General features: G+C 42.5%; 7 protein-coding genes across 7 annotated transcripts; all 7 read left to right on the plus strand.

Moving 5' to 3' along the window:
• Positions 1-11,627: 11,627 nt before the first annotated feature.
• On the plus strand, positions 11,628-14,652 carry LOC117738986 (4-galactosyl-N-acetylglucosaminide 3-alpha-L-fucosyltransferase 9-like). Its single transcript, XM_034545202.1, has 3 exons — positions 11,628-11,797; positions 13,108-13,335; positions 13,439-14,652. Exons 2-3 carry the CDS (start codon positions 13,115-13,117, stop codon positions 14,193-14,195), a joined length of 978 nt encoding a protein of 325 aa, XP_034401093.1. The 5' UTR covers positions 11,628-11,797; positions 13,108-13,114; the 3' UTR covers positions 14,196-14,652.
• A 6,598-nt stretch (positions 14,653-21,250) lies between these two features.
• On the plus strand, positions 21,251-25,006 carry LOC117739013 (4-galactosyl-N-acetylglucosaminide 3-alpha-L-fucosyltransferase 9-like). The gene is made up of 2 exons (XM_034545255.1): positions 21,251-21,285; positions 23,626-25,006. The coding sequence occupies exon 2, from the start codon at positions 23,626-23,628 to the stop codon at positions 24,718-24,720; it is 1,095 nt and encodes a 364-aa protein (XP_034401146.1). The 5' UTR covers positions 21,251-21,285; the 3' UTR covers positions 24,721-25,006.
• Positions 25,007-26,346: 1,340 nt separating this feature from the next.
• LOC117739046 (4-galactosyl-N-acetylglucosaminide 3-alpha-L-fucosyltransferase 9-like) lies at positions 26,347-27,786 on the plus strand. The gene is given in 4 exon segments (XM_034545307.1): positions 26,347-26,466; positions 26,572-27,133; positions 27,135-27,260; positions 27,262-27,786. Coding segments are annotated over 4 exon segments (789 nt in total). The 5' UTR covers positions 26,347-26,434; the 3' UTR covers positions 27,331-27,786.
• A 1,619-nt stretch (positions 27,787-29,405) lies between these two features.
• Positions 29,406-38,592, plus strand: LOC117739564 (transmembrane protein 196). The gene is made up of 5 exons (XM_034546048.1): positions 29,406-29,570; positions 31,341-31,397; positions 33,816-33,951; positions 38,241-38,359; positions 38,521-38,592. Exons 1-5 carry the CDS (start codon positions 29,406-29,408, stop codon positions 38,590-38,592), a joined length of 549 nt encoding a protein of 182 aa, XP_034401939.1.
• A 3,122-nt stretch (positions 38,593-41,714) lies between these two features.
• Positions 41,715-45,303, plus strand: polr1f (RNA polymerase I subunit F). The gene is made up of 4 exons (XM_034546047.1): positions 41,715-41,983; positions 42,736-42,877; positions 43,839-44,047; positions 44,265-45,303. Exons 1-4 carry the CDS (start codon positions 41,727-41,729, stop codon positions 44,737-44,739), a joined length of 1,083 nt encoding a protein of 360 aa, XP_034401938.1. The 5' UTR covers positions 41,715-41,726; the 3' UTR covers positions 44,740-45,303.
• Positions 45,304-55,043: 9,740 nt separating this feature from the next.
• On the plus strand, positions 55,044-55,496 carry LOC117739170 (fer3-like protein). The gene has a single exon (XM_034545466.1). It carries the CDS (start codon positions 55,044-55,046, stop codon positions 55,494-55,496), a length of 453 nt encoding a protein of 150 aa, XP_034401357.1.
• Positions 55,497-57,516: 2,020 nt separating this feature from the next.
• Positions 57,517-59,059, plus strand: twist1a (twist family bHLH transcription factor 1a). Its single transcript, XM_034545374.1, has 2 exons — positions 57,517-58,212; positions 58,643-59,059. Exon 1 carries the CDS (start codon positions 57,634-57,636, stop codon positions 58,183-58,185), a length of 552 nt encoding a protein of 183 aa, XP_034401265.1. The 5' UTR covers positions 57,517-57,633; the 3' UTR covers positions 58,186-58,212; positions 58,643-59,059.
• The last annotated feature ends 11,758 nt before the right edge of the window (positions 59,060-70,817 follow it).

A 70,817-nucleotide genomic window follows, 5' to 3' on the forward strand; every position in this document is an offset into this window, starting at 1 on the left:
AACTACATCTCCCAGCCTGCCTCACCGCTCACCCAGCTGCAGCTGCTTAAGGCACCTGATTGAGGCAGGGCTGGGAGACTTAAGGGAGAGCACCTGGGAAGGAGAAGGGAGAGCGGAAGGTGAACCCACGAGCACCTGGAAGAGGACAACAAGGGAGAGGACCTCGTAGCCTGGATTCACCAGGATTGAGTTTTTGTTTGGTTAATTAACCACTTTCTCCTCCGGGATGTTTTGCGTTATCTAACTGGACCTTTTTTTTGATACTTTGTTGTTTTTGAATGTTACCTTGCTGGTGGGATGGGAAATAAACCTGGACTTTTGTTAAATACCCTCGGACGTGCCTGTGTTCATCTCTCTCTTGGCACCGCCCCAGGCTAGCCTGTCCTAGCGACAGCCCGTGACACTACAGGTGGTGGAGAACGCGGGCACTGGGGCCAAAGTGCGGATGATTGAGAGAGGAGATATTGACGACTTGTCCCAACTTTTTTCAGAACTTCAAACCCCAGGCCACCAATCCAAAATGGAGCCACTGATGCAGATGCTGTTGGAGAGCCAGAGGGCGCAGCAGGAAATCAGCGGTGCCCTGTTGGCACAGCAAATCAGGGCTAATGAACTGAAGGAGCAGGAGCTCGGGCAGAGGCCAGAGTCGAAGCCCAGGGCTGCTGATTACATCCCTAAACTTGGCGTGACCGACGATGTGGAAGCTTACCTTCATGCCTTTGAAGCTACGGCGACTCGAGAAGGGTGGCCAAAGAGACAGTGGGTTGGACTTCTGGCGCCTTTTCTATCCGGTGAGGCCCTTAAAGCCTTTCGAGATGTAGAGGCTGATATTGCCCACGACTACGACCAGTTAAAGGGTGAGATTTTGAGTCGCCAGGGGCTCACCAAATTTAGCATGGCCCAACGGTTTCATAACTGGACTTTCCTAAGCGGAGAGACGCCCCGGTCCCAAATGCACGAGTTGATACGAGTGGCGAAAAGGTGGTTGGAACCGGACAAACACAGCCCGGCAGACATGATAGAAACCCTGGTTATGGACAAGTATCTACGGGGTCTACCGTACGAGGCAAAAAAAATAATTGGCCACCAAAAGTTAACAACGGCCACAGGGTTGGTAGAAGCCGTAGAACAGTTCCAGGCAGCCTCGGACATGCTCCAATCACCCTGTGAAGCGCCGGTGGCTTCTGTCCCGGCCCGGCCAAGTGTGCGTCGCCAAAGAGGTCCGGCCCTGGCCAACCCTCACTCGGACCCACCCAGCAGAGGCGGTAGTTCACCTGGACAGCCACGAGCGTTCCGGAACCCAGAGCCCCGCCAGTGCTATCGCTGTGGCAAATTCGGCCACATCTCCTGGCAGTGTGAAAGGCTAGACGAGCCCATGCCCACAGCGGAATCCGCCAGCGGCCCCCATGTCCACTTTGCTGCCCTCCTGGGCGAAAGTAGGGACCGGCGACCAACGTGCCCCGTAAAGGTGAATCGACGGGACCTAGAAGCCTTGCTCGATTCAGGAAGTGCTCGGACCCTAGTCCAGGAGGCAGTTTTGGAGGCAACGTCCCCGGCTCAAGGCGATCCCGTCCCGGTGGTTTGTGTCCACGGAGATACCCGAGAGTATCCAACCACCGTAGTGAAACTGACCACAGCTAAGGGCACGTTTAATGTCGAGGTGGGAGTAATCCGGGACCTCCCGGTCCCAGTCCTGATCGGGCGTGACTTCCCAGCTTTCCGGATGCTGTGGAGGGAAGCCCTAAAGAAGCTTAGTCGGGAGCCCCGCAAACGTAAGTCGAACCATCCACAATTGAGTAAAACCTGGGTTAACGTTGCCAAACCATGCTTGTCCCCTCTAGTGTCAGTCCAAGCCTTGGCAGAAGCTTCTAGTGGAGCTGAGTCTGATGACGCTGAGCCCCAACCTGGGCCAAGTGAGGAGGACACTGATGGCCCTCGAGAAACACTGCCCCTTAAAGGTCAGTATGGAACCGCACAGTTGCAGGACCTGACTCTGGGTAATGCCTTAAGAAACGTCCAGGTCCTAGAGGGAACATTGGTGGGAACCAGGTTGACCCCTTCCTACCCTCATTTTTCAGTGAAAAATGGCCTCTTGTATCAGGTAACAAGAAGTAAGGACCAAATCGTTGAGCAACTACTTGTGCCCCGGCCTCACCGCTCCACAGTTCTGCAGTTGGCCCACACTCACTTGCTGGGAGCGCACTTGGGCGTAGAGAAGACTAAAGAGAGGGTGTTACAGAGGTTTTTTTGGCCCGGAGTCCACAAGGAGATAGAGAACTACTGCCGCAGCTGCCCAGATTGTCAGGTCACCGCTCCGAAACCGACGTACCGGAACCCCCTTATCCCTTTGCCTATTATAGAAACCCCCTTTGAACGAGTAGGCATGGATATTGTGGGTCCCCTGCCCAAAAGTGTCCGGGGGCACCAGTACATCTTGGTCATAGTGGACTACGCCACCCGTTATCCGGAAGCCGTCCCTTTAAGAAAGGCCAATGCTAAACAAATAGCAAAAGAACTGTTCCTCTTCAGCAGCCGCGTGGGGATTCCAAAGGAGATTCTTACCGACCAGGGGACCCCCTTTATGTCGAGGGTCACCAAGGAGTTGTGTGCGCTGTTACACGTGAAACAGGTGAGAACCTCGGTCTACCACCCCCAGACAGATGGGCTAGTGGAGAGGTTCAACAAGACCCTCAAAGCCATGCTGAGGAAGGCCATTGACAAAGACGGAAGAAACTGGGACCAGCTGTTACCCTACCTTCTGTTTGCGGTAAGAGAGGTGCCTCAGGCTTCCACTGGCTTCTCACCCTTTGACCTGTTGTATTCTCACAAACCCAGGGGCCTTCTGGACATCGCCAAGGAGACGTGGGAGGAGCAACCCTGTCCCCATCGTACCATGATTGAACATGTGGGGGCGATGCGGGACCGGATGGCAGCTGTGTTCCCCATTGTGAAGGAACACATGGAGAAGGCCCAGAGGGATCAAAGGGCCGCCTATAACCGAGCAGCACAACCCAGGGAATTCAACCCTGGAGACAGAGTCCTAGTTCTTGTCCCCACTGTGGAATGTAAGTTCTTGGCTACTTGGCAGGGGCCCTTTGAAGTAATTGAAAAGGTTGGGGAAGTCAATTACAAAGTACGACAAACAGGGAAGAGGAAAGGTGAGCAAATCTACCATATTAACCTCCTAAAGAAATGGCATGAGCGAGAGGTGTTGTTCAATGGCCTTCCCCCCAGAGAGTCGAGAGAACCCGCCCGGGACGAGGTGCAGTTAGGCCCGGACCTCTCTCCGCACCAGCGGCAGCAGGCAAAGGAGCTGGTAGAAGGGAATCAGGAAGTATTTTCATCCCTCCCAGGCTACACCCACCTGGTGGAACATGAAGTACGCACCCAGCCGGGAAAAACGGTGAACCAAAAGCCATATCGGGTGCCGGAGGCCCGCAAGAAGCTGATTAACGAGGAGGTAAGGAAGATGCTGGCGTTGAACGTGATTGAGGAATCCAAGAGTGCCTGGTCAAGCCCCATCGTCCTGGCTGACAAACCGGACGGAACAGCCCGGTTCTGTAATGATTTCAGAAAAGTAAATGACATTTCTGAATTTGATGCATATCCCATGCCTCGTGTCGATGAGCTAATTGAAAGCCTGGGCCAGGCACGTTTCCTAACCACCCTGGATTTTACCAAAGGTTATTGGCAGGTTCCATTGTCTCCAGGGTCGAAGGAGAAGACAGCCTTTGCCACCCCGGGAGGCCTCTGGCAGTACTGGATGATGCCTTTTGGCCTGTTTGGAGCCCCCGCCACCTTCCAGCGCCTGATGGACCAAGTACTGAAACCCCATCGAGAATATGCAGCGGCCTATCTGGATGATGTGGTAATTCAGAGCCCAGACTGGGAGAGCCACCTACCACGGGTTCAGAAGGTCCTCGACTCCCTTCGACAGGCAGGCTTGACCGCCAACCCCAAAAAGTGTAGGCTGGCGTTTGGGGAGACCAACTACTTGGGGTACACCATCGGGCGGGGCCTTGTGAAACCCCAGGATGCAAAACTCGCTGCCATCCAAGACTGGCCAAAGCCGTTGACCAAAAAACAGGTGAGATCCTTCTTGGGCCTGGCCAATTATTACAGACGTTTTATCCCGGATTTCTCTGTGATAGCGGCCCCTCTCACCGAACTGACGACCAAGAAACATTCCCGTATGGTGACATGGTGCCCGGCGGCAGAAGAGGCCTTTAACGACCTGAAGAGGGCCTTGTGTTCGAAACCAGTCCTGATGGCCCCCGACTTTAGCAAGGAGTTCGTGGTCCAGGCAGATGCTTCTGAGATGGGCCTGGGTGCGGTCTTAGCCCAGATGAAGGAAGGTGAGGAACACCCCGTTCTGTATTTGAGCCGGAAGTTGCTGCCAAGGGAGAAAAACTATGCCACAGTGGAGAAAGAGTGCCTAGCGTTGAAATGGGCCCTGGAAACCCTCAAATATTACCTGCTTGGAAGGAGGTTCACTCTGGTAACAGATCATTCACCTTTGCAATGGATGGCAAAAAATAAGGAAACAAACAGCAGAGTAACTAGGTGGTTTTTAAGCCTCCAGCCGTTTAACTTTTCTGTCATTCACAGGCCAGGGCGACGCCAGGGCGACGCCAGGGCGACGCCATGGCAACGCAGATGCCCTGTCCCGCCACGATGCCTTCTGGTGCTCATTCACCCTGTCGAGGACGTCAGGCCCGGGGAGAGGGATATGTGGCATCACAAGGGGACAGGTAGTGGATGGGCGCTACAGAGTGGCCACCAGTGCAAAAACTACATCTCCCAGCCTGCCTCACCGCTCACCCAGCTGCAGCTGCTTAAGGCACCTGATTGAGGCAGGGCTGGGAGACTTAAGGGAGAGCACCTGGGAAGGAGAAGGGAGAGCGGAAGGTGAACCCACGAGCACCTGGAAGAGGACAACAAGGGAGAGGACCTCGTAGCCTGGATTCACCAGGATTGAGTTTTTGTTTGGTTAATTAACCACTTTCTCCTCCGGGATGTTTTGCGTTATCTAACTGGACCTTTTTTTTGATACTTTGTTGTTTTTGAATGTTACCTTGCTGGTGGGATGGGAAATAAACCTGGACTTTTGTTAAATACCCTCGGACGTGCCTGTGTTCATCTCTCTCTTGGCACCGCCCCAGGCTAGCCTGTCCTAGCGACAGCCCGTGACACTACAATACTTATACTACTGTTTTGATTTTACGCTGTTTGTTTTGTTGTGTTTATGTATTTAAATGTCAAGGATTGCTCTGTTTTGTTGAAAATGCAAAATAAAAATAAAAAATGTAACCTGTTAATCCATTTTTATTAACCGTTTGTTTAGGCTAGGGTAGTGAGTGATTTGATGCACTAGAAGTTTAAGATTAGTTCTCTCCTGCTGTTCTCTTCATTTGGGGAAGTAGACCTAGGATTTGTTTGGGGTAATATGGGTTTTGGGGTAATATGGGTTTGGCCTACAATTTACATTGTAATGCAAACAAACTAATTAATGCAGTCACAAGGACATAACTAAAGGGCAGAACCAGATATGCTTTTCTTTCTAATTTTTCCAACCATTATCTTCATCTAACCACAGTCTAAGTCTCTAACTCTCATCTTGGTGTCCCTCTACTCTAAACCACAAACTGAGCAAAAAAGCCGAACAACTACTGTTGTCATATGAGTATGGGGACAAGAACAGTCAACTGCTGGCTCATCAGCTCAAACGGGAAGCAGCCTCACGGCTGATCCTTGAAATTAAAGATAGTCATGGAAACTTGAAAACAAGCTCAAAATAAATTAACAACGTTTTTGAGGCATATTACACTAAATTGTATACCTCTGAATCCACCTCTACTAAAGGACCAATGACAACCTTTTTAGACGGCCTCGACTTCCCATGCCTTGAATCACATAAAATCGCAGAGCTAGATAGGACAATAGAACTGGAAGAAGTCCAAGCAGCAATTACAACTATGCAGAGTGGCAAGACTCTGGGGCCCGATGGCTTTACGGCAGAGTTTTACAAAAAATGTAATGAGAAGCTTTCTCCAATTCTTCTTGGAATGTATCAGGAGTTGCTGATTAAGGGTACTGTAAGAGCCATTTTGTTTGCTTGTGTTTTGTTGGACCTCCCACCAAACAAATAAATAACATTTCAAACTAAAAACTGGACATAGCATCAACTTATTGCACACGTCAAAACTAAACCTGAAGCAACCATAGTGATCACTTGTTGACAGGCAACGGGGTCACTACAGGTACTCTTCCACCTAATCTCTCACAAGCAACCATCACACTTTTACTAAAAAAGGACAAGGACCCGTCTGATTGTGGATCCTACTGGCCGATCCCACTTCTTAATGTAGACGCAAAAATCGTTGCAAAGGTACTGTCTCGCCGACTTGAAAATATTACCCCTTTAATTATTTCTGAAGACCAGACTGGTTTCATAAAAGATTGTCATTCATTTTCCAACATCCGCAGGTTGCTTAACACAATTCACACTTCCCACTCCGTACTGGTCCCGGAAGCAGTTATCTCATTAGACACTGAAAAGGCTTTTGACCGGATTGAGTGGGAGTATTTATTCACGGTCCTACAGAAATTCAGGTTTGGTGATGTTTTCACCTCCTGTATTAAATCTTTATTTTCATCTCCGCAAGCATGTGTCAGCATAAACTCACTACGTTCCCCATATTTCTCTCTAACGAGAGGCACACGCCAAGGATGCCCACTGTCCCCCTTGCTTTTTGCAATTGCAATAGAACCACTCTCCATCGCAGATGACCTTTTGTTGTATGTAAATCCAGTCCATACAAATGTATGTATCCCCCAAAGTTCTATACTTGTTTAGATGCTTACCAATATCCTTGCCAAAATCTTTTTTCCAATCTATTATTAAGAATATTCTAAACTTAATCTGGGCAGGTAAGTCGCCACGAGTGAGCAAGGTCTTTCTCCAAGGCCCAAGGGACATAGGTAAATTCATTTTTATTAATGGGCAATTTACGTTAAAAAAATATTGTTTTGGATTAATGCCCCTGAGACTGATTGGTGCCTCTTGGAGGCTCAATCATGCCATTCTTCCTCTCTTCCTGCATTAGTATACTCATCTTTTCCGATAAAACTGTCCAGCCACTCTTCTAACCCGGTTGTCCTCGCTACACTTAGAATTTGAATTCAATTTCGGCGTCACTTTAAATTTCAAGCTGCTTCTTCTCTTTGTCCGATTAGTAATAATCATCTATTCCCACCGTCTGTATTGGACAACACCTTCTCACAGTGGAAAAAAAGAGGACTGAAGTGTTTCAGAGATCTTTATGACGATGGCCAGTTCTCTAGCTTCGACTCTCTTTGTAAGAGATGTGACATGGACCGTTCAAATCTCTTCAGATACTTTCAAGTCCGCCACTTTGTAATGAAACTCTTCCCGTCATATCCTGACCTCCCATGCAAAACACTTTGGGAAAGCCTACTGGACATGCAACCAACTCAGAAGGGTGGATCTCTAAAAGTTTACAACCAGATCATAACTACAACGGATACCTTTTACAATCAAAACCAAATGAGAAAGTGAGTTGAATATGAACCTGACAGAGAATCGGTGGGTGGGTCCACTGAAGAGGGTGAACACATCTACGTCTTGTGCCAGACTTGGTCTTATTCAGTTCAAAGTGGTCCATAGGATGCACTTTAGTAACTAAAATATTCCCAGGCCATGACGCAGGATGTAACCGTTGTGATTATTCTCAAGCAGATTTATTACACATGTTTTGGGTGTGTCCTAAACTTGAACATTTCTGGTGCTATGTTTTTAATATTTGAACTATAGTTTTAGGGATCGAGGTACAACTGTACCTCCTTCTGGCAATCTTTGGAATCCCAGCAAAACACATCCTGTATATATTATTGCCTTTACCACTCTTTTGGCACTCGTAGAATACTTCTTGCTTGGAAGTCTCCAAGTTCACCATCTCAGTCTCCTTAAGTATGTGATGTTTTTCTAGAAAATTAAATATGCACTTAGAGGCTGTAATGTCAACTTTACTAAGAAATGGCAACCTTTCATTTCATATTTTCAAAATCTGTCAGTGTTGCCTACTGAATGAGACACGTCTGGTAATTTGTATGTACGTATCTGGTCCTCTGTCATTATCTGTCTTACTAACTGTAACTGAACCTAATTACTTAACTTTAGTTGTACAATATTGTACTACACAAACTATGTCTGTGGGTGGGTGTTTTATTATTCATTATTATAACTTACTTCGTCAGTCGCTCGGACCCTATTGAGTTTTTTAGGGTTGTCAGGCTTGGTGAAAATAGACGTGTGATCAAGGATTTTTAGTTGCTCTCTAGCGCACCCTCACATTTTGACCGGCAACCCCCCTCACCCAGAATCGCAGATTGACTTGAAATTTTTTACACATGTTCACTTACACCTGCTCTACAAAAAAGCCTCTCAGACCTCTAAGGTCCGCCTACTTAGATTTTCCGCCATTTTGAATTTTGTGAATAACACATAATTGACTTTCTTAACTACATGCTTGGTCCAAATTAACAAAACCTGATATCAATCAAATCATTGAAGCCAGATGACCTAGAATGTGTTAACCGTTTATTTATATCTCATTGTGGTAAGGATCTATGGCCCAATAAACATCTTAGGCGCGTGTCTTGTTTTTCAATGCTCATAGTGTCAACACTATTGGGACTAATCACTTTGAAACATTTTTCCTAAGTGCGCATGGCATGCCTTAACACTAGGGCGCTACAATAATTCGCCGAAGTTGGCCGTTTTTCACTCTTTTTTGGCACTTTTCGCCGTTATACATTTAACATTATCGCCCACAAAAATGATCCGATCGACTTCAATCTTCTTTCCAGGATGATCAGAAGGCCATGACAATGAACACATTATTCTTTCACCCACTCTCACTTGTCGTTAAAAATATTCCAATAAAATCCCACTTTCTGTACTTTGTTATGCTACAGACTGTTGCTTTAACTAAACTAATCTTTCCAAAGATAATCATGCATGATGCCAGTCAAGCCCTGAACACATTTCAAAGAAGAAACATTCAAAATTGTCATTAGAACACACTAATACACTAATATTTTCTAGCTATACGAGTTCCGATCATATTATTACAGCAAAATGGTGGTGCAGTGGGAAAAACACCTGTCTTGAGTCTGGGAGTTATGTAATCAAATCCAGGCCATGGCAACTTATTTCATCACTATTTTTTTTTACCTTTAATTTACATGACGTGGTCTAAACTTCACGTAGAGACACGTGATGCATGTATCTGTTCACATTCTCAAAGTGCCTCTACTGGCCAAAACAAATGAGCCTAAAATGCATCAGATTCACATGTAATTTACAAGTCACGGCCTGAGGATATCGACAAGCTTAATTTCACTCATATTTGAAGCGCCACCTACTGGCTCAACTGGACTTGCTCTAATCTGCCCCAAACTTGTCATGCTTGTTACAAGTCAAGGCCTGAGGGTATCGACAAGCTTATTTTCAGTCATAGTCAAAGCGCCACCCACTGGCTCAACTGGACTTGCTCGAATCTGCCCCAAACTTGTCATGCTTGTTACGTGTCACGGCCTGAGGATATCGACAAGCTTATTTTCACTCGCAGTCGACGTGCCGCCTACTGACGAAACAATATCGGGGTTACGCGACAAATGGTAAAACGGAACGACGGGCGGCCCCGCGTTCTCGGCTGAGCGGGTCGGCGTCCCACCGGCGCCCCCGACCGGCACGGGTGAGCGAGGACCCGTTCATTGCTGCTTGCAGCTTTAATTTATTTTTGTTTTGCCTTTGTTATTATTTTTCTTTCTTTCTTTACTTTTGTTTTTTCTGTTTACTTTCCTGTTAAAAATACTTGTTCTTTGATCCCTGTATGTCATATTGTGCATTATCATCAATAAAGTATATTAAAAAAATATAAAATGAAAATAAAAATTTGAGGTAAATAGGCTGGCACAAATTAAAAGGATAGGAGGCAACAAGGTGGTGGTATGTGGGGATTTTAATTCACATAGCACATTATGGGGTAAGAGGCACTCCAGGGGGTACGTGAGATTTAAAAAATATATATATTTAAAATGAGCATCCATTTAAAAAATACTATATATGAAATATTCAATAAAATATATGTGTAATTTCATAAACTGAATTGTATATATTCTATATTAAATCAGACACTGATGATACAGCGCTGAGTATTACATCTTTTTTTTAAACTAAAAATGCTTTGCACTGTTCAGGGGATACTTTGCTGAAAAAAATCTTTCATGGGGAAAAAAGGTTGACAACCACTGTGCCACATTGTCTCATCATATGCTTAGCAAGTTTGACAAGCTGTCAAGAGCTGACAGAGGGAGTGCTAGCTACAGCTTTGAGTCAGAAGGTAAAAGTAGAGATAAGTGGAGTGTGTGCTACTGTATGAAGTTTAAAGAAGAAGATATTGAAAAGGAAGGAAGAGCAATGTAGAGAGAGATAGTAAGTGAGAGAGAGGCCTGGAGAAAGAAGTTCCTCTTTGCTGTGAGCCCCAAACAGTGAATTGATTTTAGAATTGGTGGTCTTTTTCAGAAATGTGTAGTTAAATTTGTCAGAGTAAAGAGAGCACTATCAAATGTGTTTAATGTGGTGTTCGGTCGTTATATTTATATATATTTTGTTATCAATAAATATATATATATATATATATATATATATATATATTTATATATTGTACATATCCACTGTATACTATATCTGCATTGCACTTTTTTTGTGTATACTGCTCTCTTCGCACTGCTGGTCAGATGGTAACCGACATTTCGTTGCCTCAGTACCTGTACTCTGCAATGACAATAAAGTTGAATCTGAATCAAATGTGTTTAACCCTTGTGTGGTGTTCGGTCGGGTCTATGGAATTTTTTTGCAAAAGAAAAACATCAGGCTTAATTATTTTTTTAAACTCAAGACTCATTCGACGTGGCTCATTTTCTGTGAAGAACATATATCGAACACATTTTCAATGACCACACACTGTACACCACCCCTACACATGTATATTACATACAGGATGTTTGGGTCCACTGGACCGAGTTTAGAAATTGTAGGTCCTGTGTACCTTTACTCTGTCCTCCTGTCTGGGCCTACTTATATAGAAAGTGTGCGTGTGTGCGTGCTCATGTGTCTGCATGTGCGTGTTTTGCAGTCCCTGCTGTGAAGTGTAGGTCCTGTGTACCTGTACTCTATAAAATTGTTTAACTCACAAAAGCTGGGACAGGAGCTCCTAAAGAGGAAGCTGATCATGGTAGGAACAATACAGAAAAAACAGTCTGAGGTCCCTCCCCAACTGCTGACTACACAGAACAGGTCGGTCAACTCTTCACAGCTTTTATTGACGTGCCAAAGATATGAACACAACACAAGGGTTAACAAAGGCATGTTAGCTACCAGAAAGGCAGTAAAACTCACCCAACTTGTTTTTTTTTTTATTTGGAATATTTGAGAAGTAGTAGGTGGAACCACAAGTAATGCCAAATGTATATCCACCCTAAAAGGAGGAGTCTTAAAAGAGGACTAGCTTTGCCCTCGGAAGGAAAAACTACATAAGACAGTGTATTTGCTCAAACAAGAAACATTATTGTATTGAACTTGTATTGAGTACATTTTTTTAACATCTTTGAGACAACAATATCTGTTAGCATAGACACAGTGTTGGAGCAGGAGTTGAGACTTTATCAACTGGCCCAGCCTGAGCTTCTTTTTGTCCAACAAGCACACACGGTAAGAATCTATGGATTGTTTGCATAATCTCTCTTCATCCCCTCCTCCTCCTCCTCCTCTTTCATCCTTTGCTCTTCTCTCCTTTATTCCTCTTTATATTTGTACTGTTCAACATAGTTGGTGTCAAATAAAGACTAAATATAAAATTATATGAATATGAATTTTGAATGTTTCAACATTTATTTTTCAAAAATGCATTGCAAAGAAATACTCAACTATAATGAAAATATATTGTTTAAAAGATGTTTTAATGCGGGACTTATGGCTCTGAAATCCAACCCAGTATGTGTTATTGCTAAAGAGTAGGTGGAGCATCGGTCAAATGTCACATCTGAAGAGATAACAAAAGGGCCACAACATTTACATATGTGTTTTTACTTGTCAGACAAGTCATATCCTATCCTATTTTGGGTCCTGCAGAGTATTTACACACTCACCAGCTGCTCTGAAGGGACATGCAATTATTTTGACAAAATGTTCCTCCTGCTCTACATTTTTTTATAGGGGTGGGGGGACAGTTTGCAGTGCAATTATGCTCATTTGCAGCCAAACAAACTTGGAAATTGTATAATGTAATGGTAATTGTATACTCTTAGTTGTATTTTATATTCTTATCTAAGTGAACTGGTATACAAACTATTATTGTGCCTACCATCACTGCCTGCATTGGTTGGGGTTAAGCAGCAGCTGTCTAAGTAGCATGCACATCCTCTTACCTGCTGTTAAGTAATACAGTTCTACCTGTTGTTAAGTACTATAGTATACGTGGAACATACGGGCAGGATGTATATATCAGTATGTCTTTTAACTAATGTTCCAATCCAGTCTCCATCCTGGTCACTCCCCATATAACTCCTACATGTGACTTCTTCTCTTGAGTACTCACTTCTATGGACTCTTTGAGACTCTATAACTTTGCCTCTTCTTGCAAGAATACATGATTAATAGACAAGTTCTGTTTTACAAATTCATCATTTCAGCTTAAAAAGACTCAACAGCGAGTAATATACATTTTCCACCACAATAACGACCCAATTGTCTTTACAAGCTACATGTGGTTATCAGCTGTAGTAACAGCTTACATTTACTCCGTTTAACAGGCTACTCTAGTAACAGTTTTGAGTAAATTGAACTTGTCAGAGTAGTTTTAATGACACCTAATGTTTTACTTTTATTCAATTAGATTTTGAGAAAAATCATTACGTTTGCTCCGTTCCATTTGTTTACATTCATCGCATTACATTTTTTTTTAAAGTATTTACTTAATATTTAATATTTCCCTGATTTTTACAAGTCCTCTCTCTTTGCAGGTTTAATATGGCCTCTGTTTTATATGTTTTACGAGCCATCCTGACGGCGATTCTCCTGCTGGCTGGAATCGTAGTGCTGGTTTTACAGTATCTCCAGTCATCTCCAGCTCCAACATGTCATCTTCCCCCGGCTCATTCAGGACAGCTGAAGCAGGCGAACAGCTCTGGAGTGGAACAACAGACATACAAGCCTATAATGCTGCTGTGGTTTTGGCCTGAAAACAAAAGGTTTGATCTTCACGACTGTAAGACGCTTTTCAACATTGACAACTCACCTCACAGATGATAGATCGTTCTACTCCAGAGCTCATAACATATTGGTGTTTCACAGAGCTATTCAGGATGACCTCTCCAACCTCCCCACCTCACCTAGAGCCAGATTTCAGAGGTGGATCTGGTTCAACACAGACTCACCAAACAACACGCGCAGGATAGAAGGCATAAAAAGCCTTTTTAACTTAACCTTGAGCTACAGGAAGGATGCGGATATTCAAGTTCGCAGGCTACTTACTTTCAAGAATTCAGATGAAGAGTTCGTACTTCCCAAGAAGGAACGTTTGCTTTGTTGGTTTGTGGATAGCGACAACCTCACCACAGAATCAGGGGAGAGATACAGCTACTACAGAGAGCTTATAAACCACATGAAGGTGGATGTTTTTCACAGCTCTACCAAAGGGGAGAACTATTTCCTGACCATTAGCAGCTGCAAATTCTACCTTTCCTTTGAGGATTCAATTCACAGAGATTACATTACAGAAACGTTCAATGGACCTCTGTCAGTTGGCACTGTGCCGATTGTTTTGGGCCCACCGAGAAAAAACTATGAGGATTTTGCCCCAGGTGAATCCTTCATACATGTTAATGATTTTCCTACTTCCTTAGCACTAGCTCAGTTCCTCCTGGGCCTGGATAAGGATCAGGAGGCTTATATGAGATACTTTAATTGGCGAGGATACTATACTGCAATACGTCATCTTACCGAGGAGAAGTATGAGTTTGCACACTCTATCTGCCAGGCCTGTCGTCACGTTGGCATATTCAGGAAGTACAGAGTTGTACCTGATCTGTACAAGTGGTTCTTACTGTAATGCTGTTATTGATGTACTGCTCCTCTGAACTGATTAAAAACACAAATCAGAATCTATTCAGAGAAATACTTGAAATACTAAACCTTTTAAACACCGACCTATTTTCTAGGTTTCTGCTCAAAATAACATACCCAAACTAAAAAGGGTGTATCTCTACAACCACAAAGGCTATTTGAATAAGTTGTGTGTTATAATAAAGGCAAACCATGTGTGCTTTTGTTCAGAAGTGTAAATATTCTTATATTTGTTACTCGTTAAGAGTAAATAAAGATGAAAGACAGCAAAAGTGTCATTTCCAGGTTCGCCTAGAAAAAAAAGCACTTTCAGGATGATTATCTTTTGGAAGGATGCACAGCAAAGGTCAAAAGACACAGAGGTCATAGCACATTATGTGACCAGTCTCTCTGCAAAGTTTGACTTTGCAAAAGTAAAGCAGAACAAAGTTAGAGAGGTTTTAGTACAGATTAATTAGGCGAAATGGGCATTTGGGCAATTTGAATGTACTAAACCATATATTTCACTTGTATATTACTTATGGTGTTCAATACACCCACATATAGCAGTCTTTGTTGATTAGAAGATGTTTTTTTAAAGCCAAAGATAAGCAACATTTGTGACTGTAAGCGCTAAAGCGAGTCATGTTGCTGTGTTCTTTGGCTCATATCTCGGTGATGCTTTGGTGCAGAAGGATTTTCCGAAGATGTTTAGAATCTGTGTTAAATCCTCTTGCTCTTTGCTATCTGGCTTTTTCTGATAGCACCGAGCTACGGGTTGCTAGTTCTGAAAACGTGCTGAGTGGGCTGACTCCTGACAAAATGATGATTATGATATTTTAATAATTCTTTCAGTTGGTGTTTGAGTTGTGTGTAAATGGCTTACTGATTCTTGTAGACCAAGTTCTCTTGTTTAATTTGATGTATAACATCTATATATTTGCTCATGTTTATTGTAAGGTGTTACACAGTCTAACTATAATGTGTAAATCGGCCCCCAATTTGGGGTTCATGGTTTTTAAAAGGTTAAGTTTGTTTGATTTTTTTTTAGTGATGTTTGTGTTTTTTTGAGTGATGTAAAATGTGCTTGAGAGCTTTGCTGTCAATTAAACTGTATTTCATGTCATCATGTATCCATGTATTGTCATTAAAAGGGTCAGTTCACTCAAATTTCAAGTAAACTTGATTTTCATACCTCAGGTGTTTTTATGAAGCTTTTCTTAATAGGTAATTCAGTTTAGATTTCACAATTGAAACTTAGTGAGTATAAGGTCTAAATTGCTGCAATTACTACAATATTCCAGTATGAGCAGTCATGAACTGTAAAAGCTGCATGTGACGACTTTGGAGTTGATGGTAGTTTATCATCCCAATGCAGTGGTATTCATTAAGTTTCTAGCACCAAACTCCAAAAAGGGTTGAGGCTTTTCTGTTGCACTGCTTAAAACAAATGTTGGCTTATTCTTTCATTGTATTCGTATGTTTTTAGTATTTTATTCCATTTAAGCTTGTTTTTCTATTCTCTCTTATTTGATTCTCCTTTAAATCACGTGTAGCTTCTTTATTAGTTGTACAACCTGTCTAAGTGCTAAACACGCTTTAAATCACACCGTTTGATCAACTGATCTAGAACCAGTGATCAAATCATTTAAGGAGCCTGAAGACTGTCGGCTTCATGGTGTTTGATTGTTTCCACATGTGGGCGGAGGCTGTGACTCGTGGTCTCTTATATCTATACTGCCCTGTATCGCCCGCGTGTCTCTGCGTGCGCATGAATCCGAGCGTTGGCTGTGTGAGTTTGCAGTAGTGAACTACCTTGGACAGCGCCCGACGACGCAGACGCACTTGAGAAAGAGGAGGAACTTCAGCGAAGTGCAGAGCCAGCTTCCATCCTCTAGTTTTGTTAACTTTACCCTTTTCCTCTATTTGGGACCTACTTTTTCGGATAATCCTTTTTTCTCCCAGCCGGGCATATGAAGCAGTAGAGCGGCGCCGCCCTCGGAGCACCGGGAAGCGGACTCCCCCTCTAAGCAAGCAACAATGTATCAGTTTCTGTCCGTCTGGATACTCAAATGTGCGGATTTTTTTGCCTTTCTTTGTTTTTTATTATTGTAAATGTAATATATGTGTGTTTCAACCTGTGCAAAACACAACATTTAAGAACTCATATGGGCTCACATAACTTTATCATTGAATTAATAACTGAATGATTATTAAATGACAAAGTATTGCTAGTTGCAGCATTGAAGCAAACACCACATCACATCTAATTCCGCTCGATAACACTTTCTGAGATGAATACATCGTATGCATACGTTCCTTTTAATTTAAACATACATTAATTTATTTAAGATGAGACATTCAACCACTAGATGGAGATGGAGCTTATGTTACACTAATAGATGGAGCTTCTGTTGCACTAATAGTCTTATTGTGGATATTGACAGGCTCAGGCTGTGTGACACGGCCCTCTTGTGGTGGCACTTTGAAAACAAAAGTCATGACGAAAGGAAAAGGGACCAAAATATCCTGGATCTCTCATACTTTTCTCCATTCTGTGTCACCGAAACGTTCTAACAAATAAGAATAAGAACGAATTTCAGAGGAAAACAAGAACAGGTGGAATGGTATTTTTGCCTTTGATGATAATGTTATTATGACCTTACAGTTGCAGGTCAAAGTTCAAAGTCCAGGACTTTTGGTAAAGCGATTCACTTCAAACACTTTAAATCATGATTTCTGTAACCACTCACAGTATTGGACATTATCATGTTTCGAGGTCTCAGATGTCTGTAGCGGAGCTGAATCAGGTTGTCTCACACTGCTTACTAAGTCATTTATCTGTCTCCCCATTAGAGAGAGAGAGAGAGAGAGAGAGAGAGAGAGAGAGAGAGAGAGATCCAATTTCACTGTGACTGGAGGGCTCCTGACTGCACTGGGACTCTCACACGCTCCTCTTACTTGCATTTGTCTATCTTTTTGTAAGTGTGTGTGTATGTCTGTGTGACGTGTGTGTGTGTGTGTGTGTGTGTGTGTGTGTGTGTGTGTGCGTGCTTGCATGCGTGTGTGCATTTGTCCATGTGTTTTGCAGTCCCTGCTGTGAAGTGTTTAATAGTTAATAACAGCCTTGTTTACTTGGCAGGCTGCTGTCCACACAGCAGGTACTGCTCAAATGCTGAGAGACATACAACTTGAAATACAGGAAATAGAAACATTTGTCAGTTTGTCTATGAATTTTATTTCCATTTTATTTTGAGATTTTGTTATTTTAGGCTGGCTTACAAACATCTGGCCAGGGCAAGCAGATGGAAATTAGCCTCTCTGGCTAACTCTGGCTCACTTACAGTCCTACTGTTGATTAGTGTGCATTGTCCCTGCAAAATAAATGAATAAAATAAACACTCACTTGTTTGAGAACAATTCAGAAAATATGTTTGTTGTTTTTAGTAGAAAGAGGGAAAATGCTAGAAAGATGTGTGTTTCCATTCATGAAAGATGGTGTGTGTGTGTGTGTGTGTGTGTGTTTGGAAACATCTGGAGTTCAGGGTTGCAATGGGGGACCAACTCGCCATACACCCTCCAACCGTAGCTTAAAGTGTGTCAAGTAGAGCTGAGATTCCAGAAGGGCTGCCCTGAGTGAGAGACATACATACTGGACCAAAAAGATCAGGCCAAAGAACACAGAGCATATATAATAGAAAGATTTGTACAACCTAAAAGTTGATTTTGCATTTATGTATTTTGACTTAATACGAAGTGATTTAATAACCAAAAGATTCTGTTGAATAAAAGCACTGAACGGTTGGAAACTGTTGAAACAACAGTTAAGAATGAAGTAATCAAGTATATATATAAAATATACTGTATATAGTTAATGTGTTCTCACAGAACTAAGCTGATAGACGTGCAACATTAAATTACTACATGAGGAGCTCTCTGGTATATTCTTTATGTTGTCAGGGGTACTTAGCTGAATAAAGGTTCAAAACCTCCATTTTAATCTAACACATTTGGAGCTTCTTTCAATTTTAGACACTGATCTTATGTTTTCTATGTGATATAATTTTTCAATGTAATAACGATAAAGTTTGAGTAATATAGTCGAATCAAAAGTACAATATTTTCCTCTGTAGTAAGTTACTGTACATACACTTAGTTACTAATGCATGACCTAACATGAAATAGTTATTCATGCAATTGTCATGATGTTATTAGCTGTCATTCTGCAAACATGTCGACAAAAGAGATCTGTCTTCTTTCAACATGTGTGTGTGTGTGTGTGTGTGTGCACTGCCGAGGAAGTAGTTGTGACAATAGCATTTGTTAATTTTCTTTTTCTTACACACTGAGGACATTTGAGACATTTGTGCACACTTCCAACAGGGACGATAATATGGTAGAACAATGGTTATGGCATGGGTGCTATGGAGACAACATGGGACAGTGTAGAGATGATAGGAAGGGGCAGCTTTGTGCCCAGTGTGAAGTCTCCTTTTCAGTCCACTAAGGGAAGTGCAGTGCTGGCAACAGAGAAACACTCAGGACTCTGGAGCCTCTTCAAATTATGATCCTCGCATATAATGACGTGGATGTGTCTCATACAGACTCTTGTGGGTGGGAATCAAGACGCTGCCACAAAGACAATCTCCAGCGTTGCTTCTATTTCCCTCACTCCTTCCTTCTCCTGGGAGCAATGACAGATTGACGTTTGCCCGGTGCTTCACTCATTATGGGGCAGCAGCTATAAATCTCCTAATGATTCAGAGCCACACTGAGAAGCTTATAATGGGCCTCTGGGGACACCGTAGTTCCAGACACCTCCTGCTAAAACTTATTTTTTTCCACTTAGCTGGATAGAAATCATCACTCTGCTGCCTTGGGCCAAGACAATAGAAATGTGTGGGAAAGCAGTACTATGACTCGCCGACAGGAATAGTTTGACATTTTGGTAATTACACTTTCTTGCTGAGAGTAAGATGAGAAGACCAATACCAATGGTCGTATTGATCTTTCGTTATTCTTCACTGATTCATAACCACATCTGAAAGATGGATGGGAGCCTGCGTAATGTGTTGAGCGTAAATGGGAATAACAACAGCAAAACAATTATGATGCTTTGTCGTCTGCTCTTTTATTACCAACAGACTTGAGTCTATGTTAAAAGTGGAGCGTACATAAGCAGCACAGGGACACAAGAGAGACTCTTTTCTCTATAAAGAAACACAACTTTATTATATAATAAATATAGTTCCACACTATCTTAGCAGGTCAAATCATGTTCAATTAAATAACGTGTTACTAGTAGTGATTACAACCCTTCTCATGTCGGTATGGTTAATATAAGTCTACTGACAGCAGCCGGGTAGCTTAGCTTAGCATAAAGACTAAAAAGGGGCTAAGATGCTGGAGACAAAGGATGTGAATGGGTGTTGGTTTGAAAGGCAGTAAAGGAGAGAGAAATAAATTTAGTGTGTCATCAAGTCTGCCATTGATTATAAGCTACTGTACGGTTCATGCAACAGGCCAAAGGCTGCATCTCATCCCAGACCAATGGTAGCCCTGGTGGCCAAGTGAACATTACAATACATTTCATTTAGCTGACGCTTTTATCCAAAGCCACTTACAATCATGTTACATTCATACACCGTAGACACAGCTACAGGGAGCAATTCAGGGTTAAGTGTCTTGCTCAAGGACACATCGACTAGGGCGGGGATTGAACCGCCAATACATTATTTATCCCCAGGGGAAAATTGTTGTTGTAGCAGCAGCAAGCAAGGCTACAATCAAAGTAGAAATAAAATAGTATGAAAATGAAAATGAAAAAATGCACAATATATACAATACAATAAAATAGCAGAGCAGGACACTTTACATTTAAAAGAAATTAACTAAGAAAGAAAATGAAACAATGCAAAGTGTATACAGTGTATATAAAGTTTATACTGATAATATAAATGCTTATATATTGTTATAATGTTATGCTTTTGTCAGCATACTGAAATTTGTGTCTGGGAATGTGTGGCTGTCTGCTTCTTGGTTATAGATACGCGTCTTGGATCACAATACACCCATATGTCATTTAATAGTCTAATCAAAAAGTGGCTTGGCCTTGCAGGGCTCAGTCCTGTGAGATGGAATTATCCCCCTCCTTGATCGTCCAGCACCAATCAGAAGTTAGGATGATGCACACAAACCTGTGACGAAATCTGTGTATGTAAGGGCCGGACTTCCTGGTTAGAGGGAGAGTTGTTGTGAATCCCTGGCATTGCAATACGCTTGTACTTTGCTTGTGATCAAATAAATAAATCTACCAGAACGAGAGAAGTTGTTGGCTGAATTCTTCCAAAGGCTCTTACCAGACAATTTTGAACCATGCTAACAATATAGTGAAAGCGGTGCAAGGATTATTGATGTTGTTCAATTTGAGGTGGATCTGGCCAGAGGTGATTTATTATAAAGTCTAATAGCAGTTGGCAGGAATGTTCTCCTGAATCTGTCCGTGTGACAGCGGCGCTGAAGCAGTCTGTTGGAGAAAAAGTGCTCCGCTGTCCCTGCAGTAGGTGGAGAGGGTGGTCTGCGTTATCCAATACTGGAAGTCAGTGGAGTACAGGGTGAACAGGAAGGGAGACAGAACAGTTCCCTGTGGGGCTCCCAAATCGACAGTCGGACAAACTGTGGTCTACCTGTGAGGTAGTCAGTGATCCAGGAGACGGTGGACGCGTTGACCCCCACCACCCACAGCTCACTCAGCAGCAGTCGTTAGATGGTGTTAAATGCACTGGTCTTAGACACATTCTTTTTCAAATAAATCACAATAAAGTGCATTTGACTTCTTTAATCAGCAAGTCAATTCTGTAGACATTTTCTTATTTGCTGCCTCTTATTTGTTTTAGATTATTATTAAGTGCTCCAAGTACACAATGTCAACGTCGGTTGGAAACCTGTTTGTTCATTCTGGTTGAGTGTACAACACTGTGAATATGATCATGATCATCAGTCTACAAAAGCTTATCTGTAATATTTAGATGTGTGGCTGCCACAGTTGGTCTACTGACTTGACAAAGAGACATCCAGCCCCGAGACTCTGTGGAAAGGTGAGAACAGAATATTTTATTCAGTGGTGATAATCTTAATTGACTGAGAATATTGACTATAATGGATCTCTAAATCTGTAGAATTAAAAAGTAATTATTTTACGGATAATTACAATCTTTAGCTGTTGCTCACAATAATAATGAATAGTGTGTTACTTTAAAAGATTATTTAAAATGCTAAATAATTGTCAGAATTGATAGTTTGATAAGCCCCAAAGACATAACTTGAAATACTGAATTTTCAGCATTGATTTGATGTTTCATGCTGAAATGCACAAAATGGGAGTTGTGGGTCATTTTCCTACAAAGCCAGAAACAGGTGTCTGTTTCTGCTTATTACAAGCATACAGTCTTTTCAAAATAAATTACCGTCTTTACAGAAAACAAAAAATTGGGTTTAGGGAACAAAAGTACTTAGTAGGTTTAATTAAAGATCGTTGTTTGGGTTAAAATAACTATGAAAGTGGGGTTACTGAAGTAGGCCAGTTACGTGACAAATAAATCAACATTGCCTTCTATTTTCACATGGGGCACAAACTGTGGGTGTGGCACAGGGCCTTGGTTCTCTCATACAGCTCTGTGGCAAATACATCCGTGTGTTTGCCCATCAGTGTACATACAGCTTGTTTGCTGATAAGAGCTTCTGCCAGGTCTAAAGTATCTTCCTGAAGGAACTTGTGGAGTCCTTCAGTTACAGAAGTGTCTCGAACATCAGTAAGGGAAGTGGAGTGCTGGCAACAGAGAAACACTCAGAAATGTTGAGCTCCCATTTTAGACTCTGATCATATGTTTTCTATTTGACAACATTTTGCAAAGTAATGATAAACCAATAATAATACACCAAAGGAAGACAACCTCCTAACTTCTGCCTTATAATCGTGTGCTAATAATGACGTGGATCAATACATAAAAGGCACAATGGCCACTCGACCTTCCCGTGTGTTACATCAGCTTCCCTATAGGAGTAGCTAGATGCTAGCCAAGCTGCAACGTATGTTCACAGACAAGGAATCAACTCACCACTGCCTGCAAAGGATCGTAATGGCAAACACTCAAGGTACAGTACAGCCCAAGTATCTTATGTGTCATTTCCTCACTCCTCGATCTCTGAGGAAATATGAGCGAGGATACACAAGAGCAGGCTTCCAGAAGGTATTTTATTGGCCAACATCCTTATTGTTCATATGAAAAGAAGGCTATGATCATTCCTGTGTGTCGGGTTTGATGAGTTGTATCATTTAAGTTTAAACTGAAACATTGAGCCTAATCAATTAATTCCAGTGTTAAAGAGAAACTCTAATCATATTCTGGGTTATTTAATAATGGAGTCGCAATCAGATTTTAAAAACATTCAGACGCAAATAATCCATAAATAAGACTTATCTGTCCTGCTAGGGCCCTGCGCTTATAAGCAGGACACAGAACCCAGTATAAGTACCACACACTGGATATATATAAATCATCACTGCAGTATGTGGTATGTAACAAACTATAGAGAGAAAACACTAAAAAATAGTTTGATCAGCCCCCAGAGACACAACTTGAAATACAGGTTCAGCATTGAATTGATGTTTTATGCTGAAATGCACCATTTTCCTAAAAAAGCCAGCAACAGGTGTCGTTTTCCGCTCATTACAAGCATACGGTCTTTTCTAAATAAAGTATCGTCTTCACAGAAAACAAACAGTTAGGTTTATGTAACAAAAGTACTTAGTTAGGTTTAGGTAAAGATTGTTGTTTGGGTTAAAATAACTATGAAAGTGTCGTTACTGAAGTAGGCCAGTTACGGGACAAATAAACAGAGACCTCCTGGCTGTAAGATCGCTGCTTGTTACATTATTACATTTCATTTATCCAAAGCGACTTACAATCATACACTGTAGACATAGCTATGGGGAGCAATTCAGGGTTAGGTGTCTTGCTCATGGACACATCGACTAGGGCTAGCACATCCGGGGATCAAACCGCCGATCCTCTGATTGAAAGACGGACCTGCTAACCACTGACCCACAGTCACCCCACGACACATCCACAATCCACCCACCCCCGCCATGTGGGATTTTGAGGTTGTTATACTTCCTCATTCATGATTACGTGCATAAGATATAAAATTATTTTGTAGAACACCCAAGAATTACGGCACATTATTTTCTGTAGGTTTAGATACCGAATGCTGGATGAAAATCGGCCTGCAGAGGCTTGTACCTTCAACTTGGCCTCAAAGAAATGCTGTTTGTTTTTCCACAGTTGTTAATCTTTTGGGCTGATGATTTTTAACTCTATTTGTTGAAACTCCTGAGGTAGTTATCTAAGTGTATGCTTCACTCTCTACTTCCACAGATGACGACACTGGCTTCCAAGAAAACATTGTGCTTAAGAAATACAGCTGCTATTTGCCTCATTGGCTCCATTCTGGCATTTGCTTTGTATTTTGAGCCTCCCTCTCCTGTTTGCCCTACTACATTATCTCAAGAGGAATATCATCAGGTCAAGCATCCACATGAAAAGCCCATAGTTCTGGTGTGGTTCTGGCCTCTCGGTGTTAAGTTTGATTTCAATGTCTGCTCAACATACTTCCACATTGATAGCTGTGTTCTGACAGATAATAGATCTCTCTACAGTAAAGCAGAGGGAGTCATTTTCTACCAGAAAAAATATACAGCGGTCTTTGCATACAATGCCGAAGGGACCCCCGTCCAGCTTTTCAGAAGTGGATTTGGGTTCCATGTGGAATCGCCGACGAACACATGGAGGACACCGAGTCTGAACAACCTGTTCAACTTAACGCTGAGCTATAGAAGAGATGCTGACATCACCGTGAGGAATGAGCTCACGATCAGAAAGACAGAAAATAAAGATGACTTTGTTCTGCCCAAGAAAGACAAACTAGTGTGCTGGATTGTTAGTAACAAAAACCCTGGAACTGGAACAGGTGTGAGAGAACGATATTATCGTGAACTATCCAAACACATCAAGATCCAACTGTTTGGTACAGCCTATACAGGGCACCGTTTGAGTTATGATGACTATTATGCCACCATTGCTAGCTGTAAGTTTTACCTCTCATTTGAGAACTCAATCCACAGAGACTACATCACAGAGAAGGTTAACGGGCCCCTGGTGGCAGGGACGGTCCCAGTAGTTTTGGGTCCGCCAAGAGAAAACTACGAGCAGTTCCTTCCTGCCGAAGCCTTCATTCACATAAATGATTTCCCTGATGCAAAGTCACTGGCAGACTTTCTGCTGAACATGAATGACGAGGCGTACGCCTGTTACTTTGAGTGGAGGAAGTTCTTCACAGCCACCCCTCATCTGCTGTCAACCTATAATGAATTCATTCATCCAATCTGCCTCGCCTGTGACCACATGTCAAGAGACAAGGATTACCATGTAGTTCACAACCTTTATGAGTGGTACTTTAGAAAACAGCATTGAGAACGTTGTTTGATAACCTCCTATAAACTTTGTTTCTCAACCCTGTTATGTAATCATCTCCCACTCAAATGGTCAGTTTTGTTTTCTGAAGCAAAAGTCCATCTCACAATGGTTGAACCATCCTCTTAACATCTGTTGCCTGTTTGTTAATTGCAAATAGATGATCCAGTAGGACCATGTGAGGTAGAGACAGCTCTTTCAACCTTCTTTTATGTATAACTTTATATATTCATAATTTAATTATATAATGCTCATATATGAGAATGTCACTGATTCCGGTAATTTTATAGTCAACAACTTGGATATTTGTACTGTTCAACATAGTTGGTGTCAAATAAAGACTAAATATAAAATTATATGAATATGAATTTTGAATGTTTCAACATTTATTTTTCAAAAATGCATTGCAAAGAAATACTCAACTATAATGAAAATATATTGTTTAAAAGATGTTTTAATGCGGGACTTATGGCTCTGAAATCCAACCCAGTATTTGTTATTGCTAAAGAGTAGGTGGAGCATCGGTCAAATGTCACATCTGAAGAGATAACAAAAGGGCCACAACACTTACATATGTGTTTTTTACTTGTCAGACAAGTCATATCCTATCCTATTTTGGGTCCTGCAGAGTATTTACACACTCACCAGCTGCTCTGAAGGGACATGCAATTATTTTGACAAAATGTTCCTCCTGCTCTACATTTTTTTATAGGGGTGGGGGGACAGTTTGCAGTGCAATTATGCTAATTTGCAGCCAAAAAAACTTGGAAATTATATAATGTAATGGTAATTGTATACTCTTAGTTGTATTTTATATTCTTATCTAAGTGAACTGGTATACAAACTATTATTGTGCCTACCATCACTGCCTGCATTGGTTGGGGTTAAGCAGCAGCTGTCTAAGTAGCATGCACATCCTCTTACCTGCTGTTAAGTAATACAGTTCTACCTGTTGTTAAGTACTATAGTATACGTGGAACATACGGGCAGTATGTATATATCAGTATGTCTTTTAACTAATGTTCCAATCCAGTCTCCATCCTGGTCACTCCCCATATAACTCCTACATGTGACTTCTTCTCTTGAGTACTCACTTCTATGGACTCTTTGAGACTCTATAACTTTGCCTCTTCTTGCAAGAATACATGATTAATAGACAAGTTTCTGTTTTACAAATTCATCATTTCAGCTTAAAAAGACTCAACAGCGAGTAATATACATTTTCCACCACAATAATGACCCAATTGTCTTTACAAGCTACATGTGGTTATCAGCTGTAGTAACAGCTTACATTTACTCCGTTTAACAGGCTACTCTAGTAACAGTTTTGAGTAAATTGAACTTGTCAGAGTAGTTTTAATGACACCTAATGTTTTACTTTTATTCAATTAGATTTTGAGAAAAATCATTACGTTTGCTCCGTTCCATTTGTTTACATTCATCGCATTACATTTTTTTAAAGTATTTACTTAATATTTAATATTTCCCTGATTTTTACAAGTCCTCTCTCCTTGCAGGTTTTAATATGGCCTCTGTTTTATATGTTTTACGAGCCATCCTGACGGCGATTCTCCTGCTGGCTGGAATCGTAGTGCTGGTTTTACAGTATCTCCAGTCATCTCCAGCTCCAACATGTCATCTTCCCCCGGCTCATTCAGGACAGCTGAAGCAGGCGAACAGCTCTGGAGTGGAACAACAGACATACAAGCCTATAATGCTGCTGTGGTTTTGGCCTGAAAACAAAAGGTTTGATCTTCACGACTGTAAGACGCTTTTCAACATTGACAACTGCCACCTCACAGATGATAGATCGTTCTACTCCAGAGCTCATAACATATTGGTGTTTCACAGAGCTATTCAGGATGACCTCTCCAACTCCCCACCTCACCTAGAGCCAGATTTTCAGAGGTGGATCTGGTTCAACACAGACTCACCAAACAACACGCGCAGGTATAGAAGGCATAAAAGCCTTTTTAACTTAACCTTGAGCTACAGGAAGGATGCGGATATTCAAGTTCGCAGGCTACTTACTTTCAAGAATTCAGATAAAGAGTTCGTACTTCCCAAGAAGGAACGTTTGCTTTGTTGGTTTGTGGATAGCGACAACCTCACCACAGAATCAGGGGAGAGATACAGCTACTACAGAGAGCTTATAAACCACATGAAGGTGGATGTTTTTCACAGCTCTACCAAAGGGGAGAACTATTTCCTGACCATTAGCAGCTGCAAATTCTACCTTTCCTTTGAGGATTCAATTCACAGAGATTACATTACAGAAACGTTCAATGGACCTCTGTCAGTTGGCACTGTGCCGATTGTTTTGGGCCCACCGAGAAAAAACTATGAGGATTTTGCCCCAGGTGAATCCTTCATACATGTTAATGACTTTCCTACTTCCTTAGCACTAGCTCAGTTTCCTCCTGGGCCTGGATAAGGATCAGGAGGCTTATATGAGATACTTTAATTGGCGAGGATACTATACTGCAATACGTCATCTTACCGAGGAGAAGTATGAGTTTGCACACTCTATCTGCCAGGCCCTGTCGTCACGTTGGCATATTCAAGAAGTACAGAGTTGTACCTGATCTGTACAAGTGGTTCTTACTGTAATGCTGTTATTGATGTACTGCTCCTCTGAACTGATTAAAAACACAAATCAGAATCTATTCAGAGAAATACTTGAAATACTAAACCTTTTAAACACCGACCTATTTTCTAGGTTTCTGCTCAAAATAACATACCCAAACTAAAAAGGGTGTATCTCTACAACCACAAAGGCTATTTGAATAAGTTGTGTGTTATAATAAAGGCAAACCATGTGTGCTTTTGTTCAGAAGTGTAAATATTCTTATATTTGTTACTCGTTAAGAGTAAATAAAGATGAAAGACAGCAAAAGTGTCATTTCCAGGTTCGCCTAGAAAAAAAAGCACTTTCAGGATGATTATCTTTTGGAAGGATGCACAGCAAAGGTCAAAAGACACAGAGGTCATAGCACATTATGTGACCAGTCTCTCTGCAAAGTTTGACTTTGCAAAAGTAAAGCAGAACAAAGTTAGAGAGGTTTTAGTACAGATAATTAGGCGAAATGGGCATTTGGGCAATTTGAATGTACTAAACCATATATTTCACTTGTATATTACTTATGGTGTTCAATACACCCACCATATAGCAGTCTTTGGTTGATTAGAAGATGTTTTTTTAAAGCCAAAGATAAGCAACATTTGTGACTGTAAGCGCTAAAGCGAGTCATGTTGCTGTGTTCTTTGGCTCATATCTCGGTGATGCTTGGTGCAGAAGGATTTTCCGAAGATGTTTAGAATCTGTGTTAAATCCTCTTGCTCTTTGCTATCTGGCTTTTTCTGATAGCACCGAGCTACGGGTTGCTAGTTCTGAAACGTTGCTGAGTGGGCTGACTCCTGACAAATGATGATTATGATATTTTAATAATTCTTTCAGTTGGATGTTTGAGTTGTGTGTAAATGGCTTACTGATTCTTGTAGACCAAGTTCTCTTGTTTAATTTTGATGTATAACATCTATATATTTGCTCATGTTTCTTGTAAGGTGTTACACAGTCTAACTATAATGTGTAAATCGGCCCCCAATTTGGGGTTCATGGTTTTTAAAAGGTTTAAGTTTGTTTGATTTTTTTTTAGTGATGTTTGTGTTTTTTGAGTGATGTAAAATGTTGCGTTGAGAGCTTTGCTGTCAATTAAACTGTATTCATGTCATCATGTATCCATGTATTGTCATTAAAAGGGTCAGTTCACTCAAATTTCAAGTAAACTTGATTTTCATACCTCAGGTGTTTTTATGAAGCTTTTCTTAATAGGTAATTCAGTTTAGATTTCACAATTGAAACTTAGTGAGTATAAGGTCTAAATTGCTGCAATTACTACAATATTCCAGTATGAGCAGTCATGAACTGTAAAGCTGCATGTGACGACTTTGGAGTTGATGGGCAGTTTATCATCCCAATGCAGGTGGTATTCATTACGTTTTCTAGCACCAAACTCCAAAAAGGGTTGAGGCTTTTCTGTTGCACTGCCTTAAAACAAATGTTGGCTTATTCTTTCATTGTATTCGTATGTTTTTAGTATTTTATTCCATTTAAGCTTGTTTTTCTATTCTCTCTTATTTGATTCTCCTTTAAATCACGTGTAGCTTCTTTATTAGTTGTACAACCTGTCTAAGTGCTAAACACGCTTTAAATCACACCGTTTGATCAACTGATCTAGAACCAGTGATCAAATCATTTAAGGAGCCTGAAGACTGTCGGCTTCAATGGTGTTTGATTGTTTCAACATGTGGGCGGAGGCTGTGACTCGTGGTCTCTTATATCTATACTGCCCTGTATCGCCCGCGTGTCTCTGCGTGCGCATGAATCCGAGCGTTGGCTGTGTGAGTTTGCAGTAGTGAACTACCTTGGACAGCGCCCGACGACGCAGACGCACTTGAGAAAGAGGAGGAACTTCAGCGAAGTGCAGAGCCAGCTTCCATCCTCTAGTTTTGTTAACTTTACCCTTTTCCTCTATTTGGGACCTACTTTTTCGGATAATCCTTTTTTCTCCCAGCCGGGCATATGAAGCAGTAGAGCGGCGCCGCCCTCGGAGCACCGGGAAGCGGACTCCCCCTCTCGACCCCTGTCCTCCTCCTGCTGGAGTTGGAGAGATGCCCGGGGCAGGATGTGCTCCAGTCGCAAGATCCTGTGGAGCCTGCTCCTGCTGTCCGTGGTGGAGGTGGGCCTCGGTGTGGCGAGTATCGTCCTGGGAGCCGTTGGCATCAGCTGGGTCCAGGGCCAACACAAGCCACAGCAGGGCGACGCTTCCCCGGTGTGGAGCGGACTCTGTGTACGTCCTGCAAACAACATTTTGTCCTGACTTTGCTATATTAACTTCCAGAGAGGATGAGTATCTCCAGGAGTGATATGGAGGAGAGGCTTTGAATGTATCTCAAAAACATCCCAGTAGCAGACTGTATTCTGAATCTCTGTAGGCTCAGATTTATTGCTGTTTTGTTATGTTTTGCACTGCAGATATTAGCAGAGCTGTGTTCTAATTAATGTCTTTAATAAAGTGTTTCATATACAGGCTTTACTACCAATACATCTAAAACTGTAACAACTTAACCTCATAATTCAAACAAAAATATAATTTAAAAAAAGCATTTTTCTTTAAAGTCTTCCAGGCTTTTCGGTTCATGATTCTGTTAATATGTATCACACACATTTTGTGTATACAGTAAAAAGGCCTTTGTGAAAATTAGCTTATTAAATTTATACTGGTTGTTTATCTAATATTATCACTAACTGGAAGTTGTGGCTCAGCCCCCATGTATTGAGGATATCGTGAAGACTCAAGGTTTTGTTTATGTGTGTCTTATGTGACTAAATGTGTTTGTCCATTAGACGTTAAGAAGCACAGAGTAATGTGGCCTGCTAGATGCCCCTGGTGCCAGTTAAATATTGGTTTAATTCATTCATGCTTGAATTATTGCTCGATGCTTTTAAAGGTTTAAATATTTTACGCACCATCATACCCTTATTCCTCTGCATATGTCTCTCACATATATATATATATATAACTTTGATTCAATGACTTGAATATGAGGCAAGACTGCTGAGAATTACTGTAAGGTAATAATCAGGAAATGTCAGTTTTAGATAAACATATCTGTTCCAGATTTTTGCAAAGTGTAATATCTTGTAATATCTCCCTGCGATATGTGGAAATAGTGGAGAGAAAGCAATTAGTGATATTATATAGATTGTAGGTTTGAGTTACTGTATAAAGTTGCTGGCATAGCTCTTATGCAGCATGACAGCTTTGTGTCAACCTCACAGCTGGTGAAAGCTGTCCTGCTGAGTCAGCTGCTGTGACTTGTGATTACCCAAATATCTCCAGAACTGGCAGTCATTAACTGACGCTGTCCTCAAAGTATTCTGCTGGAAAGTTATCCTCATTCAGAGCTTATATTTGTCAGGACGTTTAGAGTTATGTTTTCCTTATATATGAGATTACTTAAATTAATTTCTTCAATATTTCCCCAAGTTATTGGGCAACCATTTTGATAACTTGAAGGTATTTGTTAACTCTCAATGATTTTTTTAGTTGTCACTTCTAAATCAAAAGCCCCCATCTTTATATAATGCGATCAGTCCTTAAAGTTTACCTTTAGAGGCAAAAAAGTTTAAAACTCAAACATTGTGTATTGTATTTATTATATGTAGGAAAGCCAAGGAACACACACACCTACACATACAATCTGATTACTGTTTCCATAAATGTTCAGCAAAACAATGCAGCTTGCATCTCTTTGAGCTGTCCCACTTGTAAGCGTAATACGCCACCGTGCTGTTCCTGTTCATTGCTGAATCATTGACATCCAGGACGACGTGGCTTCCTGCTAGAAGAATAACACACTCTATTTTTAGAGGGACAAAGTTGCATCTGATAACCGAGTGTAAAGAATACATTCACCCCTTTTCCTGTTGTCAGCATGGGGAGAATGGAGTAATACAAATAGATTTGATTTCATAGTTTCTTAACCAGTCATTTTCTGAAGATAACAACTTCTGAAACTGCTTAATTACTCATTTGTTGTTCTCTCTATCTTTCCAGTTTCTGGTCTGTGGGATGTGCGGAGTGCTGTGTGCTCGCAAGAGGACAGGTCTTATTGTAAGTGCATTCATATATTTAGTTCCTCAGTTTCCCACTCGCCTCTTTTATTGTCCTACAGGGATGCGACACATTGGGGAGTCAAAGTGTTTTTCAAGGAATAATTCAAAATGTTGGGGAATATGCTTATTCTCTTTCTTGCCATGGCTAAATCAGATTGATACCACTCTCATATCTGTACAGTAAACTTGAAGCAGAGTAAGGGTTTCTGGGACAACTTTACCTACTTCCAAGGTGCATGGAGAAGTGAAAATGTTCAAAACTCCCGACAACGTGTTTTAGTTTGATGAAAGCCACAGGCCAACATCTGTGTTCTATAAACTGCAAGCGTGAGTTATGATCTCATGAGTACATATGAAGCTACAGCAAGCAGCTGGTTAGCTTAGCTTAGCATAAAGACAGGATGCAGGTGGAAACAGCAAGCCTCGCTCCTTCCCCCTCAAAGCATTTCTAAATCGACAGGAGTAATTATATCTTAATTGCTTAATTTGTTACCTTTGGACAGAGCCATGGCTGTTTCTGACTGTTCACAGCCTTTATTATGCTAAGCTAAGATAACTGTCTGTTGGCTATAGATTCAACAAAGAGATGAGAGCGCTGCCAATCTTCTCTTCTAACGCTGAGCAAGAAAGCCAATAAGTGTGTTTGAACATTAATGCTTTTAAAAAGTAAACATTTTAATCTGAAGACAGTAATATGGCTGGTTTTTGTCCGTTTTTTGCTTGAATTTCAACTTCTTGGTTTTGTTAACTTCAAACAAAGCCACTGGATTAAGTAAGATTCTGATGGTGACTTTTGAGTCACACAATTCATTATAGACTGTAATCCAGTTAGAACTGTGTCCTTTGTAGACAAAACTCAAAGTGGATCCAGACACACCATTTTCAAGATGATTGGCATTTGGTGCAGGCAAAAGACTCCTTAAGAGATGATGAAGATGAACCAATATGTATTGTTGTGTTTTTAAAGATGTTTTCCATTAAAAGATCTTTTTTTAAACATCTCAAATACTCTTCCTATTCAATGAGATGACTCGACGATATCATGTGCTGTCACTCATCATTCATAGAATTTGAATCCGTACACATAAACTGTGAAGGATGTAAATATATTTGTACCGCCTGTGTCAAGAATATAAACTCACTGTCTACCCCCTGGAAGTTTAAAAGTAAAAGTCTAAGAACTGTCACCCAAAAGTGTATGTGTGTACACGTGTGTGCGCTCAGTCCTGCAGGTGCGTACAGTGTGCTCTGAAAAAGACGTCTGAGGAAACCAGAGGAGACAAGCAGACACCTCTCCTCTTCTCTCTCTCTGTCGTTCTTTCCATCTATCTTTGCTCAGTGATCGGGTCGCAGTCTCTCTGTGTCCGAGTCCTCGTGTTTCTCTCTCTAACTCTCTGTCTCCTGTGGGGAGGGCACTAATGATGGATCAATGTCAGCACAATCTGCTGTAACAGAGACATCCCTCACCCTTCCTCTCCCTTTGGCTAACCCTATCCATCCCCGCCTATTGTCTGTGTCGCCATCTTCAACCTTGTGTCTTTCCCTTTTTCATCGCTCTCATCCATCTACCTTCTCTTTTCAATCTAATTCTCCGGAAGTCATTTTGATACTCTGACTCTCTCCATCTCCCTCTCCTCATCTCTTTCCATCCCCTCTTTCCTTGTTTGCCTGCGGGGTGATGATTGCATTAGGTTGGTTTGGCTCCGGAGTCCTGCCAGCCGCTTTCCACACTTCACCGGGTAATGACTGAAATTGGAGATGCCCTTTTCCATGCGGTTAAAGGCACTAAAGGCATCTGTACTGGGAGCAATGAATGAAAACCTAAACTCCTGACACAATACACACACACACCCACACACACACATATGCATGCAAAATTAAACGGGGAGTAGAAAATAAATCGATTCGATTTTATTCTTTTGATTGCAAAGTAACGGATCTGCGGTCATTTTTCCATCAGATCCTGCTGGGAACAATATGATTTTCATACTGGGTTAGAGTTTTCCAGCTGCTTTATTATTCTAAGGAGCTAATCCGTCAAATGTGATTATTAAAGTACTGAAAGGAAAATCTCACCAACCATCTAACACACAAATCAGACACGCACACACACAAGCACAAAAACAAGTGAGTGACGCAAGCATATTTACAAGCCGTGCAATATTTCTGGAAGAAACAGTGTGTTGTGAGAGTGATCCAATTTTCTAATAGGAAATTAGATTTATTTTGACTGATGAGTAATACACTCATCAGAGCAGCTGTCATACAAAACAGCAGAATGATGGAGATGGAAGCTCAATAGTATTTCATATATCTCAGCTCATCACATTTTGTCAGTTTGTTTACAGTTGTGTTGATAAGATATAAATTCTTCTGTTTGCATCACCATAAACCAGTCACTGTCTCTGTCCCTCAGATGATCCTATTTTCGGCATGCTGTATCTGTGGTCTGATTGGTGGGATCCTCAACTTCCAGTTTGTCCGGGCGCTGAACAAACGACCAGACTCCATGCACTCGATCCATCTGGCTGCCATGACTTTGGCCTGTCTGGGTAAACAAAGCATGACACCACAATGTGATGCACTGCAACGCAGCTGAACGCACATGTTAATACCGTATGCTTTCGAATATATATCTTTGTTCAAGTATTTAAAGATAATATTTATATGCAAAGCTTTGAATTAAAAGTAAAGCAGCTCTTCATTTGTAACCTGTCAATACTGTTAATTATCCCAAACCTATTACTATGAGTCACACATCATAGCTCCACCTCTAGAAGGCGGAGTAGACTAATATTCCTCCATGACACGTCTCCCTACACCTTTGCCCCTCTTTCTGTCTTCACAAAAGCAGTGCTTTGAGCTAAATGCTAACGTCAGCATACTAAAATGTTTGCAGTGACAATGCTAACATGCTGATATTTAGCAGACATAATGTTTACCATCTGAGTCTAGCAGGTTAGCAAGCTATAATTCGCTAATTAGCACAAATTACTGTTGGAAATGGAAATTAAAATACCTTATGGTGACAACAAATTGTAGGCGATCACCTGAGGCTGACATGAACATCTGCATTCAATTTCACAGCAATCCATTCAATAGATGTCAAGACATCTCAATGGATTTGTGAAAACTTTTCCCTGCTGCTTGTGATAGAAGAAAGGTGAGGAGATCACCAAAGTCTGTGTGGATTAATCCTCTTGGGATCATGAACGTCTGTACAGAATTCCATCTCAATCCATCTAACAGTTGTTGTAATATTTCACTTTGGACCGAAAATGATGGACCAATCAAGAGAGTGAAGTTGGCATCTTAGAGGCACGACACTAGCATGACTATGATAGTTTAAAAATACTAAAGACGGGGCAGGCCATTGCTCCTCCTATGAATCGCCACCTTAACGTGGTGGAGGAGTTTGAGTGGCTCAGTGATCCTGGGAGCTATGTTGTCCGGGGCATCAGCCCCTGGTAGGGTCTCCCAAGGCAAATAGGTCTCGGGGGAGAGCCCAGACTAAGAGCTGTTCAATAAACCCTGATGATAAGCAGCCACGGACTGAAGCTACCTTGCTCGGACAAGGGAAACCGGGGCACCCTCCCGGAGCCAGACCCAGGAGGGGAGCTCGTCGGCGAGCGTCTGGTGGCCGGGCTTTCGCCCATGGGGCCTCGGTTCGGGCTCAGCCCGAAAAAACATCATGGAGCAGCAGTCACCCTGTGGACCCACCACCCGCAGGGAGAATTATCGGGTTCGGGTGCTATGTAGACCAGGCGGCGGGCCAGGCGGCGGGCCAGGCGGGAGACCTGGGCGGGCCGATCGCTGGCGGCATAGACTAGCTATAGGGACGTGGAACGTCACCTCACTAGCGGGGAAAGAGACGGAGCTGGTGCAGGAGGTGGAGCGGTACCAGCTAGATATAGTTGGGCTCACCTCCACGCACAGCATGGGCTCTGGAACCAAGCTCCTGGAGGAATGGTTGGACTTTGTCCTTTTTCTGGAGTTGCCCAGGGTGAGAGGCGCCGGGCGGGAGTGGGGATACTCACGAGCCCCCGGCTGAGCGCCGCTGTGTTGGAGTTTTCCCCGGGGAACGAGAGGGTCGCCTCCCTGCGCCATACGAGTTGCGGGGAGTAAGGCTCTGGACTGTTGTTTGTGCTTATGCACCGAACAGCATTTCGGAGTATCCGGCCTTCTTGGAGTCGGTGGGAGGGGTCCTGGAAAGGGCGCCGCCTGCCGACTCCATAGTTCTCCTGGGAGACTTCAACGCTCACGTGGCAATGACAGAGAAACCTTGGCGGGGCGTGATTGGGAGGAACGGCTTGCCCGATCTGAACCCGAATGGTGTTTTGTTGTTGGACTTCTGTGCTAGCCACAGTTTGTCCATAACGAACACCATGTTCGAACATAAGGTGGCTCATAAGTGTACCTGGTACCAGAACACCTTAGGCCGGAGATCAATGATCGACTTTGTAATCGTATCATCTGATCTGCGGCCGTATGTCTTGGACACTCGGGTGAAGAGAGGAGCAGAGCTGTCAACTGATCACCACCTGGTGGTGAGTTGGATCAGATGGCGGGGGACTCGGCTAGAAAGACCTGGCAAGCCCAAACTTGTAGTGAGGGTGAACTGGGAACTTCTGGCAGAGGATCCTGTCCGGGAGGTCTTCAACTCCCACCTCCGGAAGAACTTCTCACAAATCCCGAGGGAGGCTGGGGACATGGAATCCGAGTGGACCTTGTTCAAAGCCTCTATTGTGGACGCGGCTGCTCGGGGCTGTGGCCGGAAGGTCATCGGTGCCTGTCGTGGCGGCAACCCGAGAACCCGGTGGTGGACACCGGGGGTGAGGGAAGCCGTCAAACTGAAGAAGGAGGCCTTTTGGGCCTGACTGGCCCAGGGGTCTCCTGAAGCAGCTGACGGGTACCGGCGGGCTAGAAGGGCTGCAGCGGCGATGGTTGCGGAGGCTAAAACTCGGGCATGGGAGGAGTTCGGGGAGGCCATGGAGAAGGACTTTCGGTTGGCCTCAAGGAAGTTCTGGCAAACCATCCGACGGCTCAGGAAGGGAAAGCAGGGTCTACCCCAGGCTGTTCTCAGCAGGGGGGGGGAACTGCTGACCCGGACTGGGGACATCGTCGGGCGGTGGAAAGAGCACTTTGAGGAACTCTTAAACCCGGCCAACATGTCCCCCGGAGAGGGGGCAGCGCCGGAAGACTTTGGGGTGGATTCACCCATATCCCTGGCAGAGGTCGCTAAGCTAGTCAAAAAACTCCTTAGTGGCAAGGCGCCAGGGGTGGATGAGATCCGCCCTGAGATGCTGAAAGCGCTGGACATTGTTAGGCTGTCTTGCTTGACACGCCTTTTCAGTGTCGCATGGGGGTCGGGAACAGTGCCCATGGACTGGCAGACCGGGGTGGTGGTTCCCATCTTCAAGAAGGGGGACCGGAGAGTGTGCTCGAACTATCGTGGTATCACACTGCTCAGCCTCCCGGGAAAAGCTTATGCCAGGGTGCTGGAGAGGAGGCTCCGACCGCTTGTCGAACCTCAGATTCAAGACGAACAGTGCGGATTCCGTCCCGGTCGTGGAACAGTGGACCAGCTCTTTACCCTTGCAAGATTACTGGAGGGGTCCTGGGAGTTTGCCCAACCAGTTTACATGTGCTTTGTAGACCTGGAGAAGGCTTTCGACCGGGTCCCTCTGGGTTTTTTGTGGGGGGTGCTGCGGGAGTATGGGGTGCCGGACCCGTTGGCACGGGCCATCCGGTCTCTGTACGCCTGCAGTAGGAGCTGTTTTCGTCTCCTCGGTAGTAAGTCAGACACGTTCCCGGTGGGTGTTGGCCTCCGCCAGGGCTGCCCTTTATCACCGGTCCTGTTCGTGACCTTCATGGACAGGATATCTAGGCGCAGCCATGGGGCGGAGAGGATCCGATTCGGGAGTCTCGGGATCGCCTCTCTGCTGTTTGCGGATGATGTGGTCCTGTTTGCCTCCTCGGACCGTGACCTCCAGCATTCACTGGGGCGTTTTGCAGCCGAGTGCGAAGCGGCAGGGATGAGAGTTAGCACCTCCAAATTTGAGGCCATGGTGGTCTGCCGGAAACCGGCAGATTGCTCCCTCCAGGTGGGGGCAAACTGCCTACCCCAAGCGAAGGAGTTCAAGTATCTCGGGGTCTTGTTCACGAGTGAGGGTAAGGTGGAGCGGGAGATCGACAGGCGGATCGGTGCGGCTGCAGCAGTAAAACAGGCGCTGTACCGGTCCGTCTTGGTGAAGAGGGAGCTGAGCCGGAAGGCAAAGCTCTCCATTTACTGGTTGGTCTACGTTCCAACCCTCACCTATGGTCACGAACTCTGGGTCGTGACCGAAAGAACGAGATCTCGGATACAAGCGGCCGAAATGAGCTTCCTCCGTAGGGTGGCCGGGCTCAGCCTTAGAGATAGGGTAAGGAGCTCGGACATCAGGGGGGAGCTTGGAGTCGAGTCGCTGCTCCTTCGTGTCGAAAGGAGTCAGCTGTTGTGGTTCGGGCATCTAGTCAGGATGCCTCCTGGACGCCTCCCATTAGAGGTTTTCCGGGCACGTCCAACTGGTAGGAGGCCCCGGGGAAGACCGAGGACACGCTGGAGGGATTATATCTCCCGGCTGGCCTTGGAACGCCTCGGGATCCCCCAGAATGAGCTGGAAAGTGTTGCGGGTGAGAGGGAAGCCTGGGTCGGCCTGCTGAACCTGCTGCCACCGCGACCCGACCCCGGATAAGCGGGTGATAATGGATGGATGGATGGATGGGGCAGCCCACTCTTCCCTTGAAATAAAGAACTATCCCATGTTCCTTCAGCTGGTTTTCCTTCTCCTGTCTTGTCCAGGGATCTCCTCATGTACCTTATCCACGTGGCTCACCTGTCGTCTGGCGAGCTCCGAGCAACAGAGGATGTTCCTTGAGAGGGAGCACTCGCTACACCACTCGCACGAGATGAGCGAGAAGGTATAGACGGCTGCAGAAGAGAGCTTCTTAATGCTCAGCCTGTCAACATGTTCGGCTTAGGCTCTAACAGTTGAAGGAAATGTAATGTTTCGTGACCGAAGAGGATTTTAAAGTTTGTGTTGGGCAATGTGTGTTACGTGTGTTTGTGTGTCCCCTAACAGGAGATCTTGGACAACTCCAGCAACGGCATTCCTCAGATCTCCTACAATGGACACACCACAGCATCACCATGACAGTGTATCACCAAAGGCGACTTGCACACACTAAAACAGAGACAGTTCCTGATTAACTTGCTGTAATACAGCATGTCCTTCGTTCTACACATCCTGCGACGTATGTGACTATATCCTGAGTGCAGGGGGTGAAACCAGGTCTCTAAACTCAGGACCCGGTTTTTCTGCCGCCGGAGAGAAAGAAGGACATTTTGACAACAAGCCGGAGGCGTTTGTGCTTCTGAATGATTATGCAAACACAGGATCAAACCCGCCCCAGATAAACTCAAACCAAAGACGGAATGGAGAGTGGCAAACACCTGTAATTCAGGTGGCAAACACCTGCGTGGCATCATCTGACCTAAAGCTAATGAGCAGGATGGATAGTTTTTATCTAATGAGATGCCTCAAAGTGATGAGCACAAACCAAGCATGCAGCTGATTCACTTGAAGAGCTACTGCTTGTTCAGTCTCAATGTCTTTATTCTCTCTCTCTCCTCTCTCTCTCTCTCGGTCTTGTTATGGTTTTATGGAATGCAGATCTTGAGATGTATGTATTTTCCGATAATGGAATGGTTTGATATGAAATACAGTGATGCGCAATGTTCTGTATTGTATATCCATGCTTGTATATCAGGAATCTAGCCGTACCTATTTTTATAAATGCTTCTTATGAAGTGAATTGAATTAAATGTATGATCAATCTGAGTGGTGGCTTATCTTCCATTGAATTTAGTGCAATATTCTTTTTTCAGCAATGTTCGAATGATTAACTTGCACACAGAGAGCAGCAAGATGAGTCTTATGATCCCAACTCGTGCAGATTTGGCCTTTCTCATTACACTTAAAGAAAATGACTTTACATGTAATGACTTTACAGTCATTACATGTAAAGTCAGTAAGTCTGGCAAGTGTTGTGAGTTTTTACTTAGCTAGTTGCAGCATTCTAATAAAAAAACTAAACATTTTCTTTTTTATGAATGCTTGTAAATCTTAAAAACTAAGTGTACTATATCACACATTGACAACCTGCAGATCATACTGTCAACATAATAAATTTGGAGCAACATTTAAGAAGCACTGCATTCCCACAGTTTAATTAACTAAGTGATACCTTAAGGCTCACACAGTCATCGTAAAGTGAAGTGATGGAGTAAATCTGTTTAATAGTACCTATCAAACCACCTCCCAACCTACAATAACCAGTATTACCAACACTCACATGCATGCACACAGACAGACACACAGCTGTGACCTCTAATGAAGGTATACAGTTGCCGTGACAACATCATGCTGCTCAATTACCTTCCTCATTATAATGTTTGCCTGCTCCAGAAAGCACTGTGTGTGTGTGTGTGTGTGTGTGTGTGTGTGTGTGTGTGTGTGTGTGTGTGTGTGTGTGTGTGTGTGTGTGTGTGTGTGTGCGTGCGTGTGTGTGGAGGGGGTGGGGGGGGGGGGGGGGGGGGGGGGCACAGCAGCAGAAGCCACTGGTAGCTCTTGCTGACTCAGAAACAATGTCACAATATCACTGTGACATCAGTAAGGAGTTGGCCATGGCGCCCAAGAGACCAAAAGATCTGCACTGTGTGTGTGTGTGTGTGTGTGTCTGTGTGTGTGTGTGTGTGTGTGTGTGTGTGTGTGTGTGTGTGTGTGTGTGTGTGTTTGTGTCTGAAATGCTGAATCATGTGACCTCCTGTGGTGCTGCTCTGTCAGAAACCGGTAACACTAGACTGTGTATGCGTGTGTGTGTGTGTGTGTGTGTGAGAGAGAGAGAAAAGAGAAATGAGAAAGAAAGAGAGAGAGAGTGTGAGAGTGCATGCATTATTGACACCTCAGGTCACCCTAATGATCTTAATGTGCCATCGCAGGTGAGAACAGGATACAAAATCAATGACCGTCTCTTATCAGCTGAACAGCTTTACAGCATCCTTGGTGCACACCCTGCAGTTAACAAAAGGCATGTTGGTGAGGAAATTAAGAGACTAAGAAGATTTTTGTCTGTGAATGTTTATTACAGGAGTGACTTTACTGGGAGAATTGCTGGATTGACCTGTGCCCTACTGGGATCATTTTCACTCTCTCTTCCTCCTATAGCTGTGCAAAGTGTACAATATCACTATGATGAAATATTAAATGCTACCAGTTTGTATGTCTGATTAAACAGAATAAAATGGTATTATATGCAACCGAGGTTGATTCATCCTTGGAAGTAAAGGTACTGCAAGTCCTTCCTTCCTGCCGCTGTCAGGCTGCACAACCAGCTGAGTTCCCAGTAGACCACTGTGGAATATAAATACACTGTGCAAAATAGTCATAATAGTTATTATGTCTGCATATATAATATTAATTTATTGTGGATTATTTACTGTTTTTATTTTACTGTTTATTATTTATATTACTTGTTTTTTACTAGTCTCTTGCACTTTACCCCCTTTTCTGCTTTAATCCTGTAAATGTCCCCACTGCGGGACTAATAAAGGATATCTTATCTTATTAAGAAACGCATCATTATGTGAACCTGGGGCATTCACAGGCCTCTGGGGTGCTTCGAGGCAGTCGCTTGGTTTGCCTTGTTGGCTGGGTGGGAACTATTTGTGTGCCTACACGCTAACTCAGGGGTCGGCAAACTTTTTGGCTCTGGGGCCACAATGACTTTTAAAATTTAACATAACTTTGACGGCTAACTTACATACAATTCTGAGACATTAGTAATATAAGTACTTTCATTTTACAACATTTGAATGCAGCATGATGGATTAAGATTTGTCAAATCAAAGATACAACATTTAAAATGCAGCTGTTTTTTCGGTTTTTTAGTTAATAAGTTAACCATTGCAGGGTTTTGTATACACACATAGGCCAACTAAAGAGTTATACATAGTGTTGGTTACTATCATGCAGTTGCATGTAATAATTGTTACATACAATTTTTTTTTTTACATTGAGTCGAAATCGTCTTATTTATTAATGCAAATATAACTGTTATTTATTAGGTAAATAGCTGACTTTCTTTCATGCTGGAGCGTCACTATTTTAATTATGTTCCGACTGTATTTTCTCCTCCTGACCAACAGGCGGCAATATAAAGAAATCTTTTGACAGCCTTCGAGCCTTCCCAAAGCGGAAATTGCGCCTCTTCCGTCTTCCCAAACAGCATGGCGAACCTCGAGCATGCAGAAGACCACCCAAAACATGTGAACATGTCCCGTGAAACACCGGGCAGAGACGCGGACGTCGTCTCGTGCGCCATCCCGTCGTTCGCAGCCGCCTCCGAGCTGCTGTCAGCGCCGTACTCGTGTCTGGTCATGAACGCGCACCGGAGACACGTCACCCTGCCCCCCATGTACCTGAATAAGAAGAGGACCGGTATACAGGAGGAGCTGGAAGCCGAGCTGCTCCGGTTCTCCCAAAGGTAACGACACGGACACGCCGTGTAATTTGACGACTTCAGCTAAATTGAGCCCTTTCTACCGGCGCGCGAGGTCAAACGACACGTGCAGTGGGCGAGAAAGTACTCGGTACTGTAAGTGTGCAGCAGTGTAAAAAGTAATTAAATACAAGCAAAATGCACTGAAAAGTATCAAAAGTTAACCAAATATTAATCGTACAGAAAACTGCCCCCTGTTAGTTTAATACTATATATTTGGATTATTATTATTATTATTGATGCATTACTGTGTCTGCAGCATTTATCATTGCAGCAGTCGAAGCTACTTTTACTACTGTATACTGTTTTGTTAAATTTATAGAATTGCATCACATTTCGTATGAACACTTTTTAATATTCTAACTATCTAGTCGCTCACTCGGTTAAGTTACATTTTCACCACTTGGTCCATGGATGACTAAATAAACACAAGAGAAGTCTGGTGGATCTTTGTCCTGCTCCCAACACTTCACCATCTGATCTCTATTGGTCATATCAGATAAACACACTGGATTTAATTTCTAATGAAAGTGATCTAATGTAATCAAATGGCCTCTGTGGCTCAGTTCTGTCAATTAAGTAATTTGTGTGCAAATTAGATGTTGGTTTTTTTGTCCTTTCTTTTAAATGGAACTGCATTGACAAACATTTGCACATGTTTTATTTGACCATGAATGTGATAATGCATCGTCTTGTTCTGTATCAAACTAATTCAACTTGACCTGTTTGACTTTCAGTCTAAAGGGAGTCCCCCTGGCTTATGAAAACATCAGGATAGTGGGTCCCCATGGAAACATCTACGACGACAGCGGCTACATCCACATGGACGTAGAGGCCAACTTTATTGTCTTTCAGCCCGAAAAAGGACAGAAACTGCTGGTGAGACTGACGTCTACTGAACTCAGCAGTTATCCAGAGTGGCTTGCAGTTCATATTGTTGACATGGACACCCATGGTCTTGTTGTGTTGCTCTTGGCTCAAGGCTTGGAGAAATATATCTTACAATCTCTGTGGTAACAAAAATGTATGTGCGGTACAGTCCATTTCATGTGTGTGATTAAATGTGCATGGGAAAATTGCAGCATATGATTGGGGTATTTTGAAACAGTATGGCCAATACATTATAAACTCCATGCAAACCAAGAAAACAAGCCAAAAGGTACTCTGTTTTAATCAACCTGTGGTGCGGTTCGTTTGGGCAGTATTTGTAGTCTGGTGCAAAGCAACTAGTCCGAGGCTGCTGACGAGACGTGGTCTCAAACTGTTTCTAAGAGAACCCTAGTGCGGCTTGATTCGAAAGAACATAATAATACCCAATTTCTGGAAGTGAACCAAAACACAGGCTCCCTGCCCATGCATTTGTTGAGATGGACACATGTAAACAACAGATTAACTCGAGAGAACTGACTGAACTATTTACTTGACATGTGAGCCCCAGTGACACAATGAAGAAGGGGAAGATGGGTCAGGAGTTAAACTCATCTCCCTCACTCCTTCTGCTTCCCACTGACTCCCTCCCTCTCACATTTTCAACTACCTGAAGCGTATGTATGTATGTGTATATCTAGCTATCCATCTATCTCTCACGGCACGTGCACTACATCCGTGCAAACTCTTCGGCCCTGCTCCTTCATACACACCTTTTTAGCAAATTAATTGTATTGTTTTGGTGCGCTTTAATTTGTGCATTGTGAAACAAACTACAGAGAAAACTAACCAAAAGTATACATTTCACACTAGTCAAATGGACTATGGCTTGTGAAAATGACCTAAGAAGAATGTATATCTGTGGTCCACCTTTTATGCATGTCATTAATTTCTTCTGCGTTTCTTTTCCCAGGGTAAAGTGAATAAACTAGGAATGAGCCATGTGGGCTGCCTGGTGCACGGCTGCTTCAACGCCAGCATCCCCAAACCCAGCCTGGTTTCTGTGAACACCTGGTGGGCTGCAGGGCCGAGAATCGGAGCGGAGATGGAGTTTGATGTGACTGCTCTCGACGCTGACACTGCAGGGGTGCTGCTGATCAGAGGGCAGCTGGACAGGACCAGGTGAGTGTGGGTGATTGTCGGGCTACAAAACTAATCTGCGTTCTCTTTTGGAGAGAGAGGGAGAGAGTGAGAGAGGGGTAGAGATGTTTTTATGGGGAAATATAAGGTTCTTTATAAATCTAACATTGACTTCTTTTCTTAGTCTCACAATGTAGTTGTTGTATTAACTGTTTTCATAATATTTCCAAAGGTGTAACTGAACCCTTGACTGTTTCAGGGTACAAGAGCTGCTGGCTATTGGTGAGAGCTTAGAGTCGGGCGTCCCTGCAGACCAGCCAGAACCACCAGAGACAGAACCCACCGAGGAGTCTCCTGTAGACACCCCCAAGAAGAAGAAAAAGAAGAGAGACAAAGTCAAGGAGGAGAGAGATGAGGTGACAAGTACACCTTCCTGCCAAGTGGATGGCAGCACAACATCAGAGCTGAATGGAACAATCACTGAAGCAAATGTCAATGGAGCTGGAGAGAAGAAGAAAAAGAAGAAGAGAAAACATGTGAAAGAAGAGGAGGAGGAGGAGGAGGAGGAGGAGGAGGAGGTTGCAATCTCTACCATGGAGGTCCACGGCAGTGACTCCAGCGGTTACCTTAGTGACAAGCCAAGCAAAAAGAGGAAACATGAAACTGCTTCAGCTGTTGCATCTAGTTTTAGTAATGTTCCTGAACCACCAAAGTCCAAGAAGAAGAGAAAGTGACATTGAACAGCTGAAATAAATAATCGTATTCCATTTGGAATTTGGTTAAATTTTGTGTGTGTGATGAGGTCATACAACATTAATGACGATAAGGAATAGAGAGACGTGCCTTAGCAATTAAACTTTTTTTAGCAGGCAGGTTTTCTGTTTGGTTCTGAGTTCTTGTCATGCTTGCAGAAGAACCTTCAGCAGCTTGCGGAAAAGCACACTAGAGGATGTAAGCCGACTCGACCGATCAGTCCTCATTGTAAGTGCAACTCTCTCTCACCACCTGTGGGGGGAGCAAAGCCTCTTCAAGACACAAAAACACTGGAGTGAAACTTCTCAAACTCATCTGTTAAACAATGTGCTGAGATCAAATAGGACAGGGCTTTGCATTGACTTTTAGAGCCAAAAGGGAAATGTATGTTATTACTGCTCTGTAGCCGCTCTGTGCAGTTTCTCCTGCTTGTATACCGAAGAAGGAAGACTAGGCAACTGAGACCGCTGAGCTCGGGTTAAAATCAACAGAAATTGACATTATTCATTTCTCATCCCAATTAAAAAGCTCTATTTTTGAATGTTCATCCTGCTTCTTTTAATCATTAAGAATCATTTGAAAATATTATTGGTTGTTTGTTCAAAATAGCTGAAGACAAAGTGGGTCTGCAAAAAACTACACTTTTGACATCTAGAACATTACGGTATTTATTAGAATAAACTATCCCTCTAATGATTATTAATACAAAGATTTGTTTTTCATGCATATTCACTCCCACAACACTGGCCAGTTGGTGTCAGGTGATAAAGTGCTGAGAGACGTCCTAAAGATCTTAGTGTTTTCTTTGCCCCCCCCCCCCCCCCACACACACACACACTTCAGTGGGGAGTCTCATTAGCTGTAAGGTGCTAAGAGTTGGAGAGCTTATCGGGAGCTGCCTAAAGAGGACAGATAAGGAGCTGCAATTAACTTTGCTCATCTTCATCTGTCACACTTGATTGTGTACATCTGTATTTTACAATTTAATACCTTGAATAATGACATAACTGCAGACTTGAAAGCTTTTTAGTAAGTTTCTATTCAATTGATAAAGAGTTGGATGTGAAGATTGATATCGCTTGCATGTGTGCACAGTAAATGTGAAGCTGCAGCCAGTTAGCTCAGCATATAGACTGGAAACGGCTAGCTTGGCTCTGTGCAATGTTTTAAAAAAAACATACTAGCACCTCTAAAGCGAGCTAGTTAACACTTTATACCTTGTGTTATAGTTATCTAACTTTCAATCAAGATAATTTGGAGCTCTCTTTTAATGGATTGCCAATATTTATATCAGCATTATTACCAAAGTGTTTTTACATCAATGCAACCCAAAAGTTGTTTTTAACAATGCCTTATGACTAATCTTTAATGGTAAATTAAATTTCCATTTATAAAGACATTGTTACAAACTATAAATACATAAAGTGGTACTGAAATAAAATTTGAGCTAACTCATTGAAATGTGCAAAGATTTTAGACTTCAGCAAAGAAACTCAAAATCCAATGTACTTGTGACCACATACTCATTATGAATGCTCTGAATGACCTCACCATGTGCTATTTCAACAGTACAAATACACAAACACTTGTAATCTTAAACTAAAGAGATTTAAAAACTGATCTGAAAAGTTCAAGTGGACTTTAAAGGGTTGATTGTCATTTGTCCTCCCATGACCCCCCCCTCCTCCTGTCTTTATCACTCTTTTGCCGGATTCAACCCCAGCCCATGTGCACCTGTACCCCCTCCCTCCCTCCATCACCACTCATTTATCTTGTCATTCCTCCTATCACTCCCTCGCGCTGACTCCCCCCTCTTCCCCTATGCTGCTTTCTCTCTACCTCCTACTTGTCTCCCTGATTTATTGAAGGCGGTGTGCAGTTCACACACATTCCACTTCTGACACCCCCCTGCCACTGGACTCTCATATCTAGGCTTGGTCGTTTATCTTCATGATCCTCACTGGAGAGAAGAAGAAGAAGAAGAGGGAGGGTGAGAGAGATGGGACAATAGAAGGAGTGTTGTTTTTGTTAAGCGGGCCAGACTATCTTTTCATTCACCTCTGTGCCTCTCAAGGAGGGGTCTCTGATGTGTGCAAGTGTTAATTTGGGTAGATTGGCTGTGTGTCTCTATCTCCTGTGTCAAAGTTTCCAGGGCCCGTCGGCTCATACATGAAAGAACCCCTTAAGTCTTTATGGAGAACAACGGGTCCCTGACTCAATGCTTCAGGTTCAGACACACACACACACACACACACAAAACAACCCATGCCACACACTCACTGGCTCACTCATGCAGACACACCACATCCTCAACCCACAATCCACAAATCCCCATACATGCACACCCCCGTTGGCCAGGCCTAATTAGTTATGTGGTCGGCACTCTGCACTGTCCCAGAGCCCCAAATGGCAGCAGGTCATAAAACCTTAAGTGTTCCACCAGTCAGAGCCGTGCAACTGTGGCCATATATCCTCCAACACGGCCCAGCCAGGGCTGAGTCGTATCAAGTCCCATCTCTCACAGGCCTACTGACATCCATGAAATCTCTTTATGGCATTTTCAAAGGCATTTCTAAGAGATTTTTGGCACTTCTGCTTTGCATCTCTTTTTTTGTCTGCTCCCTCAGGTAAGCTCACAGAGTCAGACGGGCTTCAGCATTCAACTCTTTCCCAAGGGATCAGGGTTCACACACACACAAGCTCATGCACACAAACGGTTAACCCCAAAAGTAAACATTGCTTTTGGTTGGTGAGTTGGATTCCCATAGTTAGTTTGTTTCCTTGGTACCCGACACCACCGGCCTCCCCTCAGTAACCCTGGCAACGACAGACGGGTGTTTCTTGTGACATAATTTCAATTGCTTGTGTGTGTGTGTGTGTGTGTGTGTGCGTGCGTGTGTACGTGTGTGGTGTTTCGCATTTTCAGAGTCGGGTACTGACAGCCCTTCCATTGAGCTTTCCTTAATTGCGAGACAACATAAACTTTTTCAAATGTTCTATAATTATTTACTAGTTTAAGCTAGAAGAACAAAATGGTGTCGTCCCACTATGTCGTAAAGCAGAAGTCTGTATAGCTGGAAGTGAAAGTTGAAAAGAATGACAAAAAGCGACTTTTTAGAGAGAAGTTCAAACCCTGCTGACTTTCTTACCTCCTCACAGCCGGCTAATCATTTCACCGTTTGGGTGTGAATGTCGGGTTTCCTGTTTTGTAAAGTTGCAGAATTGTTGCACACGGCGCCCCGAATAGTGACTGAAGAAAGGTGTGTGTGAAGGGGTTTCTCGAAGCTTTTCAACCATTTGACAAGCAGTTCTGATGAAATGTGGTGCCTTAAATACAAATCTACAGCCAATTAGCTTAGTTTAGCATTAAGGCTGGAAGCAGGGTAACAAAATCAGCTTTATTTGTCACATTTTTGATCAGTTGAATTATAGTTTACAAAGAACTAAATGTGACACACAAGTCCTAATTAATATATGTTATTATATGATGTTTACACATTCACATTGTCCATATATACTAAATCTAGTATTCAATAACTTTTTTTCACACAAAAAGAACATTGCAATTAATGAGTCCTCATATCGTATTTAATTGATTTTTCATCTTATTGTGTCTGTGTGTGTGTGTGTGTGTGTGTGTGTGTGTGTGTGTGTATGTGTGTGTGTGAGAGATTAATGGGGCTCAATGTAACCAGACGTTAATGTCTAGACGCTCACAGATGTCTAGACGGTTTTCAGACCAAACCTTAACTCCTACACCTAAAACACTGGAGAAATACAGACAAAAGGTTAGAAAACAATGAAAATAGTTTTAATTTGAACTGTATGCAGCTATTATGATAGTAATATCATCCACAGAGACAAAGCTAATATTGAAAGAATGAGGCCAAATCATAAAAGCGTGCACGTAGTCAACTCAGTTCAGATTTACTGTGGAACAACAAGCTAACGTAAAAAAAATATATTTCTACCATTTCATATACCTTTTGTGTATAAATCAAGAGTAGAGCAGAAATGTGGAGGGGAGTAATGAGGGGAGGGGCAAGAAGAGGAAACACACACAGCATATCATCAGACTTTCAGTCACAACCTCCCAAACCACAGAAAAATAAATAAGCCAAAAGTGAGAGAAAAAAAGGGTAAGCGTCTGGAAAGAATGATCTCATGTTAACTCATGCCACTTTACAGAACAATACCCAGGACCACAACTAAATATTTATTATTTTTAATTCTATGACAAACTTGTCAAACTGCAGAGCTGAAGGTCCATATTGGAAAGAGGGCAAGATGGAGAGAAGAAGTAAAGGGAGAAAAACCTGGGTGGCCAAAGTGCTGCTTATGAAGTGTACGTGAGAGCTGATTGCTGGAAAAGCACTTATAAAGTTATCGACGGGAAAATGAAAGAAACTCCCCAAACTGCTAACTAACGCTAATTACAAAAGACTACATGTGACGAATTGTTTAGCATAAAAAGAAAGACACAGAGATCTTCCAATGAGGTTTTACTAAGTCTTGCTATGATCTAAAACAGCTTTTCTGTAGCTCTTGATCACTTTCAGTTTGAAGCTGTGTGAGAGAAGTGAGCATTTAAACATGCTATGATTCCAACAGGTGTTTCTCAAGGTTTTGGGAAACTCTAAATCCTCAAGTTGTAATTCAGCTTCTTTGCTTCTTTGATTGTTTGTATGAGAATGTGTGACGTTTCCCCATATTTCCCAAATTCCCTTTGTTCTAAGCAGTTCTGGCACTGTGTTGTGTAGAAAAAAATTATAATGTGTCCCGAACAGTCAAAAACACATTCTAGACAATCTGTACAGAGGAAAAAGAACTCTTAAGAGATTATAATTTACACTTGAACAAAACCCAGACAAAGACACTTGTTTGGCATTAGAATGAACCTGAAATTACAACGTGCTGTAAGCACACTGCTCCTCTCTACATCATCATCATCATCATCATCATCAAGTGGTGGCATCACTCTCCTCGTTCTTTCAGGCTTGTCAGCATACACCAGAGTTCAGAATATGAGCGTTAAAACAAATGAAACATGGCACCCTTAAAATACACAGCAGAGAGTGGGTGACCTTCGTTCAGAAAATAAACACAGACATTACTCAGACTCTGGGGGGGGGGGGGGGGCGATTTGAGGCAAGGTGCTGACACGGGTGACGGTGGGTGGGGGAGCCACGAGATGAGGTTTTCAGTGTGGCAGTGGAGAGGGAGAGCGAAGAGGTTGGAGAGAAAGAGGGTCATTTAGAAAGGAGGAGGTGAGGCGCTTGCAGAGGTTTGGCGAGTGGGAGGTGAAGGTTTGGAGAAAGGGGGGAGAGAGATATATGATGTGGTATTGGGGTTTATCCGACTTCCACACACATGAACCCTACCTTTCACAGGCCACCCGGTGGACACCCCGTGACTGGCTGAAAGTGAACCAATGAGTCAGGGTGTGAAGAGAGAAGGAAAGAAAGGCAAAGAGAGCCCCAGTGACACAATGAAGAAGAGGAAGATGGGTCAGGAGTTAAACTCATCTCCTTCACTCCTTCTACTTCCCACTGACTCCCCTCCCCTCTCACATTTTCAACTACAAATTTGCTTTATTGGCGAGACCCTGATATAAGTATATATATAACTACACAAGGCTTACAAAGCAAATACAAGTGTGTATATGCAGTTACTATACAACTACGTTATTCTGCCTCTGCTTAGCATTTGTCACCAGTTGTTACTCCACTCTCACTCCAATGTTGTTCTGTATTTATATGAAAACAAGGGAGGAAAATTAGGGTAAAACTGTCAAGGAGAGAGACACAGAAAGAAAGAAACAGAACGAGAGAGAAGCGTCTAGTTTCAGATTTACAGTGGTGGTGGGAGAGATTTGGCAGTGGTCTTACAGCACACTGAGGACAGAGCCAGAAGAGGAGTAGGAAGACAGATTTACATGGTGAGAACTACTCTGGCAGCTCTGGAGCAGCACACTGGACACATACTGTTCTCCAGTGATCTCTATATTTACAAAAAAATAAATATACTGCTATAGCAGCGTGATAAAAACAATATTTGCATATTAATAATCCACACTTTTTTTCCACCCTAAATGATTGTGTGAGATGAGTGAAATGCTGGTTCCCAACAGCCGTTCCTCCCATGCCGCCTAGCGGTACTTCGATCTTACTGTGGTATTATGTGGTATTAATGATATATGGACTCAACATACAACAGCGATTTAGTGTCAAGATGGTCTTTCTGCTATGTGCTGTAAGATATTGCATTTACAATTTATGGGATTAAGGGCTAGCTTGCATTTAAAATGTAACAATAGATGTAAACAACTGTCTGTAGCAGAAATGTGCAGTTTTTATCAGCCACTGAGAATGGCAATGTCAGTCGGTCGGTCCACTTTGATCCACATTGAAAATATCTCATCAACTATTGGATGGCTGCTATGATGTTCCATACAGACGTTGATGATTGATGTAGTGCGTGAATTTAAACGGTGTAGTGTTGTTTCAAATCGAACACGGCGGTTGTACACTTCACCGAAAATGACGATTGCGTCATTTGACCAAGTCCTCTTTTTCAATTGGCATATTGCAGTAGGACAGATCATTAGCACCAATATTTGACCGCGGTTATCTGTCGCCGAAATACCTGCCATCGTGTTGCTTATTGACAATTGTATTCAAAACTGATAGAAATTAACATGATTTTAAATTCCATTTCTTGTGTGTTTCCAACAAGGGGGAAAATATGGCGCAATCTCTGCCATTTTCTTGCCGTTTTGGTGGTTCCTCCCCGTTCGCTAGGTCACCAAGATAGCGAGCTTTGAGGTGAGAGGGGTCCAGAGTTCTACACTCAACTCTTTGACCGTCTATGAATACAACATCCAGGTGCATTTTGGCGTATTTGTCACTGTTGAACGCACATATGAACTCAAAAAAAACACATTGTTCAAACACTCTTTATTTTTTGTTAAGTATGGCGGATTAGAAAAGTGTTAACAAATTTGCTATCAATGTTAATAAAGCGTTCTGACATCATAAAGGGCAACTAAAGCAACAACTAGTAGCCAATATGATCTATAAACTGCACCTGACCACTATTGGATGCATGCTCTGTCAACCAGCAACTTCAGTTGAAATGCAAATCAGTGCAAGCTGCAGAGGTATTGTTCTGGGTCGACCACAACCCCTGACCTCCCAGGAAGGGACAAGCTGAATGTATCCTCGTAGGAACAGTTCATGTTTACAGTATTAATATGATCAGTTACTTAGTTAGTTCAGTTCTGTAAAGCGAAAAAAAAGTTTATTATATACAGAAGTATATAATTTGAGACACAGCAATAAGTCTGTTCGAAGATGAAGAAAATCCACTTCACATCCAGACATCTTGACAACATTTTGGTTTGACACTGAGGTTGTTGCCTGTCAAACCTCCTCTGTTTACTTCCACAAACAATTAGTCCACACCACAAACTATTATTAATTTCACTCTGTGTAACCAATAATAACAGAGCAGAGCAGGAAATGGGCCATTATGAGTCTGTAATTGAAGGTCTGACTCTTCACTCTGACGATAAACCCCTGTAGGTGTGTGCATGTCTCTGTGTGTGTTTGTTGTGCTTCTTTTGGGGTTTTACTCCTATTTAAGACCAATATTTACCCAGCAGCCCCAGGGTGAGATTACCTCATATTCTCCTGCCCAGCTTTGCTTTCTCAGCATTTCCATGACAACCGGCGGAATGTCCCATCATGTTTATCTGTCTGCCGGGAAAAACAGAGAGCGAGAGGAAGAGGAGGCAGCGCAGGGAGATGGAGAAGATACACTTAGGTTGGAGTGTGTATACAAGACAGACACTTGTGCTCTCACACTCTTGTGTATATGAATAACACACAAGAATGCGTGATGAGGCACAAAGTTACTGTCGTTAATGCTGTTAGAGCTTGTTCACTCTACCAGGAGCATTTATACACAGAATTTAATCAATTAATTAATGCTTTAACCAAACAATGATGTTTAAAAATACATGTTAAGGCATTTCGCTAAAATGATAGCAATGCAAACTTCATAGCTGTAAGCATATTACATGTGACAAATTATTAGACTGAAGTATTCACATAGAACGTCATACAACGATTTGCATTATATCTTTCAAGATGTTATTTTTTTTCTACTAAAGTCCAGCAACACGAGCGATCGGTGCGCCTGCACAAGCCCCTGCAGTGCAGAACCTGTTTGGGCAACAACACTACTTGGTAAGGTTTAGTATAAGATGGGATTTGGGCTAAAATAACTAATGTTTTTGTTTTTAGTACGGAAGTTGTGTGACAAATAAGTCAACATTGACATCTGGTTTCACACGATACGCAAACAGCGCTCTCCTGGATGAAAGTCTGGTGGTTCTAAACCTGAGAGGTCATCAGGCAGAAGTCCAGAATTAGATCCAGTCTTCAGATACTGTGGTCCTGCTCTCTGGGATGAGCTGACTGATGACTTAAGGTCCTCCACAACTCTGTCCACATTGAAAAGCATCCTTTCTTATTCTCCCAGGCGTCATATTAAATACTGTATGTGTGTGCATGCGTGCGCATGTGTGTGTTTCATTTTGTGTGGTTGGATGTTTGCTTGTGAATATTTATTTATGTTTTTGCTACCTATGTTTTTATGATTATGACTATCCAATATTTTTATATTTTGACTTTAAATATAAAGCAGTTGGAGCTAATAGATAAATAAAATTGCCATTATACTATGTAGCCTGTCCTGGCTGACGTGGATTACATATGAATTGATTGAGATATATAAACATGATAGTGCATTACTTACGTAGCTACGCACAGTGTTTGAGAACATCCAGGAGTGTTTGTTAATTGATCATAATAAACATACATGACATTCACAAGCAGGTTTGTAACTGAATAAATCAGTTTTTTTTAATTTTTTACAGTAATAATATTTTAAGTTCCAGAGTTAGTGTAGTTATGTGAAGCTGAACGTGAGGATTCTCATGCCTCTGGAACCATCTGTCATCATAAGTGGGCTTTAACACCACCAGCTCTACAAAAGCTGAATTCAGAAACTGTTAGCACAGTCTCTCCTGCTTAAACCACTCGAGTTGCCCTTGAGTAAGTTATTTAAACCCAAGAGACTAAAAGTCTGGAGTCTGTTTTTGTTCTGGACAGAACCTGTGTTTATGTATGAAATGTGACCTTTCTCGCTGCCTATTAAATTATTAGGCAAATTTGTGTTTGTGTTCTTCATCAAACTTCCACATTGAAGTATGATGCAATTACATTTTAGTTGGTGTCCTCCCCAAATAGAGACAAACTGAAAAAACTACAAACACTGTTAATGTCTACCTGTCTCTCAACTCTGGCAAAATGCGCTGTATACTGCACAAATGAAGCATTTGAAGTTGTGGGAAATGGTGTATTATTGTGTGTCATTATTGGTTTTCAGAGAAGTGTGAACAATATAAATGGGTTACTGAGCTTTAACCTGAAAGAATATAGTATTCAAGTCATGTTTAAATGATCACACTCAACTCTTTCTCAACATCTTTGTCATCATCAGCAACAATAACAAGTTTGGTCTCAGTAATGCAAAGCTTGTTATAGTGTCCAAGCAGTTACACCAGTGGCTCTCTCAGCAGACCCTGCAGTGTGGACTCTGTGCTGCCATGGAAACGGACAGTTATTTGCTTTAATTTGCAACAGAATAGCGCATGGTGTAGTGACTGTTAGGGAATGTTCTATTTGGTCTTCTCCTGGCCTGTTTAAGTGATAAAAGTGTCATTATTTAGCCCCTGAAGCAGAGGGGAGAGTGCAAACAAGACTGTATGACCCTCTGTCAAGAGCCTCCGTTCTTCAGGAACTCATTAAGGGCCTCCAGTAGGACAGCGCATCAATTGGCAGGGTCCTCTGGCGTCCTCTCTGCCTTTTTAAGCCTCTCTCCTTTGGATTCACCCCACTCAGCGGCCGACTAAAGTTAGAAATGGACCCAATTTAGAGGTAGAGGGGACATGAAAGATGTCAAACTGTGAGGAGGTATAGGCGACTTATTAAAACAGCAGGAAAGGTCCTTGGACTTCAGCCAAATAGGATCTCACCCTGTTGTGCTCTGACCGGATTTGGAGCCATTTGGACTTGTTGAGATGCTCCTCTGTTTTGGTTTCTCTCAGCCAGTCCTGAAAGCTTTTGACTGGCGTCACTTTCCCACTTGACTGAATAGCAGACAGGCTATACCAGAGTGGTGTTCTCCGTGAGACTACTGTTTGGGACTGAGTGTGGAGATGCAAGACCGCTTCGTCGACTCCACGTTAATAGATTTCGTCAACGACATGAACCTGACGGAGTTTCCGCAAAAGTGCACGTCGGGACCGAAACAGCAGGTGGATAATGATGACTCATCCAGCCCGGACAGCCAGACGCGGCTGAGCGACTCGCCCTGGAGCGACCTGGAAAACGGATTGCACACTGCGGATATGGGCGCGCCGAGGTACTACAGCCGCGGGGCGCACGGACATCACAGCAAGTCCAAACGGAGGAGGATCATCTCCGTGGTCCAGCGACAGGCGGCCAATGTGCGGGAAAGGAAGCGGATGTTTAGCCTGAACGAGGCGTTTGATGAACTGAGGAGGAAAGTTCCTACGTTCGCCTACGAGAAGAGACTGTCCCGTATCGACAGTCTCCGTCTGGCCATCGTCTACATCTCCTTCATGACGGACCTGCTGGAGAACACCTGAGTCAGAAGAGTCCAATATGAACTTTATTCCTTGGAGATTGTTTTGCGTTTATGAATGAACTGTTCGAGCTGATGAACTGTTCAACATGTAGGTCTACATCCATGTCATCTTGGGTCCATTTCTGAAATCTAGAAAACCACATATATTTGAAACTGTACCGACGTTTCAAATATAGTCCTCATACAGAAAAGTATGCAATTACATCAGAATATTATTTTGCCAATTACATAAATTATTAGATTTGCAACAAGCCTCTAAATATTGGACTTAATATATGACTTAGGATATGTTCTGCCTTAAAATAAATATATATACTACAATAATGTATGTGTTACTTGATCTACAGTTATAATGAACAAGGACAAATATATTTAGGATCATACGTTCATGCTTCACCAATGACCCCAAATCTTCCACTTTTTTATTGTACGTCAATGCTATTTTAAAAGTGTTAATTTTTGAAACAATACGTTTCACCAATAACTTTCTAAAGGATATGCTATATATACAATTTAGGGAGGTTTCTATGGATGACTGAAGCTCCAGGTGTTATTTCAGCACCTTGGAGAGCGGCACTGTCTCACCTGACCTCATTCAGCCGTTGATAGGTGTGACTGAGTGCAGCTTTCCCTCAAAGGAAAGTGAGAACAAATCCGAAATTTGTAATGGCCTTTTGAAGCCTTATCAACCGTGTCACGTGCAAATGAGTAAAGATTCAGCGGATTTGAATGGCAAATCTAAAGCTCTGCGTGACGTTGGATGTTATCTTTAGCAATGAGGTGTAAATTGAGTCTGATCAGGGAGATCCAGGACCGAAAGGCGCTTGTGGAGGTTAAGGGACCAGACTAGGACTGCTGCGGACCTCCTCGTGTGTTAAACTTCTCGACAGAGGCGAGGCCTCCTTTAGATAATTCACACCACAGACCACCTCCACAAATTGCCAGATCTAGTTTCAGCCACATGGAGAGGTATCCTCGCTGGATTTTGATATTGTATAGCGGTAACTCCCAGAGCTGGGTGGTCATGTGTGCGTGTTTAGCCTCTGGGTGCGAGTATCTCTCTCTCTCTCTCTCTCTCTCTCTCTCTCTCTCTCTCTCTCTCTCTCTCTCTCTCTCTCTCTCTCTCTCTGTCTCTCTCTCTTTCGCTCTCTCTCTCTCTCTCTACCAAGTCCGTCTTCATCACCTCTAGTGTTTGCATTGCGCTCCAGCAGTACACCGCCTTTAGCGGCCCCGCTGTGATCACGGATCCTCCCAAAGAGCTCCCCGGGTCGGCCCGTCTTTTAAACCTGAGCCGCGGTGTCCAGATCCCTGCGGGAGTCAGACCCATTTAAGCGCATACCTCAACGCGGGGCCGCCGACGGGAAAATAAACACCTCGGTCTGCTTATACGAGCAGAGACCTCCTGCTGTGACAACCTCCTGTGTTTCAGTAGGTCTGATATCTTTCACCGCCACCACTGCTCCCATCTCAGCCCGTGTCTAGACCTGTGCAGGGAGGCTTGAGGCCTACAACAGACAGCAGGCTTGTGTGGGAATTTCTGTCATGTTCTCTGTTACTTTGATTTATTTGTAATAGGATAAGGTAAACGGAAGTGCACACATATTGAAGTACAGTATCATCGTTTAAAAATAAGTTGGAAAATGGCACAAAAAAAATAGCCCTATTGTTAAAATGATATTGTATACTGTTGTTAAATGATATTTTAAGTTGCTCTGTTTGATTTTTAATAAATCAAAGAGGGAGAGCCAGCAATATGCATTTGGTGGCACAAATTTGCACAAATCTACACCTGTGATTAAATACACCCATTGAGCAATCTTGTGTAAAGCAGCCTTAAGGAGCCGTCAACACAATGTTTGATATTGTAGCTAGAACTCTCCTTCCCCTGCAGTATTATGTTACACCCCTCCTCACCCAATCACAGCGCTCCCCAAAATCCTCCTGCCCGCTATACTCGCTATAAGAGCCCCGGCCGTCCCAGTCTAGCAGACACCTCTCCCTCTCCCTGGCGCACCCTCCCCTTTTCGGGCCACACTTCTCATTACCTGTCGTATTTGTTGATGTTGTATCCAGCTCGTTAAATTTGCGTCAGGGGTTATTACGCTCCTACAGATCATAGAAACGGTTTGGAAGAGACTATGCGGGAAGAGGACACCTCCCCAATGGACAGTGCAGGGAACAGCGAGGAGGAGACCGACTGTCAGCTGCCGCGGAGGGGTGCGAGGAAACGGCGGGCGACACGGAGGCGCGCGGACGACGAGGAGGAGGAGGGAGACGTAGAGAGTCCGAGTCCCGGAAAGAAGATATGCAGAAAGAGCTGCGACAGCGGAGGTGGCAGCGCCGGGAGCGGTGACAGCGAAGCCAGCAGCAGCCCCGAGCCCTCCTTCGATGACCTACAGACACAGCGCGTGATGGCCAACATCCGCGAGCGGCAGCGGACGCAGTCCCTCAACGAGGCGTTCACGTCCTTACGTAAGATCATACCCACCCTCCCCTCGGACAAACTCAGCAAGATCCAGACGCTGAAGCTGGCGGGACGGTACATCGACTTCCTGTGCCAAGTTCTGCAGAGTGATGAGCTGGATGCGCGAGGGACCAGCTGCAGCTACGTGGCGCACGAGCGCCTGAGCTACGCGTTCTCGGTCTGGAGAATGGGAGGCTCGTGGTCCTTGTCTACAACTACCCACTAGCAGGGCTGCTGCGGATAGTACAGAAAGGTAAGATGACTGACTTTCAATATTCATCTAGCAGGGAAACGAGTTGTGCCAAAATGCACATTTTACGCACAACCACCCGGATGAAAAGTGGCTGTAATGTTCCAATATACTTTAGATGAAATATTTGTATGGCATAAACCACTCCTGAAATACATACATACATAAGTACGTTGCTCTATACTGAATATAAATATTACACACATGATTTGTAGACAGCCACGACATTTCACCATCTACCCTAAATTAAAGCTGCTGCTACGTTCAAAGTGTGAACTATGTGGGCCTTTTCGGAATACATAGAGATGTTTACATTTCTTATGGCTACCTCATAGGTCACGACCAGAATTGCACCGCTGTAAAAAACTGCCTATACCATCAGTTTTAAAACCAGAGCATTCTTTTCTTAATGAGATTTACATTTCTTTCACAGATTTTCCAGACTGAAGAACCAGTGGATCTGATGGACTGAAACAAGCTTCACACAGCTAAGGGGCCAGGCGCTGTGCTTCAGGCCTCAGTGGAGAGGGGCCTTTTACTATTTCCCATTGCAAGGACTGTAATGTTTGCAAGGGAGCACTTAGGACAGACAGGACGGATATGAAGAAAGAAAGACCACTGCGACTATGAATGTTGTAAAAACAAAATGAGCTCTGAGGAACTGCTCTGTTTTGAAACATGAGAGAAAAATGACAGTTCATTCCACATTCCCTGTGACAATGTTTCACAGCAAATGAAGTATTTTGTATTTATTTTTCTACACAGACTCAAATTTCCTTTTCCCCACTCAAATAAAGGTTATTTATTTTTGGGATATCACAGAATGCTGAAACGATCAGAAGTCTGCACATTTTGAGTGTTGTAAATATTTGGTAATATCTTGAATAAAAGAAATGAAAGTATCATGTGTCCCTCTCCATTGTCTGCGTATACATTATCAGTGTCAATTTCAGCTATATGACCAGAGGTTGAGTTACAAAGTAATAAAACAAGGGTGGTTATTTTACACACAAAATAGTTTTAAATACCTGACATTTTTGGTAAGGAACTCATGTCCCTTAGTCTCCGTGCTTTGAGCCATTGTATAGAGTTTATTTTCATTGTTTGTTGCTGAATCTCCAGTTAAGTATTAAACCACAGTGAAGGGGGCAAAAGAAAACATCTCATACCCGTGGCTTAGTCTGTAGTTATTTCTTGAGCTCAGGGATCTGGGGAAGCCATAATTAGCCGGTGGTCTATTTGAACAGCGTGAATGTAGAGCTGTGGGAGGCATGCATGATATTCCCAGATGTCCTCCAAGCCACAGGTCAGCATGGGAGTCTCCTGCAGGTGCTACAGCAGCTACACCAAGAGCTCTAACAGATATAAGGGGGTGGATGCTGGTCATAAAGCAAACTGGAGAGCCTGTTGTTACATAACTGATGAAAAAGAAGTAGTTCACTGTCTTTTGTTATTAAACCATTCCTATATATTCAAAATTAAAATAATTGCATGCAGGTTATATTGAAATGATGATGCATTCAGGTTTTACCACAAAAAAAATGTTTTTCCTGAAACAATATGCATACAACTACCCCTAGAAATTGAGCAAGTTTAAGGATTTCTTCACAATCAATCAACAATCACACACATTAACCAAACCTATCAGAAAGCAAGTCTTCCTGAGCAAAACTCAACTACTTAATCACCAATTGAGCGTTTACATCCCTCATGCCGAAAATGTCTTTATAAAATGTATAAATTCAATTATCAAAGCATTTTTTGCACTAAAATAGATCCTTAGATTTATTCAGTGGTTGCAGGACTAGATCAGACCAGTACTAGGACTAGATGGGGCCCCATCGCCTTTACTTGCCAAAAGTTTCCTTCCCGTAAATGTCCCGTGATGAATGCTGAAAGACAACACAGTTCCTGCAGGAATAGGCTTTTTCAGGAGTACTTGGAGCTGTCATAGATGAAAGATACTGAGAAACACTTCATAGTGTGTTCCATATCTCTCCATAGGGTTGTTGAGCGATGATTATGGGTGAATTACTGTGTTTTTGCTTCACGAGTTGCGTGCGGAAGGTAAAGCCATCAGCCCTGACCCGAGGTCCTCGCCTGCCATCGGGGGGAATCGATTCCCACCCTTAGATCACCGTGGCTGTGTTATCTTAAACTTGAGGCTGTTGCTCTGACACAGAGGAATGTCACCTCTGAGGCTTCGAAGCACATACTCACACAAACACACACACACACACACACACGCACACACACACACACACACACACACACACACACACACACATATATAGGTTATACACACACCAATGGAGATTTCTCACGCCTACTAAACAGGGAAATACATTCCACAGAAAGAGAGAGGGGAACGAGCGACTCAGCTCCTGCCACCCTTTGATGTTTGAAGGCAATGGGATGACCGCTTGTTATCAGCGTGAAGGCATCTGGCTCTCTGGTTATAAGTGTGCTATGATACACTCTTTGATGACTGACACACTCTCTCTCTCCCGCTCATTAATCTCAGGTTATATCTCCTTGCTGTGGGCTTGTGGTCTACACTGATCTAAGAGTCAAAGGTGCAGGCCTGTGTTTCTTTTAGTAATACCATGAGCTGTAAATCTTTGTAAGAATGGGTTCCTCGTGCTTCTACATATAGTCAGTTGGTCCGTCATGTTGTTTGTTGGCTCGTTTAAGCTAGCAGAGGTCTTCCTGTCTTACCTCTCCTTTTACCTATTTCAGCTTGATGTTTCCCTCATTTCCATTTCTCTTTGCACTTCTCCCTTTTACGGGGTAACAAGAGCTGGTTAACATTAAACCTCAACAACACAAAAAGACAGTGGGAGAGCAAGCTGGACTGTGACACACACATACACACACAAACACACGCACACACACACACACACAAACACACACACATACACACACACACACACACGAGGAGAGAGAGACTATTTGCAAGCCTGGTTTCTATTAGTGCTAATTATCTGTTTCATCTCAACTTGAAGCATTTAGTGTGTGTGTGTGTGTGCGTGTTAAAGTGTAACTGTATATATGTATTTGTGTGTACATTGAGGTCTCTTTTTTATTTGTGTGCTTATCTGCTGCTTTTGACTGATGAATCGCAAATCATACCTGAGGACAAATACTGCTCTGCATACCAGTGCAACCCCCATCTCCACTGCTATATAGCAGAAAATGTGAGCATATTTAAATTGATTGAAGAATTTTCCAGCCTTTTCTGTCTTTTAGTTGATTACAGGAGGCATCTAATACATTTGGTGTGATGCTGTATAAACAAGTAATGCAGAAACACAAATAAAGATGTCTTGCTCATCTTCTTCAAAACTATATTTTGTTGAAATTCTCATTACATCCTGAAGGCAATCAATGAATAGAGGTCAGAGAGAAAAGGTCACGGTATCTGTGGCTGATGATTGGAAGGGCTGCCTGCCTGTCTTTCTGCACCTATTCTGTCCATTGTTCATCAACAGTCTTCTACAAGAAAATGAATCAATGTTCATTGTTCACAATCATTATGATGTTTTCATGTTAATATTGATTGTTTCGTGGGAGTGGTCTTGGAGGGATGGGCAACCGTCAGTTTTGCCAAGTTGGCAACTTTTGGATCTATTGCTGGTAGCTAATGTCATTTGAAAAGAGTTGGTAACACTGGGCTGGTTAATCAGTTGGATACTTTTTTAAATAGCATACTCATCCTAATTTCTCAAGATTACCAAACTTATCTTCAAAACACTTGACTCAATTCAACAGGCTTTGTTGGCATGACATTTGATATGTGTGTATAGTTATAAAATAGAATGAATAAAATAAACAAAAACTAAATAGAACAGAGTGAGAAAAAATAAAGTGATTAACAATATTGTATGATAGAATAAAAATAAACACTCAAATAGGTAAATTAAATTAAATGATATACACTACAAGTAAATGAAAGTAAAGGAGATGATGGTGGTAATCAGAAAATTGTACAAGTAGATCCGACGAGTTGTTTCTTTTGTTGTGGCAGGAAGTGACATATTTAATAGCCAACACTGCACATTCTGTCTTCTTGTTCATTTCAGAAATCAGAGTAATTCTGTTCACATTTTGGGAAGAATTCCCCCCTGATGTTTCTGTAGTTGTGACATTGTGTTAGAACAATGTCATTCTGACTCCACGGCTCCCTCATCTTGATGACAGCACAGCCTGTCCTCTCCCGATGCTGTCAAAAGATGTCATTATTATTTAATATTTACCGTATATTTATTATGGAAAATGTCAAACTGTCAAACTGGTTCTTTATGTGTCAGTTCTAGATACAAAAAAATGGGGGTGTTGTTTCAAAGAAGTGGAAATAACTTTAATGACACACAGCCTCCTTAGTTAAACATTTGTAGTGAAGTAAAAAAATGGAGCATTTAGCAGGGAGCTATGTGAAAGGAAGCAGGAAGGAATAGAGTGACACAGGAGTGACAGATAGGAAGTGAGGGCAAAGCAGCCCAGTAACATAATGAGCGCTCACACATTCCCTGAGGTCGGTGCCAACTGCACCCATCACTCCTGACCTGTGACCTCTCAAAATGACCCCGTCCCCAGACTACAGGGACCCCCAGCTGGACCACGAGCCACCACATTCACGTTGACAAAGCATCCACTCAGTTCACTAATACCTCTCAGATGGATGGACAGAAGAATACAGAGAGACGGATGGCGGAGAAAAACATGTCGGCATTTCAAAATGAACCTACAAGTGAGAAAAAGAGGAAGCAGCTCAAGAAAAAGGGGGCAGGAAGGAGGGAACAAACTTATATGAATCCTCTCAGCGCTCCTGCCCGAGGCTGTTTATCTTGCAGATTGAGTTAAGCACAAGCCTCTTATAACTCTCCACATACCAGACAATATCACAGTGACCCCGTTTGACGAATATAAACATACAGGCTTTATCAAAGACCAGCATGGCTCATTCAAACACATCGGCTCTTTCTCCTAACTTAATTAACCTCGCCTTATACAAAGTTCCTTTATTGGATTTGGAGTTTTCTAATTCTGGCTTTAAATGGGGAACTTTAGGGGTCTGTTGATGGAGATTGAGTAGGTTTTCTCCATGTTTACCTTATAATACCACAGTGGTCTCTTATCGTGCATACGTCTATGGACTATCAGGGTGGAAAAGCCTGAGGTCACGCACAACACACTGTGTGAGAGAGGCCATTGTTTGACTGAACATAGGTCCATTCACAATGATGGGAGTGTGGCTGTCAGTAGGGAAATTTATGTTTCCTTGTTGTGTTAATAGTAGAGAAAATTGTCCTGACTCTGACCAAAAACACACACACACAACACACACACAACATACACACAGACACACAAACACACACTCAGTGTTGCATCATCCTGGATTATATAAAGTTTGAGCTTTTCTCTGTTGAAAGCAATAACCAGAGCAGAGCCGTAGTTTACTGGTGTTCTGTCATGAGTATGTGCGCGCACACACACACACACACACACACACACACACACACACACACACACACACACTCACACACACGCACACAAGGGCAAGGTTAGGGGTGACTTGGCAGTAAAAGCGACTCCAGCTTTAGTGTTGGTCTAAGGGGAGCTGTGCTGGGAGAGAAATAGACGTTGAAATCTTCAGCCTTCCCGCTGATGTTCACTGTGGGGTGGTCTCTCTTTCTTTCGCCACTTTCTTTATTTCTCCGTCCTTAGTATTTCTCTTATGACTTTGAGGTGGTCTGTCTTGATTGAACTCTCTCCTCTTATCTGTCGTATAATCTCCTCTACTTTGTTTAATATCTCCCCTCTCTCATTTCCTCCTCTTCTTCAAACTCCCTCTCCATTTCCCCTTTTTGTTTACCTCCACACACAAATACAAAAACACTCATCATGCCTCACTATTTACTCAGTGCCGCTCGCCAGATGAATGTGTGCAGCGCCAGAATGTGTGAGTGTGCTTGGAGGAAAACCAAGCCGAGACGAAAAGAAAGATGCCGGGACTGTAAGAAAACAAAGTCTTGCTGATGCAGTGATTATCGCTGGCCTGCATTTTTCAAGCCAGTTGTCCTCTGAGTCAGTGTATGCATTTGAGGTATTTCTTTACTTGGCAAAAAGTTACAAATTAGAACAGTCTAATTCTCTTTCTCCCTTTCTTCTCTCTGAGAAGGTGTTGGTTGTGGGATTTTATAAGCCTGGCGTTTGGTGTCACATGAACCGTTAGCTTGTTTTTTTCAGGTCCTGTAAAACAGGCCTAAATGCCTCATAACTTTCTTTCCCTGGCTGCTTGGTGATGGTTAGTGCCAACTTCTAAAGTCTCCCTCATACACACACATACACACACACACACACACACACACACCTACACACACACACACAGACACACACACAACTAACAGGAAAAGTGTAAAGCAACACCACCTATTTAAAAAAAAGAGGCAAAAGGTCTTGTTGAGTGTGTGTGTGTGTGTGTGTGTGTGTGTCTGTGTGTGTGTGTGTGTGTGTGTGTGTGTGTGTGTGTGCGTGCGTGCGTGTGTGTGTGTGTGTGTGCATGCATGTGCTTCCAGCAAACTAGTTTCAAGAAATGATGGCGTAGTAAAAAGAAAGGCGCCAGGATTACAACAGGGCAGAGTGTGTGAGCACATGCATGTGGGAGATTTATAAATAGTTGGATCATCTGGAGTACATTACAGTGTATAAGTGAACAGGTCCGCTACCTGCAGCCGCAGAAACCTCAGAGCAGACACTGCCAAGCCCCAAGCTGGTCTCACACACACAGAGAGAGAACATTAATCAATAAATACAAAGTAATCTAGCAAAACTGAGTTTAAACACAATGCTGAACAGACAGACATACACACACTGTCTGTGTGAGAGGAAGTAGCTCACACGCTAACACAACCTGACCATGGTGAATCTCCACAGCTTTGAGTTAAACAGGGGTTATTAGAAATATCAACTTCTGCTATTAAATGGTGGGTCTGACGTGACTTTAAAGGATGGGAATGATAATGTCTGAACAAGTTTATTTAGCTTAGAAACTGGGCGTATACCACTTCCTGAGGCCACACGCATGAACAGCACCTGTATTAATGCACACATCCACAACAGGGAAGGTTTTTGCTCTGAAGTAAGAGGATATATTACCCAGAGAGTAAAATGCTCACACGGTGCTATTAAAACCTTCACTAACCTTCATCATTTAAAATCTTGCTTAATAATATCCTCCACTGGGTTACATTTATTACCTGTATTTTTGTAAAATGTCTGGACCCCCCCGCCCCCAATCCTAACTGCTCTGTGCATTTTTACAATCATTACTCATATTCACAAATCTCTCAAGACACAATAATTGATTACTTTTACATCTTTCGAAGTCCTCCTTTCACTTCATCTTCTTTCCAAGTTTGCCACAAATATAAGGCCCCCCAAAATCAGGAGTTGGTGCAGGAAGTGGACCCTCCCCCACATCACATTTACACTCACACACACTGAAACCGAGCCACAGAAGTGGTCCTGCGGCAGCTATCATGTCAGGTCAGTTAATTATTCACCATTTGAAAAATGCAGCTTTTTCTCCTTTCCTATATTTCCTTCTTTCCCTCTACGGTTTTCATTCCAGGCCTCCAGAGAGGAACAGTTGAGGAGACAAAAAGCTCTGCTACCTGTGTTATCTCAAACTGACCTGCGCTCAGACTCAAAATCAGATGTTGCTGCTGTGGTCGCACAGCCCTAAATTCCGGGAAATATTCTCCTGTGGTGTTCCTGAAGACTTGCGGTATTCCTGCCCACAGTATCCCACAACTGCTTTTGTGGAATTTCCTAAATGGATGAAAGCAGGTTTTTTTTAAACTCTTTTGAAAAAGTGAAACATATCACCTTTCTTATCTCTCCATGGCGTGCATTATTTTAACGTACAAACCCAACTGTGAAAAGGCTGAGGGGGAGATATAAAAAGAAACATTTTGTGCTGCTTTTATTAGAATGGACTGAAACAAACAATAAACCCACCCAGTTAACACATAATGTGGGTGATTAACACTATAAACCTCCTACCAGTGACTTCACACAGCAAGAGCTACTTTGTTTAAGCGAGTTCAAAATTCAAAACAGGATGAAAAGTAGCTTTGTGTTTGTTTAGAATTGTAGATAACAATACTTGAATTCATTGATAAAGTTATTACAGTCCTCAAAAACACTGAGAAATTCCAAAATATGTGTTTGTTGACTATAAACTGATGTGGTAAACACATGTGATGAAACTGAGGCAAGCAAAGGTTTTGTATTATTTTTTTTTTATTCTATTGATATTAATCATAACATGTTCTTTATTATACTTTCAATGTTTCAACCCCATTAGAATCAACATGCACTTTAACAGTGAATGTAAAACAGTTAAATACCAGCTTGTGGCATGAGAAGTCCATGCTCATTATGTTGACAACAAATTATGTCTGTAAGTTTAAATACATTTATCCTCAGCCTTTTATTTTCTTGTTGAGCAGAAGTCTACTTTATTATCCTGCAAGGGGGGATTTCTTTTCACTGCAGCGCATTTATAGATACAGGTAAAGCAATATAAAATATAAGAAATGCACAATATATACAAAATATATTGAATAATATTAAATTAACTAACTAAACAATAGTGCAAAGATTATTGTTATAGCAACTATAACACAATTGCACTGTTGTTACATCTTGTATAACTACTATAACCACATATAACTATAAAGTCTTTATGCATTGGGCAGGAATGTTCTCCTGTGTCTGTACTTGTGACAGCAGAGCTAAGCAGTCTAATGGAGAATATTATCAATATTCATCCCGTACCTGGACTTCCGCTCAGCCGCCGCTCACGCCACTCACCACTCCATCTACGCTCTCCCTCCGGTTCTCTACAATAAACTATTTACCTCCATCCAACCTTGCCTCCCCTTGTCTGCGCTTGGGTCCGGCACAACCGAACCCTCACAACTTTCTGCATATTCATATTAACATGTGTTAAATACCTAATTTGTATTTTTGTGACTGATATACCTGTACTGATATACCTGTATTCTATGAGTGCAGAGGCTCAGGTGAGGGCAGGTCTACTTTAATCATAGGACTTTGATCCGCAGCTTCTCTGTGATTTGCATGTCAAACCATCCTTGAGCAAAACACTGACCCTCAAACCTTTCCTGTGTATACGCATGGATGAATGAAGACTTGCTTGTTTCCACTCTAGTTTAAAACACTGTGTAAATGAAGTCAATTTATCGACCCCTTTCATAGCTAACAAATGAAATGTATTCAATTCAGTTTATTTTGTATAGCCAATTTTCCTCAGAGGCTTTACAATCTGTACACATATGACATCCCTGTCCAGGACCTCACATCGGATCAGGAAAAACTCTTTGGAAAAACCCAAAGAAAACAGAAAAAACCTTTCATGGGGAAAAAATAGAAGAAACCTTCAGGAGAGCAACAGAGGAGGATTCCCTCTCCAGGATGGACAGAAGCAATAGATGTCATGTGTACAGATGAACAGCGTTACAGAGTTATAACACATTAAATGAATATGACAAATGTATGAATAATGAGTAGTAGGCATGGACCACGATCCAGATTTCCACAATCCATGAAACAGAAGGAGGAAGAGAGGATAGGGGGTTAAATTAAAGTCCTTTGTTGCGTTGTACTTCTTGTAACTTCTTCCTCTTACTTTTATAATGCATTTTGGTTAGTTTTCTGTCTGTCTTTGTGCAATTTCATACCAAATGTTATTCACTGAAAATATGTTCCCCACAAGGCCGCTAAACTATTCAGCTTATGGTTGTGCGTGTGCGTCAGCATTTGTGACCGCAGGGATGTGCACACAGCGTTACAATGACACAGTCGTTTTTCACCAGGAAGTATCCACTCTCCTCCTGTCACGCTGTAACTGTGTGGATTAAGCTGAGGTCAGGGGCAGAAGGTTGTGTTAAGTGGAGTTTGGACGAGCAGCGGCAAAACACACTTTCCCCTCAGGCAAGTGGTCATGGGACAATTGCGGGCACGCACACACACACACACACACACACACACACATACACACACACACACACACACACACACATACCCACAAGCGGTTGATTCTGAAATAAACATCTTGCCCCATTAATACCCACAGTGCCTTGGGCTGCTTGCCCCACTGGCCTACCATGGTGGACCCTTGTTACCGTGGTGATTAGATATTGGGAGCCTTCATCTGCAAACATTTAGCCAGTGTCACCCTGCCACCGCGGGCTTCAGCAGAACACACACAAACATGCAACTGAGGTCACATTGTGCCACATAATTGACAACTGACAAATGAATATCTTGTCTCTGCAACTGCTTTCGGACAAAAAAATTCGAACAATCTAATTTTACAAGTTGAAGTGATAATCTGCCTAAAGCATAAGTATCAACATCTCAACCCAAGGTGGCTGTAAAAAGGTTATAGTTACATTTTTTGACAGAAAACAGAGGCTGTGGTCAAAGTGAATTTAGCAGCATAATACACACTGTCCGTCTGTCTTCCAAACGCTAATTGTGTTGCCAAAATCTGGCTACTGACACACTTTTTGTTAGAATTTGTCAGAGCAGTACATAAAAGTATTGTATTAAGCCCTGTGAGGTGATTATTTATCTATATATGTAATTGTAAAAAATGTCTGCATCACTTTACTGTTAAAGGACTTAACACTTGGTTTACAAAATCCTCAAAGACATCTCAAAATGCAATGTGTCAGGATGAAGGTATAGGCTTTTTAAAATTATTGTATAAGTTTACATTTTTAAGATCGAACAACAAAGAAATGTACCTATAACACACATTTCCTTCGTCATTAAATTACCATTCGCTGTCACATTCCACCTCCTGATCTCTGAACTATGACACGCAGGTCCTCCTCCTCCAGGCCAAACCACCATGGACAACCGTGCCTCAGGTCACTCGTTGGCTTACTAAGCAGAGCAAAAGGAGGTTGTTACTTCTGGAAATAGGTCTCCTCTAAACGACACATTTTGAGTTTTTAAGGCACCTCACTTGACGTATGGTCATCCAACAAATACAAACAGATTAATATTATGTTGGACATCCAAAAAAACGTAACATCCTAATATTGACCACAACATTTTTAGTGTTCTCTTAAAAGTACCTGGTGTGCTGCTAGAGTAGGGATCTGCACACATTAAGAGTAATGGAGCAGGTAAGACATACACAGTCGGGCCGAAGCTCACACCGGAAGAGAGTGCAATACCACAAAAAGAGAAACACATATGACATCTGAGTCTCGGTCAAGAGAAACCACCAATTAAATAATCAGTACAAACCAGAGCAGGCTAGCATACACAAGCAGCTTAGAGCTCTGCAGACCACATGACAGCCTCAGTTTTTCTTAAATGATAGTTTCACTCTAGTCAAGACAATAGTCATATAACTCATGAGCAGTGAAATGGTGTTTGCATGCTTTGATTATTCCTTGTCCTTTTCTGGTGTAAGAAATCCACAGTCCTTGTTCTGTGCAAAAATGCCCTAAAAAGTTTATCTGAAGTTAATTTGAGGCTCAAGCAGTCAGAGTTGAGGCAGTTTGTTAAAATTATATCCACTGTTAAATTGCATGGAAGGTTAGAAATAGAGAATGTTGCTTAAAAAAATAATATTTGGTTGAGTCCACTCATTAGGAGAGCCTTGTGTAAGCTTCAGAAAACATTTTGCAGAAAACAAGACTTTTACTTAAAATGTGTGTCACACATTTAGCCATACGAATACATGTTTTTTTCTATAGCAGACCTGAACTTCTTCTCAGTATGTTATTTATGTTAGTGGATATGCTGTGCCTGTGTTCTTCAAAGGATTGTTGGATGTTTGTGAAACTATGATTGCACAACGTGATTTTTTTTTAGACATTCCACTCCTTCCTTTTAGGACGTCCACTCGCGCTTACAGGAGCTTGTGATGGATTGATAGTGACATCTAGCGGTAAAGATACAACACTGCAGGTTAAGCGCTCTCATAGTGTCTGTGAAGTCTATAAAATCGTTTTTTGAGACCGTTTGAGAAAGTGCTATTCAGAGCTTTGACCACATGGCATGAACATAAATGTCGGTTTTGTATTTTCTTTTATTGTTTTAATTGATATGCACGTGGTGCCTGGATGTGCTCACCTGCAAAACTGGTTGATCAGTGTTATCTTGATTCCAGCACAATGTGACATTACTTGACCTCTCAAAAACAACAATAAGCTTGTCACATGTTTTGCTCATAACCAGCCTGTAACTCATAAAGCGTGGGTATAAAGTCTACTGTTGTAAGTTGCCTGTCAGTTTTGTGTGTGGTGAGTTAGACTGACAGTAAAAGAGAGAGGGAAATAGGGACACAAGAAACATGAGAGGGCATGGGAGATATCTTTTGTGTGTTCCTGGGTGTTAGAAGAATGGGCAGCCTGGTGAGAGCGCTACGCTCTCTTGGACATAGAGGAGCAGGAGACTCTATTTTCCTTCATCCCTGCTTCCCTGCCAGGGCTCTGTCCACCTGGATACAGGTATCATGACCTAGAGCTATACCTCTGAGATCTCTTGTAGCTAAC

This window comes from Cyclopterus lumpus, chromosome 11, assembly GCF_009769545.1.
Source record: "Cyclopterus lumpus isolate fCycLum1 chromosome 11, fCycLum1.pri, whole genome shotgun sequence".
NCBI classification, from domain to species: Eukaryota; Metazoa; Chordata; class Actinopteri; order Perciformes; family Cyclopteridae; genus Cyclopterus; species Cyclopterus lumpus.

Coding starts and splice junctions, on each gene's coding strand:
- LOC117738986 (XM_034545202.1), top strand. CDS start 13,115: ATGGCCTCTGTTTTATATGTTTTACGAGCCATCCTGACGGCGATTCTC. Junction 13,336..13,438: donor TTTTGGCCTGAAAACAAAAG/GTTTGATCTTCA, acceptor GGTGTTTCACAG/AGCTATTCAGGATGACCTCT.
- LOC117739013 (XM_034545255.1), top strand. CDS start 23,626: ATGACGACACTGGCTTCCAAGAAAACATTGTGCTTAAGAAATACAGCT.
- LOC117739564 (XM_034546048.1), top strand. CDS start 29,406: ATGTGCTCCAGTCGCAAGATCCTGTGGAGCCTGCTCCTGCTGTCCGTG. Junction 31,398..33,815: donor GCAAGAGGACAGGTCTTATT/GTAAGTGCATTC, acceptor TCTGTCCCTCAG/ATGATCCTATTTTCGGCATG. Junction 38,360..38,520: donor CGCACGAGATGAGCGAGAAG/GTATAGACGGCT, acceptor GTCCCCTAACAG/GAGATCTTGGACAACTCCAG.
- polr1f (XM_034546047.1), top strand. CDS start 41,727: ATGGCGAACCTCGAGCATGCAGAAGACCACCCAAAACATGTGAACATG. Junction 41,984..42,735: donor CTGCTCCGGTTCTCCCAAAG/GTAACGACACGG, acceptor TTTGACTTTCAG/TCTAAAGGGAGTCCCCCTGG. Junction 44,048..44,264: donor GGGCAGCTGGACAGGACCAG/GTGAGTGTGGGT, acceptor TGACTGTTTCAG/GGTACAAGAGCTGCTGGCTA.
- LOC117739170 (XM_034545466.1), top strand. CDS start 55,044: ATGCAAGACCGCTTCGTCGACTCCACGTTAATAGATTTCGTCAACGAC.
- twist1a (XM_034545374.1), top strand. CDS start 57,634: ATGCGGGAAGAGGACACCTCCCCAATGGACAGTGCAGGGAACAGCGAG.